The 67904-nt window shown below is 31.5% G+C and overlaps 1 protein-coding gene across 1 annotated transcript; it reads right to left on the reverse strand.

Moving 5' to 3' along the window:
- Positions 1-12359: 12359 nt before the first annotated feature.
- LOC149566735 (uncharacterized) lies at positions 12360-60593 on the reverse strand. The gene is made up of 4 exons (XM_089816523.1): positions 60589-60593; positions 14874-15021; positions 13193-13299; positions 12360-12522 (listed from the first exon to the last, which is right to left on the reverse strand). The coding sequence occupies exons 1-4, from the start codon at positions 60591-60593 to the stop codon at positions 12360-12362; spliced, it is 423 nt and encodes a 140-aa protein (XP_089672649.1).
- Between the last annotated feature and the right edge of the window lie 7311 nt (positions 60594-67904).

Raw genomic sequence — 67904 nt, forward strand, 5'->3', positions numbered from 1 at the left:
TGTCAACATTGTTCTCATTATTATTGAGAAGGACAAGAACATGAGAAGTGTTCATGGGATCATTTTAATCCTTATTCAATTTGTAGATTGGGCAATCATTCTAAAAGGTCATATGAGATAAAGTATTATATGAAAATTAATTATAGATGGAATGATTGATTCTATCAAAAAAATGTTACAAATATGTTCAAAATGTAGGACAAGATTAAATTTTTTTGTGCAAGTAGAATAAGTGGTTAGATTTTTTTTCTAAATGATTGATTTAAGTGGTTGATGATTATTAAGTATTATTTTCACATTTAAAGGTGTCATGTGGAGGACTATGCGTTTTCTTCATGTTAGAGAAAAGAAGGGACAAACTTGTGATCTTTCTTGAGGGAGAGAAATGAGTAAATTGTGGAAACTTAAGTTCTTCAAGAATTGTACTAAGTGAGTCTTTAAGACTAGATTGTTGATAATGCCTCACAATGCGAACTACACAAATTTATTATAAAGAACTTTGAGACTATTTATGGTGAGTCCATTTAACATCAAGGGGAGTATGTTGGTACATGATGCGCTAGAGTACAATGCTATACCACAACTTACCCAAAGTTTTATCATAGTATGCAATTTTATTTGATATTTTTCATGAAGTTCAACCTTAGATGCATGTATTAATTTTTTTATTGCAAATCCATGGAGGAAAACACTCTTGTTTACTATATTTATATCTAGATAATGTAATTACCACAAAAGATTATCTTCAAGTATTATTTAGAGTAGTCTCTAATGAACCAGGGGAAGATCAATATATATAAACATAATGTAATCTATAACGCCCCGCTCGAGAACCCAAGAGAAATTAACCTACTATGTTACAATATTTTCCCAAAGTAAAAAAAAAAAAGATTTTACAACATAATTAAGATAACAATGAGGAAGCAATATACACATACACATCAAGTACACATAAGAAATTATAAATACAATTTCCATTCCTCAAGGGTTCCTTCATGTTGAGTCATGTTTAAGAAAGTTTTATTAATTAGTTTTAATCTTAAATATAATGTCCATAAACATGAATGAATAAAAAATAAATAATCTCATAAGAAAAGGTACATAAGTATAGCTGATACAATAAAGCACATCCAAATAACCACATCCACTGCACATATCACATGGTATGTAATAACAAATACGAGTACATAAAAAAACAATACAATCTTATAAGATCTCAGGATATAAGATACATGATACATATATACAACATCTGAATAGAAAGTCTCTAAGATAAGAATAAGAATGATAATGGTACAATTGTACATCAATGAACATCCAATATTGGTGTCAATATGAAAGGGACCAAAATGATAAGAAGTCACTACCTCTTGACTGAGTGGTCACCAAATCAAGCTCCCACTCCCATTGTGCAGGGGAGATAATGTATGATCTGTGAGATGCATGTTGTCAAACCACACAATGAAAAACACAAATCCTAGTCAAGGATCTTGAAAGATCTCTACAACAAGTGGTATTACTCATACAAAAAGACAATCCTAGAGGCAACCCAAAAAAAGTATAAATATAAATATAAATGTGTAGGAAACCTAAGATGCATATGGGGAAGTGTCATCACATGAGTCATCTCTAAGGTTACCCTAGTAGTCTCTCTAGACTTCGACCCCCTAGTGATTGTATGTGGCATCACTAATCCTTTTGTAAAGAAAAGAAAACCAACTATGCAAGATTGCAATCAAGCATCTCCTCCCACTCCTATCCTAGCTTATACTAGCACTCAAGGAATAAGTGAGGAACACTTAATCTTTTTTATTTTTGTTAAACCCCCCATTTAATGTGTAGTTTTATCACTTAATTAAGTTACTTACAATGAGTTACCCTAGCAACCACTTAGGGCCTCGATCCCTATTGCAAGCCACTTCCCCTCTATACACATAGATAACCTACCCTAATTCTCCATTCAAAATAATCCCAATAATCTCAAAAAATTCTCATAAATCATAATCATGAAAGTCACCAAAGTAAAATAATGGAGCATAAGAAAGAACATAACATCCACACAAGGACTCATTATTCATGTCAATAGAACATGCCAAAGAATCATCCATCCCATAATCATAGTAATAATCAATAAAGTCTCATAATCATGAGAACAATAAACCAATATCAATAACATTCACCTTCATCATAGAGTACATCACATATAAAGATAACCATTCAGATTAAAGAATAAATCATATAGTAACATAATACATAACACAATCATCCAAAATATACATCAACATAAATGATAATGTAAGGTGACTAGACCGAGCATGGGAGAAGGCTCTACAACCTGAAACTAGTAGAGCCCTCATTAATTCCCCTTACTACCATTAATAGACTTGGTTTTGCCAAGAAATATGAGGAATGAAAGATTAAGCAATTGATTCTGTCTACTTTCAATAAAAAGGATAAGCAAGACTTGTCTCTGCACAACAACCATTCTTCTTCACTTCAAACTGTCGCAGAACACCATGGAACATAGAAATGGAGTGTAGGGAAAGAGAGTGGTGGAGGACTTGGACCAACCTTTAAACAAGTGTTGCAACCTGAGTACCCACCATCCTAGATGAAGCAAAATTCCTCAAGTAGTGCTCACCTGTAGCCGACCAAACCACCACTGCAGGAGATGGAGGTAAGGGCGATTCTATCCCCCATGCCATTATTAAACCTAATGACTAGATGAGTCTAGAGATATATAAGGAAATTAGTAGACTTAGGAACACTACTATTTTTTTTGCTGTTATGGACCCCTTAAATTGCCTTTGAGAAGTTACCTTAATGACTAGTTCCAAAGAGTTTGGGAGCATAAACTCGGCCAACATTTTTTTTTTTGTCATAAGATACAAAAAGGACCTTTTGTTGTTATCTTCTGTAATCCTTATGCCCAAAAGGCCGTCATGGAGAAGCAGTTCTAGAAAGTTGGTAATGTAGAGTTTAGAGCCTTGCCGTGGTCACTTGATTCTATCAATGATGAAATTTTGGCTCTTGCTAGCCCTAGGTGGGTAACAGTCAAAAACCTTTCCCCTTACATCTTTTAGTTATTGCACGTCTTTCTTACATGTTCTAGATTCAATAAGGTTAATTAGAGCTATTTTAATTGACCCCCCCACCCCTCTCACTTATCTTGATGGACTTTACTTTCTAAAAGTTCTTTTCTACACCTTTCTTTCCTTTAACTTCCAATGGTTAGTGACAAATTGAAGGAATTCTCAATGTTAGACATACTATTATCAAATTCACTCAACTCAAATGCATTTAGTCTACCAACCAAACCATCAAGTGTAAGGGAATTACTAGGCACAACTCTGAATTCCTGAATAGAAGCTACTCTAATAGAATAGATAGGAAGTAAGGTTCTCAATACTTTAGATACTGATGACTCCTCCAATATCTTTGATGGAACTCACAACTTCCTTGATTCAATTACTATATTGAACAGTATTCTCTCCTTTCATTCCCATTTCATCATACTTTTCTCTTAGGGTCTTGGATTTAACTCTCAATACATTCAAATAACCACCAAACACAAGTGTAAGGGTGTCCTACATTTTTTAGTATTATCACAATCCTTGATATCATCAAAATGAACATTGGTAAGTGCAGAGGAAATCTCAATCATTAGGTTGCTATGTTCTCTCTTCTAGTTCATCTCATCAACTATCATAGGTTGGTTAAGAGATATGCACTAGTTGTTCAGATAATACAATACATTGCCTCCAATTCCTAAAAGGTACAATATCATATTTCTTTTCCATAGTACAAAGTTCTCCTTGTTCATCTTTGGTGCCTATTTCTTATACATCTTCAAATCTTTAGCTCAAGTCCCTTTAAAATTTTCATTCAAGCACTCAACTTTGATACCAATTTTTAGATAATTAAAAAGGGGTGGGGGAGGTGGTGAATTAGTTATAAATAGTTATCCTGCTAGCCTTAAATTTTTTTCACCAACTCAAACACATAATCATTCACACCATTAGCTTAGTAAACAAATCTAACATCATTACATAAATTGATATAAACTTTTCTTCAAACTATAACTTCATATACCGAGTATCAGAGTAAAATTCTAGCTTATACCAATTTTCAACAATAAATAATAAACATGAAATAAACATGCAAAACAATAAGCAATACATAGTTTTGACACAAGTATTTTTCATGGAAAACCTATAAAGGGAAAAACTACCTAGGAAATGACAACCCAAAATTTTCACACTTGAAGTGAGCTCTATAGGAGCATACCTTGTTTGAAGGTTACATACACATCATTACATGTGACCTTGTTAGAGGATTTTCACCAAAGATCATCTAGACATTATCACTTCATTAAACATCTACATAGTGGCTTGCTCTAAAGGACTCACAAATTATTACAATAGAATGTTACCATATAGGATTTTGAAAGACTATTAGGTCCACTTGGTTAATATATTTTCTACAATAATAATTAGAACACAACTGTGAAAGGATCTATTAGGTTTAGCACTACTTTTTCTTGTTCAAATCTCTATTTTTCTCAATCCCTTCCTTCTTTCTCCCTTATAATCCTTTTTGGCTGATCCACTCACTCATACCTCAACTTAGTACTTCTCTTTCTTGATTTTTACAATATAGCTCTTCTCAGTTAACCTCTGACTATCAATATTTTTCTTGAACTTTATCAGCAATGATGAAAATCATGATCATCACTTAATTTTTTTTAAGTTTGTTGTTCCATCATATCCATTTATTTTTTTTCTTAACCACAATCCTTGATCTTCATCCATTTGATATTCAATTAATCTAGAAACTCGTGTTACATGCTTTCACCTTGAATTTTGTGTTTCACTTGAAAATAGAAAATGCCATTCATTAGTTAATCTTTGAATTTCTCCATCCATTGATCTCACACTAACTTCATCCTTATCTTTGAAACTTCTTGAACAATATTTATTTTCATCAAATGTTTGCCTTCGATTACATATTTTCTTTTACTATTCTTTCTTTCCATGCTTGGTATGCATTACATCTCGCTTAGCCAATACTAGGCTCAGTTAACATTGACTTTTCTCAGTTTATACTACAATTCTTTTCTTATGCTTAGTTACAACTGTCAATTCTCGCTGACAACTTTATAGCTCAGTTGATACTATAGTTCTTCTTTCACCTACCAAACTGTCTTCCTTATACATGATTTCATAACTTTTCTTATGTGTTGAGATCATGTAAAACAATAAAACCAACATTATACTCACATAGCCTAACTCATTCAACAACCCATTGAATACCATATACTTATCATCACTTACATTATTATACTTACTTCAAATCCTCTTCGTCAATCAAATGATATAGTACTCTATTGAATTCAAAAAATGTCACCAATTGAGGCTTGACATCAATGACAACATAATAACTGATATGACTCTTTCCACATAGATTAGAAGCATTGTTAGTTAGGACTAACAAGTGATGTAATATTTCCTAAACATGAAGGTACCCGAACTCATTGATGGTACCAAATAAGTTGTCAAAATTTTCCCACATCTCTCGAGGAGTATTACATCCATCAAGATGAAACTGAAGATTTTTGAATCTTCTAAAGAAATCAACCCCATTACCTCATCCATCTTGTTCCTATGCTACATGACTTCAAAATTCCTCTTTAATACTGGTTGCACTACATATAAACAAGACTAGAATCCTTTTGAACATAGAAGTCATATCATCAAGGTTTTCAATGTGTGATAATTTGTGGGGTCAAAAGTTCTAGACAAGAAGAGTTCTCAACCATTTTTTTGAGGGATTTTTTTTTGACATACTTCTAGTTAACTGATGTAAATGATAAAAACAATAAATAAAAACACCCCCCACATTGCAAATAATTGCACCCCAGAAGCTAGATAGAAAGCATAAACAAGAAAAGTGTAAAAAGTGTTTTAGATTTAATCAAGTCTACCTAAGAATTTTTTTAATTAAAAGAACCACATATTTGGATAGAGCACTAAAATACCTCTCCAATGCCTTTTGTTGGTACACATAGAGTCTAGACGCAAAAGATATACCTCCTAGAGTGCAAAAATAACTTCTAAAATTGACTGTAAAAATAGAGATCAAAATGACAAAACTAAAAGATCAAACCAACACCATTAGATAGTTCTCGGAATCATCATTGCGATGGTATCTTGTTTGACCAATTTTGACACCGTATGCTCAAGATATGACCAAAACACCCAAGGCTTCTCTTTATGACAAAAAATGAAACACATGAAGGTTGAATGGATGTCAAGTTTTGGCATGGAATGTGATGACATCAACACCTACATATACTATGCATGTGTAGATTTGTTACCATCCTTGCTGATATCAATGCCCTTTTGCATGAAAAAGGTAAAGCAACTTTTTTATAAACAAATAGACAAGCACTTATTTTAAGGAATTTTTTCTATACCTTAACAAAAATTCCACATTACATATTTTTTATTTGTTTTGATCTTTTTTTGGCAAAAATTGCCTTAAGTGCATGTAGAGGGTTATATGGCCTAGAAGGGTTTTTTTTGCCTCCTAGGTCAACAACATCTTAAAATAACATGTTTTATATCAAAATAGGGGTTTTTGGGCATTGCAAGCTCAACAATGAGGTCTATTTTTGGGCTAAAACCAAAAAAATAGTGAACTATTATTACAATAAAAAAACTTCAAAAAATTCTTAGATTTGATCCACTCAAACCCTCATTTCTCTGTTTCCTTCAAACCTAAACAAGCTGCATAAATTCCAACTCTGATACCATGTAGAATTTGAGCAATACAAATTCACCTAACCTTGAAGAACACTTGCATGTCAGAACCTATCACTGATAGGCATATAGAAAAAAGAAAAGGGCTTGGTTCTAACAATGTGCAAGATTATATTAAATTTGACTAAAAAAATGAATAAAATATACAATGGATCTATCCTTATATAATGAGATCGTAAACTTAAAAGGGAAACCCTAAGAGGTAAAATAATTTAATAATTATATTAATTATTAAATATGAATAATGCAAATTATGTATTAAAATGAACTCTTAAAAAAAAAAGTAAAGTTAAATTATTCAATGCATTTTAATTAATACTTTACTCTAATAGGAGGAACCTGTTACTTTTGAGACAGATGCTCGAGCTAGTCTAAAACAATATCACCTATCATCATTTTGGCTATAGACTTACAATGTTCCCTTCGTCAATGGAAAAATTCTTCTCCCTATTCTCATCTAAATGCTTCTCCCTAATAAAAAACTCCTTAACTTCTCTACAATCCAAATATTCCCCACTAAATTATCCTTACCATATGATTGATTAGATTCCTCATCAATTTCTCCTTACCTTTTCAACAACCCTTTTCTTTTCTGAAGAAGATTGCACATTATAATCCTCCTTATCATCACTCATAGATAACTTCGTCCCCAATAAATATGGGTTGTTCCATGTTTCTTGGGGGTTTCTTAGTTTTCACTTCCATAAAATCACCATCCTTCTCTTCCTCAACAACCTACTCTTCGTCTACTTTATCTTCTTAATCAATATTTGTGTCCAAATCATGAGTATTGCATGAGTGACAATTTTGATGCACTTCAGTGATATCTTTAGGATAATTTTGAATGGACATTGACTTCTTATACTTTCTTATTAGAAAAATAAAACCTTGGGCAATTGTGATATTTTAGAAATTTTCCTATGATTCCTAATACCATCTTTACTAGATGATTAAAAATAAAAGTTAAGGGATACAAGATACCTGTGATAAAAATGAATAAGAGATATTACATGATACCCCAGAAATCAACGAACCTTCCATTAAGCATCAATTAACTCCTAATCACCTTTGATGGCTTGTCTTGAATCACTTTATAAAATTTCTATTATACACACCCAAAGAGAGATTAACCAACTTTTTGTGTTTCTCTTTATCAATGAATTTGTTTGTACAAGATTCAAATGCCTCTCTATCCCTATAAATATTCTTATCCTTATTGGAGGACTACATATGAGTCTTCTCTATATTAGAGAAAAGAAGGAAAAAAATTGTGATCTTTCTTGAGGAAGAGAAATGAGTAAATGGAAACTTCGAATTGTACTAAATGGGTTATAAGACTAAATTGTTGATAATGTTGCACAATATGAACTATGCACATTTATTTTATATAACTTTGAAACCACTTATAGTGAGTCCATTTAACATCAAGGGGAGTATGTTGGTACATGATGCACTAGAGTACAATGCCATACTAGAACCAACCCAAAGTTTAATTATACTGCGCAATTTTATTTGACAATTTTCATGACGTTTAATCTTAGATGCAAGTATTAATTTTGCATGCCAAATCCATGGAGTAAAACACTCTATTTACTATATTTATATCTATGTAACGTAATCGCAAAAAAAATTGCCTTCAAGTATTGTTTGGAGTTGTGTGTGTGTGTGTGGTTGTGTGTGCGTGCGTGTGTGGGTGCATAATATAATCATTTGAATGAATACAAATTTTTGAGTATGTAATCCTCGAGGATCCGAGTCCAGGATGCCAATGAAGATTTTTTTTGGAGTTTTGATATAATCTCATAAGTATCATTTTGGCTCTCAAATATAGTCACAATGTATTCCAAGGAAGATAAAAAGATTTTATTTTCAATACATTCTTCAATTGTTTGTATATATCATAGCAACACCTAAGTGTCATGTTATGAGCTTATATATATGGGGTTATAATATATATAGTATGAGTCTATGCCATTTTAATGGTGAAGGATCAAATATACATATAATAGTATTGTGTAAACTAGTATTTAGATAGACCTAGTTGTTCAATTTGAAATGGGGTGACATAATGGAGATGGTGATATTTTTATAAAATTTAATTATAATTATAAAAATTATATATCTTAGACCTTTTATTAGAAAAATTATTGTATTTTTTTCAAAAAAATATAGAACAAATTGTTTGCATTATGACCATAGAAGGTGGCCTAAGATTTTATTTTCTCCATTTATTTATAATATTTTGAAGTTGTTATCATTGAATTTGTTGATTGTAGAATAAATTCATAAATCTTCATTTTAGAATAGATTATCTTATGTTGGATAACTTATTTGTCTTTATAGCCAAGACCTATTGGAATTTTTTAAATTTATTTGTATGTATTGTTCTAATTTTATTTTTAATTTATTATGATTTTTTCTCTTGCCCTGATCCATCTTACCTACTAAATCTATATGAACAATGACTACACAAGATTTGACTTGGTTATTTAATCATAATGACACTGCATAGTCATGGTCTCACTAGATCTAGTACCACTAAAAGTATAAGATCTAATTGGTTGGTGTCCACATCTCCAAGATTTTCAGTTATGACAACTATTCAAAGATACATCACAATGCTCGATATGGCTTTTCATATTATGAATTTTTTAATTCTAAAATTTAGGATTCCACTTAAGGTATCTTGTGATTAAATACCTAGGAATTTTCACCAATTGTCTTGGAGTAAATTACCTGACCTCTAAACCTTTTTAATTCTCAATGCAATTTATTTATCATTTGGTACTATGAATGTGAATGTGTAGAGTCAAGCCTCGACAACTACAAATGTGAGTGTGTGGAGTTGGAACTCAATGTATAAATTAAGGAATAAAAATGTATTTAATTGTGGTGTGTAGTTTATGTTAGTTAATATTCCCAATGGTTTCTTTAGATTATAAGCACCCAACAATAAAATTAAGGTTTCTCTTCATAAGAATCTATTTATGATGCAGGAACATCCTAGTGGGGAAGTCAACAATCTTGTATATAGGAGCTTCGTGCTCGAGTTTGTATAGTTATGATTCACGTGGTTGGGGATTTGTTCGAGGCATATTGGGGAACCTTTCCTTAAGTGCGCATGATTTTTTGAGTCATCATCTTGGAGTTGGAGCCATTTAGTGGTTGATGGTAATGTGTTTCTATTTATTGGTAGAGCTTTGGAGATTGTATTTGTGAGATTCAATCTGAGGGAGTTGGTGTGTGCACTCTTAGATTTGGATAGTTAATTGGCACGTTGACTAATGTCTAAATGCACATATTCTTATGTGGTGTTATGAGTTAGTTATGCCTTGCAAACTTGGGGCATGTCCTAAGTATTTAATTTATGTTATGTATTTAATGTTTGTAGACAAGATGACTTGTGGCTTGAGGGTGTATTTAATGTCTATTATGCTAGAATGACTTGTGGATTATTTTAGTATAAGTAGAGGGTCTTGTGGAGTCGAGAGTGATTTTTATTCAACATGGAGTAGTTGAGAGGAGAAAAGTTTATGAGTAGAGCTAGTAGTTGCGGCTTGGAAAATAAGAAGGCTGCTTGGTGTCTTGCGAGCACGAGTTTAGATTCTTCTTAGAGTTCTCTACTAGAGTGTGGATCTAGACTAGCTAGGAGTTGGATCTTGTGAGGTCTTGTAGAATTACTATTGTAATTGCTTATGTATTTGGTCATAACCTAGAAGGCCTTCCAACCAAGCATGTTGGATGAAAAACATATTTTGATTCTATTATGAGAATTAGTGTTATTATAGATCTAAATCTCCATGTTATTGTGTATATTCCACTAGGTGGTTATTTTCTGGGGGTTAGGACATTTCCTTTGGGGATTCTCTTGCCTGGCATTGTGTCAATTTAGGAAATTGGTTGAGGGATCTCTATCTCCTCTTGTTCAAGAAACTTTGGGGATGATAGATGGTGGTAAAAAATTAACCATTGTTAAACATGCCAAGACTAATAAACTTGTGCCTAAAGTTAAACTTGGTTAATTTAAAAGAGGAATATAATACTCACAATAAGATTGATAATGTTTCCATGGTTAACAATCCAAATTTTGGTCACCAGAATCAGTTGTTATTCTAGATTGTTATATTATCATTGGGTTATCCCTTTCATGTTCTTAACCATATACAAATTCTTGCAACACAATAGTGACAATGATCCATTTTGGAGAAAACTTAGTGGCTAAGTGTTACTCTATTTCACTCAAAGATTATATTTTCCCCCCAAATTAGTGCCCGTTGCTAGACATCCAATTTGGTATGTTAGTATATGATTGAAACTGCATCAAGTATTCTTCAGGAGATCCCTCCATATGAATGTCATTTCATGAAGTTTTAAATGTTTATATTTTTAGGTTTAAGTGAAATAAACTTTTCATTCATAGAACAACCAAACCATTATGTTGTGTGGATACAATTGATATTGATGGTGCCCAAATATGTTTCATCCACACTTATGCTTCTAATGATAATATGAGAAGTGTGGCATTATTTTATTAGTGATTTAATTAAATATTATTCTCCAATTATCTTTTTGTGATTAGTTTAAAATGGTGGGGTCACTTTATAAAGTTGCAGGCAAGTTGCTATTGCCTTAACATATAGGAGAACATGGAGATTAGTTTTATTTTAATACCATTATGGACTATATAACTCAAAATTTGGTCAATAATTTTCTACTTTGAATTTGTGGTACATACACTCTCTAATCTATTGGGTAGGAGTCAAGAAAATTCTTATATAAACTAATAGTGTTAAGTAAAAGTCTCTCTCTAATGTTTAATTTATGGGATAATAAGATTCAATATTATAGAAAGTCCTTTCTTTGTGCCTTCATGGCTCTGCTAATTCCAATGGACCTATATTGACAAATGTGATATTCTAAGAAACACACCATTAATTATGATGCTATATCAACATATTTTATCATCAAAATATTTTAAAGAGTTCCAAAAAAGTGAGACTAATACAACTGGTAATATTTTATTACTATATTGATGTGACATCACATGAATTGTGACTTTTTAGATATATAAAATACATTCAAAATTGCAACAATTGCAACTATTTGTACAATATTATTTTAAAAATATTAAGCATTTTATTAACAAATATTATTACAATTATTGAAATGCCCTTAATTGCATTCTTCCCTACCACATTCTTGAAACTCGAATCCTAAACAAACTAAAAGAACAAGTGAAAAGAAAAGTAAAGATTTCTTGAATGTTCATACTTCTATTTAGTTCAAAATTTGGAGAAGATATTTAAATCTAGCCATGTGATGAGGCTCCAAGCCGATGTGCACTACTATGCTAGACTCCTCCTTTGGATCATCCATGAAAATAACACCCTGAGCCCACATATCAGGCATAATGCCTCCACACAGAGACTTTATCCCCTTTCCCAATTCCAGCTCTCCTCCCATATTCAACCATGATGTTACAAGAAATCCATTCTCTAACCAAATCACTCTATTTTTCAACTCCATTAAATATATGCTTCACCTCACATAGCTTTCAGTTATTCTATCCCAGCCTTCCTGCAACTTTTTTACAGTCTCACAAAATGGCTGATCATTCAACTCTTTGGCTGTGGCCTTAGCATAGGCTCTAGCTAATGCATTACCCACGAACTCCCGAGGAAGAGGAGGTTTAAAATTTGATCTGATAAAAACCAATATATAACAAATCAGATACGAGAGTCACATTTATGAAGTTCATATAGTTAATTACAATGATCAATACATTTTAATCTGAATTAGATCATTCAGATTTATCATCGTCAATATTTCGAATCAAACACTATGATCTATCCATTCTAATGATAGATAGCAAGAGAAGAGAATTACATCTACATAATCTAATTCAAAAGAACAAGTATAATGGTATTATTAATCAGATAACTGTTAATGTAAAGAACAAGTATAATGGTATTATTAATCAGATAACTGTTAATGTAAATATGATATACTAATTTCAATTATCTGAGAGACCTTATGTTCACTATAAACTGCACTATGTAAACTTCTTCTGAATCAATGTTTGCAATTGCAGCAGTCCTTGCACGCCACACATGTGCCAGTGTTGCCATGAAACGTGTGCAATTCTTAACCCCACCATTCTTGGCGTTCATTTTGAGGGCCTCAACTAATTTAGCTCATACTGAGATCATCCTAAAATCATAGATTTTTGGTTTGTTCATCTTGAAAATGGTATTTTGATTGATTGGAGATGGCTCGGTGTCTTCTTCATGTTTGTATTCAATCTGGAGAGGAGATCGAGCCATCAAACAAGTTCGGTCGATGGATGGTATGAAAGCAACTTCTCCATTTACAGCCATGTGAGAGAAGTGCTAACAAAGTCATTCAATGAGATTCTGTCCGCAAGACTGTGACTTATATCAATTCCCACTGCAAAGCCCCCACATCTAAAACGAGTTATCTGCAAAAAAGAAAAAGAAAAAGAAAAAGAAAGCACAATTTATGTAAATCTCATATGAACAATCAGTACTATGACAGTTAAAATATATGAATTTTATATTATCTACTTTGTTGTTAAAGAAAGATAAAATAAGTGGCGATAAATAAATCTTTTATATATTCAGAGATCATATAAACACTTCGAACAATGATCTAGTATCAATTGATCAGAGATGGGATTTGGCTTATTATTATCTCAATAAATCTTTTTTAATCAATTTGATGGGATTTGGCTTATGACTATCTCAATAAATCTTTTTTAATCAATTTGATCATATGAGCTAGAATCAATTGATTAGACACGATAATTGCAGTTTGATTATTTCAATAAATCTTCTATAAGCAATTTGATCACATGAGCCGGAATCAATTGATCAGAGATGGGAATGACATTATAATTATCAAAATAAATCTTCTATAAGCAATTTGATCACATGACTTAAAATCAATTGATCAAAGATGACAATTGTGATAATCGTTTATACATTCAAGAGATTATATAAACATTTTGATCACATGATCTACAATCAATTGATCAAAGACAGAAATTACGTTATAATTGTCTCAATAAATCGTTTATACATTACAAAAAAAAAATCATTTATACCTTATAAATTTTATATAAACATTTTGATCACAAAAAATAGAATTGATTAATCAGAGATGGGAGTTCCATTCTAATTGTCTCAATGAATAGAAATTTTAGACAAATGGAAGACAAGCTAAATATAGATATATTCATATAAAATTTAATCTATTAAACAATTGATTGCCATTTCCATGAAAAAAAATTAATGCAGTTAAACATATGTTAAGTAGGAGTTAGATTTATTAATTTATTATAATATTGTTATTATGTAGTTTTAAAGCAAAATTCATTAATCTATGTTTAGTAATTAGTACTCTACAAGATCCCATTTCTCATTAAAAAAAATGGTACACTTAGCAGTCATTGCACCTAGAAACACAATATCATAATTCTGACTTGCTATAGAAAATACTTATCCTAATCAATTGAAGAGCTAAAAGGGCTATAATAAATGGCTCATAAGTCATAATATTGGAGGAAATTTCATGTTTGAATACACTTTAGTTGGAGTAGTACTGAGATGGTGATCTTAGGATCAATACTTTACCTCTATGAACATCACCTAAGTGTACGAAACTATTCTTATGTACCATGTATTTATGGACTAGTCTTAAACATTACACCATAAAAAAAAATTAAGCTTCGAAAGAATAAATAGGTTAATGAATTTGAATCAAAACTATATATTAATTTGTAATACTAATATCTAAACTTAAATAATGTAGAAAATATCTCCAATTTCTTAGAACTCTAGCTTTTAATATTAATCCAAACGAAAATAAAAAACTCTTATAACATGAACTCTTGGTATAACCTAAAAAAGATGTGAGTTGTTGAGCTTCTGGTGTTTGGGGCAGTAAACAAAGCTGGTTGAAGACAGGATTTGTATAGTCAATCTCTCCCACATATGATAAAGAGAGATGAGTTGAACAAATGGCAAAAGGCACTTTTGTAGCATTGCAATCGATCTCGAACCTTCCTTGCACTGAATTAAAAGCAAGCGTGCCACAAATGAAGTCATAATGAACCAAAATCTTACCCAGTGCTTCTTTGGTCAAGGAGACAATTCCATCAAATGGAATTGCATGGGAAGCACTGAAAAAAAAATGCTTTTTAACATACGACCCACCAAAATTTGGTCTATGTTGCTTAAAAAAGGTGATTGTCTCTCCTTCTTCTTCTCTGGACCAACTTCCATAAAACTGTCCCTCTTAACTCCAAGATCAGAGAGAACATGAATCCCCATTTGCTAATGCTGATTACGAGCATCAAAATTTATGAAAATATATGAATTTTTTCATTTCCCCCATTAATTTATAATGCTTGAAACAGTAATAATAGGTGTTGGAATATTAATTGTGGTTGGTCATTTCTCCTTGGAACCAAATGCTCACCTACCTCCCTGACGGTTTGCAAAACGATCAAATGAATTTATTGCATGGTAGGTGAAAAATTTTGAATTCAAAAATGAGGGGGAAAATTTTTTGCAAGTATAACAAAAGGAATGTTTCATTCATTCGACCAGCTAGTAGACAGAGAGAAGAAGTTAAAGTTGCAGAGCAGAGAGAAGTTGCAGAGAAAGTGATTAGTAGATCCAGAGATCAGAGTGTAGAGAAAAGGAAGTTCATTTCGTGCCTGCAGTTGCATGTGTTTCTTCTCTGGTCATTCTGTAAGTTTATTATTTGTTTGATTCAACCTGTTGAAGCAGTGATTGCTCCAGGCATTGTAGTATGCAACCATTAGAGCTGTAAGTTTGAAGTTTTTCTAGTTTAAAGTTTAGGGTTATTTTAGGGTTTTTTGGTTGAAGCCGAATGCTCCCAAATTTTTGTAATGATTTAATCCAAGTTGAATAGAAAGCAAGCGTGCATACTTGAATCCATTTGTCTTTCTCTATTCATTGCATTTGAAAATTTTTATTTGGAAGCTTCAAATACTGGCTTTCTGGTTTTAATGGTGAAAATATTCATGTCATAAGTTTGCAATCGGTATTGTCCTTGGTAGAAATCATTCTTTGCTATCCCTATTGAGTTCACTCGGTACCTTCATCTACCAAGCTCCACCCTGCAGTGGTTACCGAGATCACTCGGTATCTTTTGGCTACCGAGTTGTTGTTCTTTGGTTATCGAGAAAGCAAAATTATCACTCGGTAATAGTGTTTACCGAGTTGTTTCTTCATCTACCGAGTTGCTCTTCATTTATCGAGCTAACTCGGTAAACTCTCTTGCCACTCGGTAATAGTTTGTGCTGAGCAAATTTTTTAGGTTTAAGGTTGTCAGTTTTTTATTTTGTTTTAATATTTCTCACATGGTATCAGAGCTTTGAAGCCCCATATCCATAGTGAGTTAGGGCATTTGTTTTCTGGGATATTTATCGTGGCAATAGATGCAGGAAAGATATGACAGTAGCCATCATCATTTAATGGACAAAACTATGATACATGGGCAAAGAAAATGAAAAACATTATGGTAGCAAATGATTTGTGGATTTTGTAGTTAATGGGTTCAATGATGTGACAGACCCAACTCAGTATGCTACTCTCACAAATGCACAGAAGACTCATTTGAAAGAGTCAAGGAGGAAGGATGCTAAGGCATTAAGTTTGATTGAAGCAGCAATGACATAAACTATTTTTCCCAATATTGTAGCAGAAAATTATGTAAAGGAAGCTTTGGATATCCTTGAGACAAACTTCAAGGGGACTGATAAAGTCCGCACAGTAAAGCTACAAAATATAAGGAGGGAGTTTGAGAACCTTCAGATGAAGGAAAATGAATCAGTTGCAAACTTTAGTTCAAGGACCTCCAATGTGATTAACCAACTGAAGTCAAATGGAGAAGACTATCAAGAGCATAGAATAGTGGAGAAGATATTGAGGATTTTACCTCATAAATATGATAATTTGGTCATGACCATAGAAGAGGCAAGAGACCTCACTGTTTTGACTATGGATGAGTTGATGGGTACACTTCAAACCCATGAGCATAGGATCAACAGATCTGCTTCTTCATCTTCCCAAGAGCAAGCATTCAAGGCTCAGTCAAATCCAAGAGGAAGGGGGAGAGGAAGAAATGGCTCAGGCAGAAACTCTAGAGGCAGAGGCCGAGGAAATGGAGGACAAAGAAATGCTACAGTAGAAAGCTCAGGAAGAGTAGATGGAGCAAGTAGCTCACAAAATACTTCAAGAGGAGGTAAGAAAAACTACAACTCAAATAAGAGTAATGTAGAATGCTACTACTGTCATAAATATGGGCATTATGCAAGTGAATGCTGGAAAAAGAAAAGTGACCAGTTAAGACAAGCAAATGTGGCTGATGTGAATGTGGCAAGTGGAAACAATGCCGCTGCCTTCATCATGTGTAATGTTGGTGAAGAAGGAAGCCCTGAGGTTTGGTACCTTGATAGTGGATGTAGCAACCACATGAGTGGTAATGAAACCTTGTTTTCATTCATTGACAAGAGTTTCAAATCAGAAATTAAGATGGGTAGCAATGGAACCCTACCAGTTGTGGACAAATGATCTATTATAGTCTGCACCAAGAAAGGTGAGAAAAGGGAAATACAAAATGTGTATTTCGCCATTGGTATGAAGCACAATTTGATGAGAATTGGTCAGCTCATTCAAAATGGATACAAAATGCTGATGGAGAATGACAGGTGTATCATTCAAGAAAAGGATGGGAGCAAGAACTTACTTGCAGCAGTTCAAATGACAGAGAACCAAATGTTTCCCTTGAGAATAGAGACATGTTTCTCATCTGAAGTTGGTGCTGCACCTCCCACACAATCAGCTCTAAGGAGTGTGATTGAAGACCCCTTATGGCTATGGCACCTCAGGTATGGTCATCTTGGCTATGCTAGTGTAAATTTGTTATCAAATAAAATAATGGCAGAAGGTTTGCCACATATAGGAAATTCATGTGACAAGTGTGAGGCTTGTATTTTGGGTAAGCAACATAGGCTTCCCTTTAATTCTGTGAATTCTAGGAGGGCTAGATATCCATTAGAGTTAGTGCATACTGACCTAATCGGTCCTATGCAAGTTACTTCCATTGGGGGGAGTACTTATTTCATGACATTTATTGATGATTTCAGTCGTAGTACATGGGTGTATTTCTTAAAGAATAAATCTGAAGCATTTGATAAATTTGTAGAATTTAAAGCCCAGGCTGAAAGAGAATGTGGACACTATATCAAGGTCCAAAGATCAGATAGAGGAGGGGAGGATACCTCCAATTCTTTTGTAAATTTTTGCAAGAAACATGGCATAAAGAAAGAACTCATAGCCAGCTATACACCACAGCCAAATGGAGTGGCTGAAAGAAAGAATAGGACCATTGTTGAGATGGCAAGGAGGATGATGAAAGAGAAAAGTCTCCCAAATGAATTTTGGAGAGAGGTTGTGGCAACAATAGTTTACCTAATTAATAGGTGTCCTACAAAGGCAGTCCGTGACAGAATTCCAATGGAAGCATGGTCACGAAGAAGATGGACAGTTGAACACTTAAGGGTGTTTGGATGTGTAGCATATGTACATGTGCCTAAAGAGCAAAGGAAAAAATTTGATGACAAAGGTGTGAAATGCATTTTCACAGGTTACAACTCAGAATCAAAGGCATATAGATTGTATGACCCATTGAACAACAAGATGATGCTTTCAAGAGATGTGGAATTTCTTGAAAATCAGTCTTGGTATGGTTCAATTGATGAGTCACCGGGCACTTCAAGTAAAGTGCCAATTATAAGTGAAGAGGATGTTGATGAACAGAAAGAGGAAGGAGCAGATAAAAGAAAAGGCAAGCAACCTTAGTCATTATCGAGCTCCTCTAGGCATGATCGAGTGTCAATGCCAAGCAGCAGTAGCGAAGATTCTAATCCCACACTCTCCTCCCTATTACCAAGAAAGACCAAGAGTCTTAGGGAGATATACCAAGATGAAAGGTATGAAGATTATGATGAGAGTGTTAATTTTGCATTTTTTTCTCATAGTGATCCAATATATTTTGAAGAAGCTATTAAGGAGAAGAAATGGTGTAAGGCTATGGATGAGGAAATAGATGCTATAGAAAGAAATGAGACATGGGAGCTAACTGATTTGCCTCCCAAGAAGCAAGTGATTGGAGTGAAATGGGTCTACAAGACCAAATGCAATGCTGAAGGTAAAATTGATAGGCATAAGGCAAGGCTGGTAGTCAAGGGCTACAAACAACAGTATGGAAGAGACTATGATGAGACCTATGCCCTAGTTGCAAGAATGGAAACAGTGCTTGTTGTCATAGCAATTGCAACTCAACACAAATGGAAGGTATATCAAATGGATGTGAAATCAGCCTTCCTAAATGGTGTATTGAAAGAAGAAGTATATGTGGAGCAGCCACCTGGTTATGAAGTTGCAGGTGAAGAACACAAAGTATATAGATTGAATAGAGCTCTTTATGGGCTCAAGCAAGCTCCAAGAGCATGTTACAACAAGATTGACTCATATTTGATGAGCAATGGCTTTAGCAAAAGAAATGGTGAGCCTACTCTCTACATCAAGGTAGTAAATGGAAATGTATTGATTGTTGTCTTGTATGTAGATGACTTAATTTTTACTAGAAATGACAAGGCTCTAATTGGCGAATTCAAAGAGGCCATGAAAAATGAGTTTGAAATGACAGACCTAGGTCTCTTGAAATAATTTCTAGGCATAGAAGTAAAACAAATGCATGATGACATCTTCATCTCTCAAGAAAAGTATGCAAGGTAGATCTTGGAGAGATTTAAAATGCAAAACAGTAAGGAAGCCCCCACACCAACAACAATAGGTCTGAAGTTGAGCAAGGAAGACTCTAGCAAGAGAGTGGATCCAACACTATACAAGAGTATGGTTGGAAGTTTAATGTACTTAACTGCAACTCGGCCAGACCTAATGCATGCAGTAAGTTTGATTTCCAGATTTATGAAAACACCAAAAGATTCCCATTGGCAAGCGGGAAAGAGGATCCTAAGGTATGTGAAAGGTACCAAGGGATTTGGGATTTTGTATACTGCAAATGATGAATTCAAGTTGGTTGGTTACATGGATAGTGATTGGACTGGAATCTTAGATGATAGGAAGAGCACTTCCAAATATATGTTTCATATGGGATCGAGTGCAATTTCATGGGCATCCAAGAAGCAACCTATTGTTGCTCAATCTACAACACAGGCTGAATACATAGCAGTAAATGCAGCAGCATGTCAAGCTAATTGGTTAAGAAGGATCTTGACAGATTTGAATGAAAGGTAAGAGGATGGAACCATAATTTATTGTGACAACATCTCTTCAATTGCATTGTCCAAGAATCTAGTCTTCCATGGGAGAAGTAAACACATAGAAATTAGATATCACTTCATTAGAGAGTTGGTGGAGAATGGAGATATCAAGATGGATTTTTGCAAGTCTGAGCAACAGCTAGCAGACATTTTTACCAAGCCATTAGGCATTGAAAGTTTTGTACACCTAAGAGAGTGTCTTGGTGTAGTTGATTTGGATGAGTAGTGATCCTTGTTTGTTTGGCTCAGGATAAAGGGGGAGTGTTGGAATATTAATTGTGGTTGGTCGTTTCTCCCTGGAGCCAAACACTCACCTACCTCCCTGACGGTTTGCAAAATGATCAAATGAATTTATTGCATGGTAGGTGAAAATTTTTGAATTCAAAAATGAGGAGGAATTTTTTTTTGCAAGTATAACAAAAGGAATGTTCCATTCATTTGACCAGTTAGTAGATAGAGAGAAGAAGTTAAAGTTGCATAGCAAAGAGAAGTTGTAGAGAAAGTGATCAGCAGATCCAGACATCAGAGTGCAGAGAAAAGGAAGTTCATTTTGTGCCTGCAGTTGCACGTGTTTCTTCTCTGGTCATTCTATAAGTTTATTATTTGTTTGATTCGACCTGTTGAAGCAGTGATTGCTTCAGGGATTGTAGTATGTAGCCATTAGAGCTGTAAGTTTGAAGTTTTTCCAGTTTAAAGTTTAGGATTATTTTAGGGTTTTCTGGTTGAAGCCGAATGCTCCCAGATTTTTGTAATGATTTAATCCAAGTTGAATAGAAAGCAAGCAGGCATACTTGAATCCATTTGTCTTCCTCTATTCATTGCATTTGAAAAGTTTTATTTGGAAGCTTCAAATACTAGCTCTCTGGTTTTAATGGTGAAAATATTCATGTCATAAGTTTGCACTCGGTATTGTCCTTGGTAGAAATCATTCTCTACTATCTCTACCGAGTTCACTCGGTATCTTTATCTACCGAGCTCCACCCTGCAGTGGTTACCGAGCTCACTCAGTATCTTTTGGCTACCGAGTTGTTGTTCTTTGGTTACCGAGCAAACAAAATTGTCACTCAGTAATAGTGTTTACCGAGTTTTTTCTTCATCTACCAAGTTGCTCTTCATTTACAGAGCTAACTCGGTAAACTCTCCTGCAACTCGGTAATAGTTTGTGCCGAGCAGATTTTTTAAGTTTAGGGTTGTGAGTTTTTTTATTTTGTTTTAATATTTCTCACAATAGGCTGTTGTCGATTGCAAAATAGGATATAATGCCAGCACTAAGAGGGATCTTAGATTGTGTTAAAACTAGTTTTTTTTGGCTTTAGGAAACTTGGAAACATCAATATAATCTTGTTAAAGAGTTGTGTCAACTTCTTAGTTTTTATTCTTTTAAGGTAAGTTTGTCAGCAACTACTAAATTTCATGCTAATGACAATGCATCAATATTCGAATTGGTTATTTAATCATAATATCATTGAGTTTTGTTAGTGGACTTTTCGAAGATTCATCGAAATGCGATATTTTTGGCTTGTAAAATTCTTCATTGTCTTATTACATGGTTTTGGTTTTACCTTTGACTTTTTCAAATATATATTAGGCATTGGAATTGTTTTCAGTCATAGTGTTGGAGATACTTAGGGTTTTCAAAATGAATAGTATTGTGTATTCTTAGTAGAGTGGTTTCTATGTTGGTTGATACTTTTCAAAGTTTATTTTGATCTTTTGAAAGTTTATTTTGATTTTAGTGATGAAGTTAGGTATTTTTTAGGGTTCTGTAAGTTATTTATCTTCTATATTCTCCACTTATATCTGTATGTAATAATGGGAATGTTTTCTAAGTTGTATTAAAGTTTAATTTTTCAAAATTTTATAATATTTTGTTATATGATATTATTTTCTATTTATGAATTTATAATAAATATAAAATTAATTATTAGTAAAGTATCAAATTTGTTACATTTGTTTAAAAATATAATTTAAAAGATTTAAATTTAAATATTGCATATGGTTGTATCATCTTAAAAAATTTCAATGATTCTTCATTAAAGAAAATTAGTTTTTGTCAGTAGAAACATTAAAGACAAGGGCAACTCCAAGAAAATAATCTAACAAGATTTACTTACATTAATACTTAAAAATATTTCTAAATAAAGTTCTTAAAATATTATATAATGATTCTATCAACACCATTCCCCTTCATTTTATAAATATTTTAAGATAGTTCATATCATGTATCCATCACTGAGAATATTATATAATGGTTCTAGCAACATGTCCCTTTGTACAAACCATTTTAAAAACCTCTTGCATTTTATGGAAACAACAAAAAAGTAAAAGATCCAATCTTAACTTATTTATTGAATCTAGCATATTTTTTTTAATTCCTAGATGATGCTTAGATGGCAGGGGATTTCTGAAAGAATAATTAATCAAACAAAAAGGTGTAGTTTAGAAATAATAGAAAAGACAAGGAAGATAGGAAAAGCTATTTATGAGAAGTTATGTGAAAATAATATACTTGAAAATGAATTAGATAATGTTAAAATGAAGAATGAATAATTGGAAGAAAAGTAAAAATAAAATGAGAGGTTAAGTACAATTCCTTTAGTGTTAATATATCACGTGATACAAGAGATTTGTTTCATTTATTCCATATGGATGTTGTAGCTAGAGTTACTTGAGGTACTACAAATTTGAAGGTAAGAATGTGTTTAAATCTATAATTTTTGTTGTTGTAGGCTGTAATTCATAAAAAAAGATGGTTTGAAGATCATAAAGAAAATGGGTTATGATGAAAAAGTATGGGAAAGCAACTAGAGAGCCCATTCAGCCAACTATGAGGTCAAATAATGAAGTTCTTGGATACGGTAGAATATATAATAATGATATTGCAAGTTTTGCGTGTTTAAACAAAATAGCTCAAATGATGAAATGCCAACATTGTTCTCACTATTATTGAGAAGGACAAGCATATGAGAAGTGTTCATGGGATCATCTTTATCCTTATTCAATTTGTAGATTGGGGAACATTCTAAAAGGTCATATGAGATAAAATATTATATGTAAATTAATTATAGATGGAATGATGGATTCTATCAGAAATTTTTTACAAATATTTTCAAAATGTTGGCAAGACTAAATTTTTTTGTGTAAGTAGAATAAGTGGTTAATTTTTATTTTTTCTAAATGTTTGATTTAAGTGGTTGATGATTATTAAGTATGCTTTTCACATTTAAAGGTGTCATGTGAAGGGTTATGAGTCTTCTTCATGTTAGAGAAAATAAATGAAAGATGATCTTTCTTGAGGGAGAGAAATGAGTAAATTGTGAAACTTAAGTTCTTCAAGAATTGTACTAAGTGGGTCTTTAAGGCTAGAGTGTTGGTAATGTCTCACAATGTGAATTACACAAATTTATTACAAAGAACTTTGTGACCATTTATGGTGAGTCCATTTAACAACAAGGGGATTATGTTGGTACATGATGCACTAGAGTACAATGCTATACCACAACTCACCCAAAGTTTTATCATATTATGAAATTTTATTTGATATTTTTCATGAAGTTCAACCTTGGATGCACGCATTAATTTTGTATGCCAAATCCATGGAGGAAAACACTCTTGTCTACTATATTTTTATCTAGATAATATAATTACCACAAAAGATTATCTTCAAGTATTATTTAGAGTAGTCTCTAATGAACCTGGGGAAGATCAATATATATAAACATAATGTAATCTATATGCCCCACTCGGGAACCCAAGAGAAATTAACCTACTATGTTACAATATTTTCTCAAACTTTTTTTTAAAAAGATTGTAAATCATAATTAAGATAACAACATGAAAGTAATATACACATACACATCAAGAACACATAAGCAATTATAAATACAATTTTCATTCCTCAAGGGTTGCTTCATGTTGAGTCACGTTTAAGAAAGTTTTATTAATAATTTTTAATCTTAAAATATAATGTCCATAAACATGAATGAATAACAAATAAATAATCTTATAAGAAGATGGACACAAGTATAACTGATATAATAAAGCACATCCAAATAACCACATCCATTGCACATATCACATGGTATGTAATAAAAAATATGAATACATAAAAAAATAATACATCTCATAAGATCTTAGGATATAAAATACACAATACATATAGACAACATCTGAATAGAAAGTCTCCAAGATAAGAATAAGAATGATAATGGCACAACTACATCGATGAACATCCAATATCGGTGTCAATCTAAGAGGGACCCAAATGATAAGAAGTCACTACCTCTTTATCGAGTGGTCACCTAATCAAGCTCCAACTCCCATTGTGCAGGGGAGATAATGTATGATCTATGATACACACCCACAACACAAATCCTAGGCAAGGATCTTGAAAGATCTCTACAACAAGTGGTACTACTCATGTACGAAAAGATAATTCTAGAGGCAACCCAAACAAAAATATAAATATAAATATGTACGAAACCTAACATGCATATGGGGAAGTGTCATCGCATGAGTTAACTCTAAGGTTACCCTGGTAGTCTCTTTGGACTTTGCCCCCCTAGTAACTGTATGTGGCATCACTAATCCTTTCGTACAGATAAGGAAATCAACTATGCAATATTGCAATCAAGCATCTTCTCCCGCTCCCATCCTAGCCTATACTAGTGCTCAAGGAATGGGTGAGGAACACTTAATCTTTTTAATTCATTTTAAACCCCCTCCATTTAATGTGCAGTGTTATCACTTAATTAAGTTACTTACAATAAGTTACCCTTGCAACCACTTAGGGCCTCAACCCCTATTGCAAGCCACTTCCCCTCTATACACCTAGATAACCTACCCTAATTCTCCATTCAAAATAATACCAATAATATCAAAAAAACCTCATAAATCATAATCATGAATGTCACCAAAGTAAATTAGTGTAACATAGGAAAGAACATAACATCCACACAAGGACTCATTATCCATCTCAACATAACATCTCAATGAATCATCCATCCCATAACGAACATCCCATAATCATAGTAACAATCGATAAAGTCTCATAATCATGAGAACAATAAACCAATATCAATAACATTCACCTTCATCATAGAGTACATCACACATAAAGATAACCATTTAGATTATAGAATAAATCATATAGTAACATAATACATAACACAACCATCCAAAATATACATCAACATAAATGATAATGTAAGGTAACTAGACTAAGTGTGGGAGAGGGCTCTGCAACCTACAACTAGTAGAGCCCTCATCAATTCCTCGTACTTCCATTAATGGCCTCACATTCACTAGGAAATATGAGGAATAAAAGATTAAAGCAATTGATTCTGACTGCTTTCAATAAAAGGGATAAGCAAGACTTGTCTCTGAATAATAACCATTCTTCTTTGCTTCAAACTACCATGGAATGGCATGGAACATAGAAAGGGAGTACAGGGAAAGAGAGTGGTGGAGGACCTAGACCAACCTTCAAAAAAGCATTGCAAGGAGTACCCACCATCCCAGCTGAAGCCAAATTCCTCAAGGTTTGTTCATTGGTAGCCAACCAAACCACTATTGCAAGAGATGGAGGTAAGGGTGATTCTATCCCCTGTGCCATTATTAAACCTAATGACTAGATGGGTCTAGATATAGATAAGGAAACTAGTAGACTTAGGAACATTGCTTATTTTTTTGTTGCTATGGACCCCCTTAACTTGCCTTCAAGAAGTTACCCTAATGACTAGTTCCAAAGAGTTTGGGAGCGTAAACTCGACCACTATTTTTCTATTTGTTCTATGATCCAAAAGGGGCTTTTTATTGTTATCTTATGTAATCCTTATGCTCAAAAGGAAATTGTGGAGAAGCAGTTCTAGAAAGTTGGTAATGTAGAGTTTAGAGCCCTGCCATGGTCGCTTGATTTTGTCAATGATGAAATTCTAGCTCTTACTAGCCCTAGGTGGGTAACAGTCAACAACCTTCCCCCTCACATCTGGAATTTTGTTCCCCAAATCCTTAAGCCTTTTGGTAAGGTACTCAAAATTGATTATTCAAATTTTCTTACACCTAAATTAGATATAATAATCCTCTTCTCTATCCTCCCTGGAGTTGGATCCCTTGAAAATATTAGGTTGGATTTGGGTCCCTCCTTTGTCTATTTCCCTATTACATATATGGAAGGATTGAATGCTTGTTATTTGTGCAAAAAGGAAGGTCATAGAAGAAAGGATTGCCCTATTCTAGTAGGAAGAAGGTCACAGAATCCTCCTGCTAGACCTCCCCCTTTGTTGTAGCCCAAGATTAAGTCTGTTATTACCTCTTTCCAAGAAGATTCCACCCTGATTTATCTAGACCCTCAAACCTCGCTTTGTCTTAAGAACTCTAATGATCTCTTAACGTCCATTGATAAACTTGAAAGCTAGTTCATGCAACCCCTAGATCACCCTTGTTCACCCTTGCAACAGTCCTCCCTATATGTTCTCGTCTGTCCACGACTAGCCCTAAATTTGAACTTATACAATAATCCTAATTCTTTAAGAAAATGCCCTAGACCACTCAGTGCCCAACAATTAGCTCTGCAATCCTTAAAGGATAAAGCTAAGAGGACTCCAATCAATTCATTGTCCTTCATTGTCAAGCTTTTCCCTACTTAGACTTTAGCTAGGGAGGATGTTGTCTCCCCATTGACTACTTCTCCTTGTGAATTGGCTAACTCTGGAATCACTAATTCTCTGGTCAGAGATACCCCTGATGGTCTTCAACTAGATTGTTTGGAAGTAGAAGAAAGACTTCATGACTTTTCTCTTGTGGTCATCCTAGCAAGGTTTGATAAGCCTAGTAATCTTAATGTTGGATCTCTACTAGATAGTCTAGAGATTAAAGTACTAGATTCCTTAGTTAGTCAACATAAGGAGATTGACGGTACAAAGGGGATGTAGCCTACTCTAGACCTAGAATTCAGAGTAGGGAAGTTTGTCAAGGGAGGCAGGATGGAAGAGGAGGAACCTTTTGTGTTTTATGCATACAATTCCAAAGATAAGGACTATAAAGAATAAGTTATCAAGAGAAAAAGGGGAAGGCCTGCTCTCACTAGCGGTAAAACCAGGGCATTTAAAAAAGCCAAAACTAAAATGCCTGAGTGTTTCAAGGGGTTCCAATCCCTAATGGATACTGATAAATGAATTTGATATGAATGAGTTGAAAATAGCCACCTGGAATGTTAGTGGTCTGGAGACCTCAGACATAAAATACATTGTTAAGAGATTTTTAAAGTGGGCTATGAATATAAATATTTTGCTTATTTAGAAGGTCAAAGCAATTGGCTTCTCCCTTGACATTGCATTGAAGTGTATTTGGAAGGATGCTATTACCTTGGCTACCAAGCATCCTAAGGGAAAGGGTGGTACAACTATTCTAAATATTCCTAATTGGAAGAAAAAAAATCAATGCATTTGGTAATTCACCATGTAATAGAGCCTAATGGGTCTTGTTTAAATTAGATAACTTTGAGTTTGGCATTTTCTCTATTTATGCTCCCAATGAATCCTAGGAAAGAGTTAAACTATGGTAGTGGTTAGCTGAGCTTCCGAACATCCCATGGATAGTTGCAGGAGACTTCAATATGGTTGAGAAACTTCAAGATAAGGCAAGAGGATTGAAGTCTGAATGGAAAGGGAATGAATACCCACATTGGTCTAGAATGTTGAGAAAATTAAACCTCATTGACCCCTTGGCTGATTTAAAATCCCAATCCCTTGATATCTGGTACACATGGTCAAATTTTTAGAAAGGACACAAGAGGATTTACTCTAGACTAGGCATGTTTTTCTATAATAGAGACTCTTTCAGTTGTCACAAGCTTCAGGATAAAAACTATGTTCAAGTGCTCCCCTATTCTCTTTTGGATCACCACCCTATCCTTATTGAGGTTTTCAAAACTAGTTCCCTTCATACTAATATTTGCAAGCCTCAATCTTTTGCTCTCAACTCCTCCCTTCTCTGTGATTAGGATGTATTGGCAACATCCAAAATTGTCTGCTAGTATAATTCTTCCATTTGCAAGCATGATAATCCCAGTGTTAAGTGGGATTAGACTATTAAAGCTTAGAAGAAATTATTTAAGATTATGGGGAAGAAGAAAAAGATGTCAGAGCCCAAGAACTGTCCTTTGTCAACTCCCTTCAAGAATCTGAATCTAGTCTTCAAGAGCAACCCTTCAACCCTCATCTTGTTGATTCTGTTGCTAAAACTAAACATGATCTGAGAAAATTGCAATCTAAGAAAATTTAGGGGGCTAGGATTAGGTCCAAAACCAACTGGATGACAATGGAGATATAGGATCTAGGTTCTTATTTAAAGTCTTGAAAGCCAAAGAATTCAAGGACAAGATTGATTGTGTGTGGGAGGATGGTAATAACTATACTAACTTTGAAGATATTTTGAATACCTTTACCCAATTTTATAAAAATTTATTCACCATAGAAGATAAAGGGGAGGTTATGAAGTGTGCTAGGGACAAGATCAAAGGCATTATACTAAGGAAATTGGAGGACTTAGATTCTACATAGTTGGAATTACCTATCTCTCTAGTTCAGATAAAGGAAGCCATCTCAACCACGAGCAGAGAAAAAGCCCCAGGTCTAGATGGGATCCCTGTTGAATTCTTCAAGATCAATATGAAGTGGATTAGCTGCATTCTTCTTGAGCTATACCAGTTTGCAACTATGAGTGAGTCTTTGGGCCCAAGCATCAATTTTGGTCTTATCAAACTAATTCATAAGGGAGGGTATAAAACCCTAATTAAGAATTGGAGACCAATAAATTTACTAAATGTTTCTTATAATATTTTGGTTAAAATTATAGCTTCCAAGATTGCTTCTATTCTTCCTAATATATTAGTCCCACACAGATAGGATTTGTGAAGGGGAGGTATATTTTGGAAAACCTTCTTACTTGCCGAGAGACCTTGGAATGGGAAAAATGTTTAGGCCAGAAGATTGGGATGTTTTTGATTGATTATGAAAAAGAAGATGACAAGATTGAATGGGGTTTTATCTTCATGATGGTGGATGCTCTAGGGTTCCTAGAAGCATATGTCTATTTGATGAAAACTCTCCTTAGGGAGGCCAATGCAGCAATAAAAGTGAATGGTTCTAGATCCCAATGCTTTGAGCTTTCTAGATCCATCAGACAGGGTTTCTCCCTTGCTCTTGCACTTTTTGTTATTGCAAAAAAAGCTCTACATTACCTGCTTTGTGATGGAACTCTATCCCCTAGAGTCAGAGGTCCCCTTTTGCTAGATAAGAAGGAAATTTTGAATATTCAGTTTATAGATGACACTACCATTTTGTTTAAGCTGGATGAGGATAACATGAAGCATCTAATGGTGAAGCTTGATCTCTTTTGTACTACATCAAATACTAAAATCTATGGCTAAATCCATCCTTCTTACTTGGAAGTCTAATCCCTCTCTATGGTGTGGTAAATATGACATTAGCTGGGGAGATCCTAACCATATTGTGGGCTATTTGGGGATCCTATTTTCCATTAATCTAAACATCAATGATATATGGATTTGGTTGAATAAAAAGATCAATGACAAACTCCTCAAATGGAATAATATGTACTTATCTCTAGTAGGGTGAGTACATACTTCTCCTTAGCTTGGCTATTCAATGTTAGCCATTTTTCCACTCTTCAGAAAATTATCTGAGATTACCTATGGTCTGATGGTAAGAGTACTTTTAAAATCCATGTGGTCAAATGGAAGTGGTGCACTAAAGGGAAATCATGTTGGGGGGGGGTCTTGGACTAAAGGATCTGAGAGTTCAAGGTATTCTCTAGAGGTTAAATGGATTGCTAAAGCCTTAGAAGCTAAGGAGCCATGTAAAATCCTAGTCAGATACAACCTAAGCAGAGGGCATTAGTGTGGGGCTAGACACTAGAATGAGTGGAATGTGGTTGACTTTCTAGCTCTAGACTGTAAAACTAGAGTGGGAGGCTCCATTGTATTCAAAGCAATTTGAAAAAAGCTAGACTTTTGTGAGACCGCTATTAGGCATCATTCAAAAAATTGAAAAGGGGAATATTTAGTGTGGTAATTGTTCTATTTGGTGGAATCTAAAAACCAATAATAAACCCCTTCCATTATTACAGGGTTGCTCAACAAAAAAATAAGCTAATGCTGGTATCAAATCTTTCAATTATATCTTGGAAAATGAAAATATCATTGAGCGGGTTGAATTAAAAAATAAGTTTTCATTGGAAGAATCCCGAAGGAGGACTTTCTCCATGATTGTCAAAGTGCTTGATAAGTCTAGGGTTAGAAGAGCTTGTTATTATATTAATTCTTGTTCTTTTCAACTTAGATAGCTCGACTCTTCACCCCTCCACCTAGCTAAATCTAAACTTGTGTATTCTATGCTTACCTCTGGCCTCGATATTCTTGACCATCTCAATACTGGCTAGAATCTCTCCCTTCCTCATAATGACTAGAAGAAAATCCTTAGTAATTTCTGGGCTAGACCCTTTGAGCCTAAGATTATTTGCTTTCTTTGGAGACTCTTCCTGCACAAACTTCCCTTTGCTAAACCTAGTAGGGAACCCAATAATTGCAATGTGTGTACTAAGCCTGAATCTATTTTTCATGTTTTTTTTAGTTGTCCCTTTTCTCTCAAGATTTGGCATGTGTTTGGCTTCGTCCATGGGTAAATTTCTCTATTGAAAATGTTATCTTTGGCAAAATCTATTATAGTAGCAATGAGTTAAATGTGTTTTGGTCTATTCTTTCCTCCTCTAATATTTGACATCTTTGGAAATTAAGGAATAATATCATTTTTCAGGGCATAGAAATGAACCTTACCAAGTCTCTTTAGAGACTCATAAGTGTGGAAATTATTTTACAGGCAACAACCATTTTCAAACTTAAGGAGGACCAGTTCCAAAAGTTCATGGAGGAAGGCCAGGGATTACTAACTAAAAAAGATCTACAATATGGCTTTACCACACTGACTAGGAAGGACTATAACAAGTAGGAAGATATCTTCAATTTTCCCCTGTCCCAACTACTACAGAGGATTCAGAAGGAGGGAAACTAGGTACCTCATAATGCGGATAATGAAAGACACAATATGTTTTTCATGCCTTCCCCGGTGAGGGCTACTACTTCAGAATCAAGCGAGGAAGATGAGATTTAATATGATCAATATTTAGTATGATGTGAAATTTGTATGATCTTCGATTTGAACTATTAAAAATCTCTGTGACAACTTACTGGCTGATATTTTTGGTTATATAGTGGACTAGTGTTGTTATCTTGGCACTTTGTATTGTTCCTTTTTGTCTTCTTGATATGCAATAAACAAAAATGTAAGGTGACCAAGTAAATTGGACTTAACACAAATAATGGTCATCACCGCCTTTGGTTAAAAGACAAAATGAACGGATCAAGAAGTATTACTCACACTTACTAATCAAGACATAAAATTTGTTACATCATTTTAATAGAAAATCACAGCCTTTGGTGTTCAATATTAATTGACCAACTATATAACCCCCAAAGCATCATAAAAGAAAATACAACAAAACCATATACTAAGAAAATCACAATAATAAAACAAGTTTAGTTTTGCAACTAAATTAATTTTTATTCTAAAGTTTAGTTTGGCTTAAGAGTTTATGTTCAAAACATGCATGAATACCTATGGTATAAGTGTAAATAATTTCTTCATATATATTTAATTAGGTCATGATTAATAAATATTATAATGATATTATTTTCTATAATTTATTGAATAATTTAATATTCAACTAAAAAATTATCTCTTAATTAAATATTAACTACATTAATATTTTATCAATTTGTACTATAATATTTAATCATGGTATTAATTTAAAAGATCTTCGATTATACATGACTAGTTAATAACATAAATAATTAGATGAAATATTAATATCAATATCATTCTTAAAGTATTACTTTAACTTCCATATAAGTCTAAAATTAATATATCTAATTTCCATTGAACTCATAGTGCTATTATAAATAGCTCAACTTAAATTATAATTATAACTAAATTAAATATATTTCTACCCATTATATCTACTCACCATAAATAAATGATTATATAGTTAACTTCACTATAACTTCACTTCAAATATTACTAAAACATACTTAAATATTTACTAACTTATAACTACACATGCAGTTATAATATCTAATAAGATTATTTTCCACCAAGAGTTAACAAAACTTAGTTGTACAAATAAAAACATTATTATTACTTATTTATTTTACAACTCACATATAAAAGAATAATTTTATAATTTTATATTAGTTTTCAAATATATATATATATATATATATATATATATATATATATATATATATATATATATAACTCGAAACTAATATCTAAATATTACTTTAATTTTGATTTTTTAATTTTAAAATATATTTTAAAAACTCAAAACTAATATCTAAATATTACTTTAATTTTGATTTTTTAATTTTATATATATATATATATATATATATATATATATATATATATATATATATATATATATATATATATATATATATATATATATATATATATATATATATATATATATATATATATATATATATATATATATATATATATATATATGCATTATCTTCACATGCCTGTTTAATTTTTTAACATACATGATTATTCTATCAATTTCCCTACCTTGCATTTATTCATTTTCACATGCATAGATATAGTCATTTGTATTAATTCTTTTACATGCATAACTACATTTAATTGAATGTATAGCTTTATACATACATACATACATATATATTAAACATAATTATTTTCATAAAAAAATATTCTATTTTATTTATAAAATATATAAATATATTTTGACATATAATTTTCTCAATTTTATTTTATTCCAATATTAGATTTAACTTCTAACTTGAATGACAATGTCTAATTCATCTTGAGCTTTCAATTTGTTTTAATTTATAAATTATTTACAAGGCAATTAATCAAATTCTAAATTGGATGAATATTAATATTTTTTTATTGCTTTGCATTTAAATTTTCTCAAGAACAATGTAGGTTTTGATAGATTTCATGCAACATAGTTTTTCTAATTTTAAAACAAAAGTTTCTAGATTTAAGTTTTATGAGAATTTTCTACACAAGAATAGTAAATTTTCTCCTTTTTATTTTTTCAAAAAATAATGTAACTCAAAAGTAATTTCTCTTTCAAAATTCACAAATAAAAATTATTCATATATTTTAGCAATCACTGCAACACAACCTAATAGGCATGAAGAAGATAATCTTTTTAAAGGGAAGATTTGCAAGGTTCTCAAACCCTACCTCAAATATGCCAACAAAATTTCCAAGATAACACAAGCCTAAAACACATGATCCAAAATACTCCTAAGCTTTGAATTTACTCTTTAACTTCAATGTTGAATCACCACAAACCTTGTGTGAACCTATTAATTCTAGCTCTCCATCTATTGCTCTCCCAAAACCTATCTAACTCTAAAATGACTGAAAAACCTCTAATAAAGAACCCTAACCCTAACAAGGGTTTCCTAATTTTTAATTTAATAAAAGTCACTTACTTTTAATTAAATATTAAATAACTTAATTTAGTAAATCTTTTCACACACACTCAAAATACTTTTAATATAAAAAATATATTTTTCTTTCTTTTCTCCATTTTATTTATTTTGCATGACACTTTTAGAATCATAATTTATTATTTTGATTAATGATAATAATTGAAACTCATTATTTAAATGCAACTTTAATTTAGTTATTATTAATTAAATAATTATAATAAATAAGCATCTACTCTTTAATAATTTAATTCTCTTTTTACTCAATTTTCCAATTTATACTTTTAAATTAAATTAAAGTATATATTTAATTAATTTATAATTAACTAAATATCATTGTATTTTAATATTTAAAAAAAAAAATCAAATAATATTTAATAATCAAAATATCATAAGATTAATCTACGTATCATAATTAAACTATTTATCAAGCACATGACATAGTCAAACCCATATGAAAGTAACATAAGAAAAACTGAGCAAAGTCAAAATCACAACACACACAAAGAAAAACTCATGGGTTTCAAAAGGGTAAGCAGTAAGATAAATGTCCTCCTTCTAAGGACAAGTAATTAGGCTTTGGTTGGGATTGGACCTGAACATTACCTCCCTATTCTTACCATTGAGTTATTGCAATAAGGCACACTCATCTTGGCAATTCAAGGAAGTTGATGCCTGGTACTTGCAACCTTTATAAAAAATGAGCATGCATGTACATGTGCTTATATATTTAAGCTAAATAGGCAACACCTGGGACTGATACATTATGTAGGTCTCGACTTGTAGGTGACTACAACTCCTCCACTCAACCACATCAGGCACATCAAACATAAATGTAAAACATACATAGACACCATACACATGCAAGTATGGGGTAAGTATAGTTAATAAAGCATGATTATAAATATAATCATATTCTACCATAAGTAATTCATTATCATGAAGATATGGTAAACATCATTCGAAGACACATCATATGACATCATTACAAAGGTAGTTGCATTAACTAATTAAGAGCAATTAAAGCATCATCATCATAAGTAAGTAACCATTATTATGTGGTATAATCAATTATCCTACATAACAAAGTATTGAATTTCAAATATCAGTAAAGGGTTAACATGTCCACATAAGAGTCAGATAGAACTTTAACAACAAAGGAGGTGCATTACATAATCATTTGAATGAATAAAGATTTTTATGAGTACATAATTCTCCAAGGTCTCAAACTAGATTGCCAAGTCATGAAGATTCAAGACTAGTGAAGATTTTTTTTGGGTTTTTAATTTATTATCATAGGTATTGTCTTAGATATAGTCACAATGCATTTGAGGGAAGTTCAAAAGTTTTTATTTTTGTTATGGTCCTTAGTCATTCATATGTATCATAGTAGGAAGAGTGTTATGTTATGTGCTTATATAGATGGGTGGGTAATATATTTGTATTATGCGTCTATGGAATTTTGGTGGTGAAGGATAGATGTGCATTTAATAGTATTGTATAAACTAGTATTTAGATAGACCTAGGTGTTTAGTTTGAAATGAGATAAAAAAAAATGAAGATGATAATCTTTTTGTAAGCTCTCATGTATACCAATAAAAATGATAGGTATTACACCTTTTACTATAAAAAAAAAATCAAAATTTTAAATTGTTTCATTTTCATTGTTATTGCTCATTTTTTCTATTTATTACATTTTTTCAAAAATATAAAGAGATTATCTAATTTATGACCATGGAAGGTGGCCTTGTATTTTATTTTCTCTATTTATTTATATTAATGCTTTGAAGTTGTTACCATTGACTTTTTTGATTACAAAATAACATTATAATATTGACACATAAGTACATCTTATATGATGTTAAAATACTTATTTGACTTTATAGCTAAGACCTTTTTGAAAAAGGAGAAATGTCAACAAAAGTTTGTTGAAGAGTTCTATCAACATTTTAATTTTATTTATTATGAAGTTTTCTTTCATCCTTGTCTACCTCATCTACTGAAATCTTATATGAACAATAACTTTACATGTTTTGACTTGGTTATTGAATCATAATGACATTGCATAAACATGGTCTCACTAGATCTAGTAATACTAAAAGTATAAGATCTAATTGGTTGGAGTCAATATCTCCAAAAATTATAGATGCCACAACTATTCAAAGATACACAATGTTTGGTATGACTTGTCATATTATTGTTTTCCACATTCTAGAATTTAGGAATTCCCTTAAGAGATTTTGTGACAAATACCTAGGATTCTTCACCAATTTTCTTGGAGTAAATTATCTAACTTCTTGATATTTTTTATTGTAAGGACTCTGCAATTTATTTATCACTAGGTACTATAAATGTGAGCGAGTGGAATTGGGCCTTAAAAGCTACAAACGTGAGTATATAGAGATGAACCTCAATGCAGACCTTAATGAATAAAAAATATTTAAGTGTATTGTGTAGTTTATGTTAGTTAATATTTCCAATGATTGCTTTAGATTCTAAGGACCCAACAATAAAATTAAGGTTTCTCTTCTTGTGAATCTATAGGAAATTGATAGAGGAATCTCTATACCCTTTTGATCAAGAGACTTTAGGGATGATAGATGATGGTGAAAAATAAACTTTTGTTAAATGATCCAAGACTATTAAACATGTTCCTAAAGTTAAAACCAAGTTTTTAGAAGAGTGAGATAATAGTCACAATAAGACAAAAAAATGTTTCCATGATCAACAATCCAAACTTTGGTGATCACAATTAGTTTCTTTTCTAGGTTTTCATATTATCATTGGGTTATCCCTTTCAAGTGCTTAACCCTATAGGAGTGACATTAATAATCCATTTTGGAGGGAATTAAGTAGCCAAACTATTATTCTATTTCACTCAAAGATTATTATTTTTCCCAAACTAGTGCCTTTTTCTAGATATCCAATTCGATATGTTAGTATATATGTGTTGGAAATATAAGAGGAGTAAATAAGAGAGGAGGGGTGAATCAATTACCACTAAAATAAATCCTAGGTCCCTTAGATGTTAGTACATAACATAAATTCACTGGAAATACTAATGCTCAATAAATACACATGCACTCAGTTTACACTATTAAATGCTGAAACTCGACGAACATTGAAATAGAAATAGTAACTCAACAAATGCAAATCTTAAGATATTACTAGTGATTAACCTTATTTAACTTAGTTTCATACACATAAAAATAAATGAACCAAAGTGACACCAAGATTTAATGTGGAAATCCAATTTGGGAAAAACCACCAATTGCAACTAGTTCTTGATTTTCACTCTTATGAAGTGAGCCCTGTTAGGAGCCAACCCTATTAAAGGTTACAAAACACATCATTAGGTGTGACCCTGGTAGAGGATTTAATCACCCTATTAGGAGTGGCCTTGTTAGAGGTCTTTAGACACTTCAATCTAGAAATGCCACCTTGTTAGAGGATTTACAAATAGCTGTTAAACCAACTCTATTAAGAGATTTAGATCACTGCTACAATGGTTAGAAAGTAATAATGAGATGACCTGATTTCTGATGCAACTAAATTTCTAATTACAAATCTCAAATCTATCTTGTATACTTGACCCTTTCTAATCAAATGTATCTTTGCAGCTCAACAAGGATACTCTGCTTATCCTTCTAATTCACTTCCTCTATGCATCTTCAAATCTTCTATAACTTGCACATGTTCAATCCTCAACTTGACCTTATATTTTTATCATACACATTATCAAGTCAGCTTGAATACATCTTAGAATACTTAATATTCATCTCCTCAGTTGGCTAGAACCAATAAACAAATCAATTGAACTCAATACACCAAAACAAGAAAATCCTTCATTAGCCGACCTTGCTCGGTAGACACTAACTCAGAAATGATTTTTCTATGTTAACCAAGTGAACTCGATTAATACTAAATTTTCACAAAGTTCCTTTGGTAACCGAGTGAGCTTGGTTAACACTGGTTCCATCCAACTTTTCCTTCATTAACTAAGTGAGCTCAGTTAATATGCAACCTTCTACAAACTTTTCTTTGTCACCTAAGTGAACTTGGTAGACACTATCTTCTGAACTAGGCAAACTCTGGAATGCTTGATAGACACAAGAAACTATCTTCATCTCTTGAGTGACCTTGGCATTCACTGACTAGTAATGATATGAAATTTTGTGTAAAATCAAAGACAATACACAATTAACCAATTATTTTTAACAATCTCCCTCTTTGGCATTGATGACAACACAACATGTCATAATACAATAAAATTTTAGAGAAAGAATAAAGTAAGGAACATATCCTTAGTTTCATTTTGATTCTCATCCATGAGAACTCCCTCTATCAGTCTGAACTCCCTCTACCTTTGGTTTCTTCCTCTTTCTACAAACTCCACCTCTTCAACATCTTCTTCTGATAACAGACTCTGTCTATTGATATCAGACCAAGTTCTCCTTCTTTGACATCTTCAAATGAAAATTCTGTGATATGACAAAAAACTCTCCCTCTTTGACATCTCATGCCAAAGACAATATTAAGAGAATATTAGTGTACCTCATGTACTGATTCATATGCAATATGCTTTTTTCAGTACTGCATCAACTGGCTGATCTTCAACATGCTTTGGTTGATGCATCACTAAACTTCATTTTAGTGAGCTTCAAATAGGGGGATGATCCCTAACTCACCTCTTAGATACAAAAATGCATCCTTAGGTAATGGTTTAGTGAATACGTCTACAATTTGTTCTTTAGTATTCACATATTCCAAGCTTACCTCTTTATCTTGTACCAATTATCTCATAAAATGATATTTTATAGTAATGTGCTTGGTTTTGGTATGCATCATAGGAATCTTTGATATATTAATTGCACTAGTGTTATCATAGAATATAACCACTGGATCCTTTATTTCTATCTTCATACCTACCAACAGTTGCTTGAACCAAACAACATTGGAACAATTAATTATTGCTACCACATATTTTGCCTCTGCCATAGATTGAGAAATACAATTCTACTTCTTAGTTTTCTAAGACATTAGTCTTTCATCAAGAAAGAATGCTCCACCACTGGTGCTTTTCCTCTCAACAATACTTCCTGCCCAATCAACATCTATGAATACTTTCAAATCCAAATTGCCTACTTTTTTGTACCATAATCCATAGTCTTCAGCACCCTTCAGATACCTCATGATCCTCTTGATTTTCATCATGTGATTTTCTTTGGTATTTTATGAGAATCTTGCCACCATACCAACTGCTAATGCAATATCAGCGCTTGTGTGCGCTACATATTGCAATTTTCCAACCATTGATCCGTATGTGGTCTGATCTACCTCTTTGTAATCATCATTTTTGGAAAGCTTATGTCTAGTAGACATAGATGCTCCGACTGGTCTTGAATCTTCCATTCCAAACTTCTTTAGTATCTCATTGATATATTTGGGTTGAGTAATATAGATACCATCTTTCTTCTACTAGATCTACAATCCAACAAAGAATTTTATCTCTTCAAACATGGACATCTCAAATTATTTACTCATCTCTTCTAAAAATGCCTTGCATGGATCATCATTTCTTATAAATAAAGTGTTATCCAAAAATATTTCTACCAATACAAGCTTCTTGTCTTGTCCTTCTTTGATATATAGGCTACTATTATCATTTGTTCTTTGAAATCCAATATTTATCAAGTAGTTATGAAGTCTTTCATACCAAGCTCTGGGAGTTTTCTTGAGACCATACAATGCTTTGTGTAATTTACAAACCAGATCCCTTTTGTTAGGATCCAAAAAACATTTAGGTTGTTCTATGTAGACTTCCTCTTCAAGAATGTAGATTTTACATCCATTTGATAAACTTTAAATCTTTTATGTGTATCATAAGAAAGTAAAGTTCTAGCACCTTCTAATCTAGAAAAAGGAGAAAAAAATTCACCATAGTCAATACCTTCTTCTTGAGAATAACCTTTGCATACTAACCTTTCTTTGTTTCTGAAAACGTTTCCATCTTCATTCAACTTATTTCTGAAAACCCACTTTGTGCCAATTACATTTTTATCCTTGGGTCTAGGAACAAGAGTCCAAGCATTATTCCTCTCTCTATTTTTTCTATTTCTTCATTCATAGCTTCAATCAAACTTTCATTATCCAAAGCATCTTTTACTGATCTAGGTTCAAATTCAACAAGCAAACATGGACCTTTCAATTTGTTTCTTGTCATTATTCCATTTGAATTGTCTCCAATGATCTAATTAGGTGCATGGTGTCTTCTAACACAGGTACTTTGGATTTAGAATTTGTTCAACTAACCTCTCCATGATCTTCTATATCAACCTCGGGTCCACTATTTGTGACTCAAGTCCATTAGACTCAGTTTTCTCTAGCAATAATTCGGTAGCTTCTGACTACGACTTGGGTCCTTTAGACCATGGCTTGGGTTGCAACTTAGTAGATTTTGGGGACTTAGGAAGTGATATCTTTTGACTTCCAATTTTATTTGGAAATGTATCAGGTTCATAGTAGACAAACTTTTTGTAATCCTTAGGTTCTTTGCTGCTCTCTTCTTCACTCTTTTCTACAAACTTATCAATTCTTACATGTGCACTTTCTATGATCTTATGAGTTGACAAATTCAAATATTTATATGCTTTGCTCCTGCAAGAGTATCCGAGGAATATGCCTTCATCACCATTGACATCAAAATTTGCCTTTCTTAGATTCCTTCAAGATATAACATTTGCTACCAAATACTTTCAAGTAACTTACATTAGATTTCCAGCCATACCATAGTTCATAAGGAGTTTGATTTTATTCTTTCTTTAACTGTACTTTGTTCAAGGTATGCACTGCAGTACTAATTTCTTCCTTCAAGTATTTGATTGCAACACTTGCAACACTCTTTTCTAACATTAAAGTTCTTGTACAATCCATGATGGATCTATTACTTCTTTTAGCTATACCATTCTGTTGTGGTGTACCAGGGGCTGATACTTGTCTCTTAATTCCTCTTTCAATGCATAATTCATTGAACTCATTGGAAATGAATTCACCACCTTTGTTTAATCTCAAACACTTCAGCTTCTTTCCAGTTTCTTTCTCTAGTCTTGCCAGATGCCACTTAAATTTTTGAAATTCTTTAGACTTTTCTTTTAGATACATTATAGTCATCATTCTAGAATAATCATCAACAAAAAGAATAAAATATTTATCTCCACTATACCTCTCTATTCCAATAGGTCCACATAATTCTATATGAACTAGCTTCAAGACTTCTTCAGAATGATAGTCCTTTCTTTTGAAACTTGTCTTTCCTATCTTACCAATTTGAAATTTTTTGTATAGGCCCATATAAGCTTTCCTCATACTAGGAATACCTCTTACTCTTTTCTTCTTCATTATCTTGATTAGATTACCAAATTTCACATGACATAACCTTTTATGCCTTAACCAACTTTCTTCTACTTGAGCAATAAAACATGAACTTTCACTGAGATCTAGGTGGAATAGGTTACCTTTTGTTTCTTTGCCAGACCCAATCAGATTTCCTTTTGCATCCAACAACTTGGCCTTCCTATTCAAGAATTCTACCTTGAATCCAATCTTATTCAATTGTGCCACACTTAATAGATTATGCTTTAGTCCTTCAACCCAATAAGCATTATCACATCTAAGTTCATTGGTTAGTGAGATACAACCTTTTCCTTTTATGCAACATGGTTCATTGTTTCCAAATCTCACACTTCCACCATCATAATGTTCCCTATGTCAAACTTTGTTTTGTCACCAGTCATATGATGTGACCAGCCACTATCAATAATCCATGTATCATTTTTGCTAACATGAGAAATAAGTGCAATTTTATCTCCTTCATCATCAAACTCATCTTTTACAATAATATATACCATTTCATCATATTCACTGCTATCTGAATCCTTAGCCATAAAACAATATTTCTTACCTTTTTCCTTGTAGTTATTGAAATCCTTCTTGCCTTTGTACTTGCTAAGCTTCTTTTCATCTTTGTCTTCTCTATTTGGGCATCTTGTAGCAATGTGTCCGACTTCTTCACAAGAGAAATAGATTAAAGGGATTTTACCTTTATACTTTCCTTTACCTTTGGGATACCTTCTTGCAAGTAATGCTTCAATGGCTTCAAAATCATTGTCAAAACTATCTTCCTTTTCACTTTCAGATTGTTTACTTTTAAATTTTTTAGCTTTCTTCTTAAGTGATACCTTGGCTTCAAATGCAGACTCAAGATTGCTAGAACTAGGAGTATAATTGCCATAGTTATCTAGTTCAAATGCAGTCAATCTTCGAACTAGATCATCTAAAATTATTTTGTTATTTGGATCACATCTCATCTCTTGAATAGTAGACACGTTGATTTCATAGATAGGAAGAAGGGTTCTAAGTACCTTGCTCAACACTGTTACATCTTCAATTGTTCCTCTAGAGGCTTTGATAGAATTGACACTAGCTTTGATTCTCTCAACATATTCATCCTCTCATTTTTATCTAATCAAACTGAACTCTCAAGCTTTCTGCCTTGCCTCTTTTTATGTTATCATCACCTCCATAGATATCCATCAGTTTGGTCCACATGTCATGAGCAATAACACATCCTTTGACCTCATCAAACTCAATATAGTTGAGAGCCAATGCAATGTCAATCATCATGATCTTATGATTTTTATTTTCAACAATCTCTTCTATAGTCAATTCTCTAGTAGGAGCCTTGTAAGAATGTTCCAAGTATTTCAAACTTGAATCACTAATGGTTTCCAAGGGCAACTTCATTAGTTCCTTCCATGCCTAAAAGTTATCTTTGTTTAGCTTGGGAATCTATCTTTTGTAAGACATCTTGATCTTTAGCTTAGGTCCTTGAAAGCTTTCTCTACAAGCACCAAGAAGCTATGATACCAATTGTTGGAAATATAAGAGGAGTAACTAAGAGGGGAGGGGTGTATCAGTTACCACTAAAATAAATCCTAGATCCCTTAGATATAAGTACAAAACATAAAATTCAACAAAAATATTGATGCTTGATAAATACATAGTCTCTCGATTTACAATAGTAAATGGTGAAACTCGAAAAACACTAAAATAGCAATAGTAAATCAAAAAATTCAAATCTTAAGATATTATGAGTGATTAACTTAGTTTCATACACATAAAAGAAATGAACACAAGTTACATCAAGATTTAATATGGAAACCCAATTTAGGAAAAACCACCTATTGCAACTAGTTACTGATTTTCACTCTTCTAAAGTGAGCCCTGTTAGGAGCCAACCCTATTAAAGGTTACAAAATACACAATTAGGTATGACCCTATTAGAGGATTCAATCACCCTATTAGGAGTGGCCTTGTTAGAGGTCTTTAGACACTTCAATCTAGAAATGCCACCTTACTAGAGGATTTACAAATGGTTGTTAAGACAACTCTGTTAAGAGATTTAGATCACTGCTACAATGGTTAGAGAGTAATGATGAGATGAATTGATTTATAATGCAATTGAATTGCTGATTATAGATCTCAATTTTGGCTTGAATACTTGATCTTTTCTCTTCGAATGTATCTTTGCAACTCAACAAGGATATTCTTCTTATCCTTCTAATTTTCTTCCTTTAAGCATCTTCAAATCTTCTATAACTTGCACACATTCAATCCTCAACTTGACCTTATATTTATATCATACACATTGTCAAGCCAACTTGAATACATCTTAGAATACTTAATATTCATCTCCTCAGCCGACTAGAACTAATAACCAAATCAATTGAACTCAATATGCAAAACCAATGAAATCTTTCGTTAGCCGACCCTACTCGGTAGACACTGACTCAAAAATGATTTTCCTCTGTTAACTAAGTGAACTTGATTAACACTGCATTTCCACAAAGTTTCTTTGGTAGCTGAGTGAGCTCAGTTAACACTGGTTGCATCCAACTTTTCCTTCATTAATTGAGTGAGATTGGTTAGCACTCAACCTTCTATGAAATTGTCTTTGTCGACCGAGTGAACTCAACAGACACTGTCTTTTGAACTAGGCAAACTCTTGAATGCTTAGTAGACACAAGAAACTATCTTCGTCACCTGAGTGAGCTCGACTTACACTGACTAGCAATGATATGACATTTTATGTAACATCAAAGACAATACATAATTAAATAATTATTTTCAACAATATGATTAAAAGAACATTAAGCATTCCAAGTGGGATCTCTCCATATGAATGTCATTTCATAGAATTTTACATGTTTATATCTTTAGGTTTAAGTGAAACAAAAATTTCCTCTAGAGAAGAGCCAAACTATTATGTTGTACGGGTATAGTTGATATTGATGGAAACCAAATATGTTTCATCCACATCTATTCTCCTAATGACAATACTAGACCTAATAGATTAGAAAATGTACATACAACAAATTCAATGTGGAAAATTATTGCCTAAATTTTGAATTATCCTATATGTCAAGGCATTAGCAACATGCCAACCTTATCTTAAAGTGAACCCACCATTTTAAACTAATAACAAAATTTAACTGGATTATAATATTTATTTCACCTATATAATAATTTCACTTGGCATGTCACTAATGCCTTAAAATATAGGAGAGCATGGAGATTACTTTTATTTCAATACCATTAAGGACTATATAACTCAAAACTTAAGCAATAATTTTCCACGTTGAATTTGTGGTATATACACTCTCTAATCTATAGGGTAGTTGTCATGATTTTTTTAAAATATAAACTAATAGTGTTACGTAAAGGTATTTCTCTAAAGTCCAATTTATGGGATAATAAGACTCAATACTGTAGAAAGTATTTTCTTTGTGCCTTCATCACTCTACTAATTTCAATGAAACTATATAGACAAAGCTGAGATATTCAAATTTCATTTGTCTTTCACCTTCCACTTTAATGTAATATGTCATTCGTGATGGATTAATTTGTTTCTATCCATAATTTTATTTCTCATCTAGAGAGAATTTGTTGAGTTTTAATGAAAATTCAACATATTCTTCAATTAAAGGTAAAACAAGTTTTTCAAGGGACTTGAAATCCTTTACACAAAAGAATTGCATAAAAAATAAGCATCTTATATTTCTCATGGACCTATTTCCAAACAAAATATCATCACATGTTCCATTTCCTCCATCTTGTTCTAGATACACCTCATCCTTACATTAATCTAGTTGGTATAAAGTAAAAACCATTTGAATAACTTGAACTAACCCACCACTCCTTCCCTAGATTATTATAAAAAAAAATATATAAATATTTATCATTCGTGTTAAGAAATATAAACTCATCAAGAAACTCATGTCGGGGAGTAACCTATTACTTTTGAGAAAAATTATGAAACTAGTCTAAAATAATATCACCCATGCTCGTGTTGGCTATAGACTTACCACAAATCTCCCCTTCATTGATGGGTGGATCCTTCTCCTCATTCTCATCTAAATGCTTCTCCCCAATAAAAATGTCCTTAAATTTTCTAACAAGGAACGTCTTCCCCGCTAAAATTTATCCTTACCATCCTATTGCTTCTTCCTCATCAATTTATCCCTACCCTTTTTATCAACCATTTAAAAATATTTTTAGGAATATTGCACATTATAATCCTCCTTATGATCACTCGCAAACAACCTCATTGCCAATAAATATAGGTCATTGAATGCTTCTTGGGAGTTGTCTTGGTTTCCACTCCCATAAATTCACCATCTTCCTCTTCCTTCACAACCTACTTTTCCTCTAATTTATCTTCTTTATTAGTAATCATGTCCAATTAATGAACATTAAATGAGCATCAAGTCTAATGTAATATGGTGATCTACTTAGGATTCTACAAAAAAGCACAACTATTTGTGGACACCAATCTCACATCATGGTTTTTACTCTAATTAGGTTTCCATGAGATAAATACTGGTGTTATTAGTGTATGGATATTTACTTGATGTTGCATGGATTTTTATGTTATGATAACTGATATTTCTATTATAAGTCAACTAACTTATAATAAGTAAATCTAAAAATGAAGTTTTGGGACTTTGATTTATTATTTAAATTGGTGATTAGTGATTCAACCCCTAGTAATATTTCCTATACCTACATTTGGTATCAAAGTTTTGGTTCCTTGATTTGAAAGCTTAACCACTTAGGAAAAAGATCTCAAAATCTATAGGAAGGATGCACCTAAGTTCAACAAGAATGTGGAAGATTCCAATATATGGACAAGTAGGATGAAATTGCACTTATCATGACTCTCAGAAGGTGTAGTAGATTATATCACCAATAAGTATGCACAACCTTTCGGTACTCCTTTAGAAGAATAAAAGAAAGAAAAATTGATTCATAACTCTATGATGATAGAGCTCACAAGAACCTTGAACAACTCAGAGTATGTTGACTTTCAAGATCTACCTTCAACTAAGTAGATGTGGGATAAGTTGGTGACAATAATGGAGGAGATGAACATGTATTACAAAGAAAGGTTGAAAGTTTGAAAGAAAAATATTATGATATGAAGACACATGAGAATAAAACCATTGGACAATATGAAACAACAATAAAGGGAATTATTGCAATTATCAAAGGAGCTAGTGGAAATATTGAGGAAAGAAAAGTTGTAAGTAAAATGCTCAAAATACTTCCAAGCAAGTATGCCAATAGAGTCCTTTCTATACAAGAACTAAGTATATTTGATAAGAGTGAGATCATGATTGATTCACTTATTAGTAGGCTCATAACATTTGAATTGAGTAATTTTGATAATAGCCAACACACCAGTGAAGTTGCATTCCAAGCTATAGCTAATGTTGTATCATCTAGGAAAGGAAAGACCATCGTTTGTGATTCTGATGACCATGAAGCTTTAGAACCTGAGGAGAAATAATTGGAGGAACAAAAACCCTTACTTGCCAAGAGTTTTCCTAAAGATAAAGGAAAATACAAAGGGAAAAGTCTTATTACATGTTGGAACTATAGACAAATTAGCCACATTGCACACAAATGTCCTAACAAACTTAAAAAGGATTTTGATGGAGAAAAGAAAGACAATTAAAAGAAGTAAAAATATTAAAGTCAAAAGAGCAATAAGTTACGCTACATATCCAAAGATAAAGTAAAATAATAAAATTCACATGGATATGACAGTTACGAGGACTTAGTATTTTTTGTTGTAAAATATCCTCCTATTGAAAAAATTGAGACCGATGAAGAGAAAGATTTGATCTCAAGTTTGAATTATAATAATGATTGGATCATTGACAATGACTTTACACATCATATGATTGGAGACAAGGAAAAATTCATAACCATGGAACAATGTGATTAAGGTTTAGTTATATTTGGAAATGGTTCTCTGTACTTAATCAGAGGTAAGGTTCAATTACTTAAATAAGTAATGATATCACTTGTGAAGATATTTATTGGGCTGATGGGTTAAAGTATAACTTGTTAAGTGTATCTCAATTGAATAAAAAAGGATTCAAATTTGAGTTTAATAATGGAAAATGCAAAATATCTGGGAAGACTGGTAAACTAATTTCTATTAGTAAATAGACAAAAGGTAACCATTTTAAATTGAATACTACATGTGGTCACTATTTAATTACTAAAGTAGAGGAAAGTTGGTTATGGTATAAGAGGCTATGTCATGTGAACTTTGATAATTTGGTAAAGGTTAGCAAGAAGAAAAATGTTAGAGGTATACTGATATTGAATAAACCAGAAAATGTAGTATGTAAAGACTATTAATTAGGAAAGATGACTAGATCAAGTTTCTCTAGATAGGTCTACTTACATAACATATCTTAGACTTGGTACTCATAGATTTATGTGGTGATGTAGGCACAAAAAGCTATCACAGAGACATGTACTTTATATTGTTTGTCAATGACTACTCAAGGATGATGTTATTAATGTCCTTGAAAGTTTAGTTAGATGCTTTTCATATGTTTAAGATGTATAAAGCCAGGGCTAAAATGAATTTGGGAGAAAATTAAAAATTCTTATATCAAATAGAGGTGGAGAATTTACTTCTAATAAATTCAATGAGTATTTTGAAGAATATAGAATCGAGAGACAGTTGATGACATCAAGAACACCTCAGCAAAATATAATTGCATAAAGAAGAAATAGATCTACTATAGAATGCACTAGAACATTTCCAAATAAAAAAGGAGTTACACAAAAATTATGAAGAGAAGTTGTTAGTATTGTTGTGTATACACTAAATCATGTACAACTCAAGAAAGGGACAAACAAGACACCTTACGAAATTAGATATGGTCGAACACCCAATGTTAGTTATTTTTCAATAAGTGGAACTAAATATTATATTAAGAAAGATGATAGTAAAAGTGATGAAGGATTATTTATAGGTTGCTTTACTAAGATTAAAGTTTACAAATGTTTGAACAAGAAGACAAGTAAGAAAATTGAAAGTGAAAATGTAAAGATTGATGATTTTTCAAAACATAATGAAGAGAATAGTGTACAGAAACCAAAAGGATGTAGTGAAATAGTTTACTTTGAATCTAAGAAGTCATAAAATGAAGAAGAAAGTGTAGGCACAAATACCACTAATTGATAACAACACAAAAAGGTGAAACAAGTGAAAGAAATGAACATATTTGGAATATAGAACCTATAACACCAAGAAATATAAGGATCCATCTTATACTGGCATTTATAATTATAGATAGGAGTGATGGAGTATTAACAAGAAGTCAATTAGATACTAAGGATGTTGCATGCCTATTATCGAGCATGGAACTGAGAATTGTAAAGGATGCACTAAATCATGATGACTAGATGTAGGAAACAAGAGAAAAAATTGAATAGATTGAGAAGAACAAAACTTGTTTGTTAGTAGCTAGGCTAAAAGATTAAAAAAATTATAGGTACAAAATGAGTTTTAATGAATAGATTTAAAGAGAACAGTGAAGTAATAAGGAACAAATCAAGATTAGTTTGCAAATGATATGCACAAGAAGAAGGACTAGATTACATAGAGACTTTTTCACCTATCGCTAGATTGGAAGGAGTCAGAATAATACTCACTTATGTAACCTTTAAAGGATTTCAAGTCTTTCAAATGGATGTTAAATTGATATTTCTAAATAGAATACTAGAAGAAAAATTCTATATTGAATAGCCTAAGGATTTGAAGTTGAACAAGATAAGGATTTGGTTTGTAAACTGCACAAAGCATTATATGGTTTGAAGCAAGAACCTAAAGCATGGTATGAAAGATTACATTCTTATCTAATCAAGATTGGCTTTGGAATAATTGGTGATAACAATAATGTGTATTTGAAAATAGAAATTGAAGACAAAGTCTTGATTGCTGAAATTTTTGTTGATAATATAATATTTTGAGGAAATGATTTGTGTAGTAAATCTTTTATTGAAGAAATGATGATTTTTTTTGATATCTATGATTGGAGAAATAAAATTTCTTTATTGGTTTACAAGTACAACAAATTCAATAAGGTATTATCATAACTCAATCCAAATATTTAAGAAAATATTATAAACTTTTGGAATGGAAGACTCAAAACTTGTCGGTGCACCTATGGTAAACTATCAAATGAAGATGACTCTAAAGAGGTCAATTAAATATTGTACAAATCAATGATTGGGAAGCTACGATATTTTTTTCACAATAGACCTAATATTGCACACACAATTGGTATAGTTGCTAGGTTCATATCTAATCCCAAGGATTCACATATGATTGTTGTAAAGAGGATATTCAAATATCTTAAAGGAACAAAATACTACAAAATGTGGTGTGAAAAGAAAGGAGATGTTGATCTTAATGTATATACAAATGTAGATTGGGTAGGAAATGTTGATGATGGGAAAAGAACAAGTGGACGAGATTTTTATCTAGTCCAAGAAAACTAGTGTCATGGACAATTAAGAAACAAATTTGTATTTCAAAATCTACAAGTGAAGATGAATATGTTGTTGCTACTATTAATTGTCAGCTAGTGCTATGGATAAAGAACACACTAGAAGGAATTTACATGATAGAGTTGATGAAACCATTGTTATACATTTTGATAATACAAGTGTCATCAATATCTCAAAGAACTTGATAATGCACTCAAATACCAAGCATATAGCTATAAAATACCATTTTCTAAGAGAGTGTGTATAGGAAAAAGAAGTGAGAATGGAATACATACCTAAGAAGGAACAAGTTGTTGATATCTTCATCAAACTACCACATAAGGAGAGCTTTGAATATCTAAGAGCTAGACTGGGGGTCCTACCCTTATTGGAAATTAACTAAGGAGAGATGCAATGTGCATAAGTTCATAGCTATTTTAATAGAATATCTTAAGAGTGAATTGATATATAGGTGGAATATGTATGGGGGAAATGTTTGGGCAAAAAATAATAACAAAGGAAAGGAAAACATAGCATTTGAAAAATTAGAAGACAATACAGTAAGGTTTGATCACCTTTGACATTATTATCAAAGAGTAAGAAGTAATGAATGGACAAAAGAAAAGGGGGAGAAGTAAAGAATGGAAAGGTAGAGATGAATGAAAGGAGAAATGGAAAGCACATAAAAAGAGAGATGCAAGCGTGGCCAAATCAAAGGGAGAGATAAAGAGAGATAGAGAAAGAAGAATATTTGTAAATTATTTGATGTGTCACTAAAGTTTGAGTTTGATCACTAGGATTTCCTATCAATACGAAAGAGGGAGAATGTTGACATAACTGGGGTGGAGATTGTTGATCTAGTTGATGAGGAAGCCAAATTATTGATGAAGAAAGGATAAATCATGATTGATTACATGATAAACAACTATATTGTTTATCATTGATGTCAAAGTATTTACAATATTGTTTTGTCTTGTTACTATATTCTATAGAAGGAAAATGTTGGTAATGCATGAAGATTTTAAGTAATGTAAAAGGTTATGATAGATCCTTTTTTAATTCTTTAATCTTCTTAAGTGAATAAAAAAATCACATTCAAGATCAACTTCAAAAAGTTCTACATCACTATCCAATTCACTTTCAGATTCTTGATAAGAAGATTTAATACCCATAAGAAAAACCTCATTATCATCACAGGCTAAACAATTTGATTCTCTATTAGATACTCTTCTTTTTTAATTGGAAACTTTATTTTTCCATACAAATACTAAGGAAAATAGAGCAACAAAAACAAAGAAGAAAAAATAGAGAAATAATGTGTTATTCAAGCTTGTTATTATTGAATAATAGATGCATATTTATATAATAGATTAACTCACTAATATTCCTAAATTACTGCTCTAGGCAGCTAACTAGATCTAAGAGAAAGATCTATAGTTAGTCATTTTTTCAAACTAGAACTCTATGTCACAACTACATTAAACTAGACTATTGCTGCCAAAAACTCCAACTTGGGTTGACACATTTACAACATAAATTATTCCTTATTCCTACACTCGCCCTTAAGGAATAATATGATTTTGTTTGACTCCTAACATCTCTCTAAATGTTAGACACTTAATTTTTCCTAAGGACTTAGTATATATATCAGCTACATTATCATTGGTATTCTAATAATTCAGCTCTATCTCTTGAGATTGAATTTTCTCTCTTACAAAATGATGTTGTGTTTCAATATGCTTTGATCTTGCATGATAAATAGGATTACTTTCAAGTTTGATTGTACTTTGATTGTCACACTTGATTGAACTAGTACCTTCTTGATTTTGTCCCATATCCTCAAGAATTCTCCTTAGCCAATTTGCTTCACAGGTAGCATTGCATAATGCTTTGTATTCATCTTTAGTAGATGAAAGAGAAATAGTTGGTCTCTTCTTGTTTCTCCAAGAGAAAACATTTGATCCTATGTTGAATGTATAACTAATTGTTGATTTACGATCATTTGGATCTCCCACCCAATAAAATTAGAATAACCTATCAACTCAACATTCCAATGGTTAGTATATTCAATGCCAAAAATATATGCTTCCTTGTAGGTATCAAAGGACTCTTTTTGCTAGATTCCAATGAATCTCAAGAGGATTATCTATGAATTGGCTAAGTATGGTGACAAGATATAAAATATTAGGTCTTTTTATTGTTAAGTAGTTTAGAGTTTCCACCATCTACCTATACAATGTCCCATTGACTTATAAAGTATCACTATCACAAGAGAACTTGAAATTTTGTTCCAATGGAGTATATGTTGCTTTACAATCTTGCATAGTGAACTTTTGGATTAACTTCTTTGCATACTTACTTTGAGTAATCAAAGTCCTACCATTTTTTTTCCACACTTCAATTCCTAAGGAATAATGTATTTTGCCAAGATACTTCATGTCAAATTCCTCTAATAGATATGCCTTGATTGCATTAATCAACTCTATAGATATTCTTGTTATGATTAAGTCATCCACATACAAAGAAATCAAAATAGCATTCCCATGTTCATCATTCTTTATGTACAGATTTGGATTGTTTTTACTTTTGATATATCCTTGTTGAAAGAAGAATTTATCAATTTTCTCATACCATGATCTTGGTGCTTGTTAGAGAACATAAAATGCCTTTTTTAAACTTGCATACCAAATGCTATTTTCCATATTTTACAAAACCTTTAGGTTGAACAAGGTAAATTTCTTCCTTTAAATCACAATTTAAAAATGTTGATTTAACATCCATTTGATGAAGTACCCAATCAAATTTAGTAGCAAGTGCAATCATTACTCTAATAGTATTCATTTTAGTAACTGGTGCAAAAGTATCTTCATAATCAATTCCTACCTTTTGTGAGTACTCTTTTGCAACTAATGTAGCTTTGAATTTATCAACAGTGCCATCAACATTAAACTTTTTTTTGAACATCCATTTACAACCAATAGGAATTTTACTTGTTGGTAGTTTAGTAAGTTCCCAAGTGTCATTATTCATAATTGAAATATATTCTTCATGTATTACATTCATCCATTCTTAATTATTCTTAGCTTCTTCAAATTTTTTAGGTTTATCTACACTCACTACTTGAGTCATTAAACCATAATCATTATACTTGATTGGTGCCTTGATTTTCCTTATAGATATTCTTAATGCTTCATTATTGGATGGAGTGGCCTCAACTCGACTTGTCTCGTGCTCACTTTGATCATGAGTTTGTTAATCTATAATATTTGAACTTTCATTGTCTTCTTCAAGTAGTTTCAATGAACTGGTTTTGTCCACCTTTTCTTCTTCTTGAAAATCATCTGCAAATTCATGGAATATAACATCTCTACTAGAAAATACCTCATGATTTGTAGGATTATACATCCTTTAGGCCTTGTGATCAATACAATAACCAAAAAATATATATTTGAATGACTTTGCATCAAGTTTCCTTCTATTCTCTTTTGGAATATGACAATATGCCTTACTTCCAAAAATTCTCAAATGACTAGCAGATTGCTTAATTCCAAGAAGATCTTCATAAGGAGTTTTATTTACAAGATACTTGGTAGGCCTTCTATTTAATAAATAGACAACTATATTAACTTCTTTAGCCCATACATTATTAGGGAAATTCTTTCTTTCAGCATACTCCTAACACATTCAATAATTATTCTATTTTTTCTTTTAGCTACACCATTTTGTTCAGGACTATGGACAACTGCATATTTCTTAACAATGTCATTATCTTTGCAATATTTTACAAAAATTTCTAAAGTATATCCCCCCTTGATCTGATCTAAGAATCTTAACACTACAAGTTGTTTAATTTTCTACCATTGTTTTGAATTCTTCAAAATATTCAAAGAATTCACTCTTATTCCTTAAGAAATACACCCAAGTATATCTAGCACAATCATCAACAAATATAAGAAAGTAAGATTCTCCCCAAAGTGATTGAGTTTACATAAGATTAGAAACATCTAAATGCACTATTTTTAAGAATAGTTCTTTCCTTTACATTGGTTCTTATTGGATTCATTTATATGTTTTTTTCCTAACGCGCCTCCATCACAATTGATTTCTTCATCCTTAAATATTGGAGGACCTTGTACCATCTCTTTTCTTTGTAGAGAAATCATATCTGTAAATTTAAATGGCCATACCTCTTATGTCACAACTCTTCAGTAGATACACATGTAGCAATCATTACATGATGACTTTCCATTTTGACATCAAGTTTATACAAACCTCCCATCCCAATTCCTTTAACAATCACATTGTTGTGATTTTTCATACCTTTAACTTGACAACCTCTCATCAAGGATTCAACTTTTAGACCTTGATCAACAATTGTTGAAACTCTTGCTAGCTTGTTTAAACACTAGGTTTTAGGTCCTTGTAAAACTTGGTCATTTTTTATGGTTTAAACTTTTAGTTTTAAGTCCTGGTAAAACTTGGTTTTGTTGTTAGTCTCGCCTATTTAAGGTAGAGACTATAGATTTCAATCACCTAATTTCTATTAGTTGCTACTTTGGACATCGTGAAATCAACATGAAAACTGAATTTATCTTATGGTTTTTCTACATGATAATATTAAACTTAATTTCCTCCAATTTAATTTTAATTTTTCTATTGGTTGTCATCTATTTTGCTAGTAGTATTTTTTAATTTATTGAAAAGAAAAATAATGAAAATTTCAACCACAAATGTGTCCTTGCATATGCTATTAATATGGCAACTTCTGGTGCAAATGGATCTCATCAATGTGTCACATTTGGTGTTTGTTTTAGAGATGAGTGTATTTCAATTTTTGATTGCCTTACATGAAAGATTTACATAGAAAGGTGTAGAATTTAGGACTAGTTGATTGATTTGGTGTTGGAGGAAAAAAGGCATCCAAAATAGTAGCAACAACATGGTTTTATTAATATTTGAACCATTCCATGAATAATCTCAGCGCAAGCCATACACAGATACATAAGATGAATGTTGAATTCCTTAGCACTAATTTTCCACTAAGCACCACTAACACCTATTGTATGAGCCTCACTATGTCACTTGAATCCTCATCATTAGATTGAATCCCTATACAATTATGGTAAATAGGGGAGAAGATCAATGTAATTTGAAATGAATTATAGATGGCCAGACCTTTGGCTTTCCTTGATCTAGTGTTCAATTAGGTTTTTGAAGAATTTTTAAAAATGGCTAGTCCATGATATTATTGTATTTTTCTTGTTTTTCTTAAGCACTTGACTTTTATTACTATATTTTATTTCATAGTTATTTATCTAGTTTGTTTAATGTCTAGGCTCTTCCATGGCAACCCACAATTGCCCAAGTTTCAAGCTCATGATTGTTCATGATGGAGGCCCTGGTACAATAAATTATTGGGTATTATTTCATTATGATTTATCTATGTGTTATGATAGTAAGTGTTTAATTATTATGATGAGTTTTTAAATAGTGTTTTCAAGGTCTAGGAAACTCAATGTTTTCCTATAATTTAATTATTTTATTGACTCTTTAGAGGATGTCTAGCAACATATAGATTTATTTAAAATATTTATAACTGAGGTTTTAGTTTCTTTAATGTACTTGTTTTTTGTTTTTTCAAAATCGATGGTGATGAAAGGAAATTACAAATTTATTCAAAAAAAATTGGTAAAGATTTCAGATAATGTGTGACATATTACATTCCCTTTTGAACTATCTAAAATTTGTTATAACTTAAAATGAAAATCTAATTTTTTTTGTATGCATTCCTCAGCGATAATTTGAAAGCATGAGAACATTTCTTCAACTTTGATGTATACTAGTTCTAGTCGTCTAACTCATTTAGGGTTTAGAGCACTTTTTAGAGACTATTGCATACCAATACCCAAGTATTTTGCTATTCTTTGTAGGAAATTTAAATCACCATATATAGTAGAGTATAAATTTTAGACTACTAGTTTGGAGATGGTCTTGAGCTTAGAGTGCTGGAGATTTTTGGTTCTCCATTGTTGCAAAATCTTCTAGATTTGATAGGAATGTGCTAATATTCTCATGTAAGGAAGTCGTAATTCTATTATAAAGGTATGGATTGCATACTCATTTGTTATATTTTTAGAGAATTTTCACAAGGGATCATATAGTTATGTTGATTTATGTATATGGTGTTCATATAGTTATGTTGATTTAGGTCTATGGTGTTTTTGTTTTGATAAATGTTGCATAGAGGGTCATTTGAAAGATAGATAAAATGAATCTGTGCATAACTTATTTTATATATAATAGTGATTAATAATGACATTTTACTGACTAGCTTTTCCAAACTATTTTAAACTTGCATGATTTCATTTTTATATATTTTTCATTATGCCAATATTCAATCACATGTGGTTTGAGATATTAATTTTAAAAATTCTAAATTGATTAAAAATAACATATTAGAAACTCTTGAATTTTTAGAATTTATTTTTATTAAATTTTAATAATTATTTTTTTATTAGTTATTTATAATTATTTATTGAGACTACATATTTCTATGTACTAAGTTCAAGTAACTCAAATTCAAGACTTCTCAAAATGTAAAGTTTAATTTAATGTTGGTAAGCATTTATTTTATTTTATTTTAAAATCAATAAAAATTTAAATTTGAAAGTTATTGTAGATTCTTAGATTGTATATTTTTATAAAATTAAACTTAAAATAGTAAATATTATTTTTATTTTTGTATTCAAGAAGATTTTAATGGAACACTATCTAGATGATTATAATAAAAATATTATTATAAAAATATTCTCTAGTAAATTAGAAAATTAAACTATGTTTTATATATATGCATAATTGTTTTTAATAAATATGTTATTTAGTTCTGGTATATACATATCAAGGAATAGGAAAATGACCTAACAATGATCTCGATCTCCATATAGGTATATCTAGTTGCTCTGCCTCTACTGTAATATTTTGAATTAGTCTGCGAACAGAGAAGAGAAATAGACCTAGGTAGATTCCTACATTTCACTAAGTTTCCAAGTGTATATTTAGAGTCTTTTGTATCCATGGATGGTCTAGAAAAATGACCTCTCCATGTCCAAAATCATATCAATAATGCATTCATTATCATGGTGATGGGGATTTTCTCTTAATATGCTTATTTCCATTGATATATGCATGTGAAACCATTACCAAGATTATGAGAATCAATCCAATTGCACTTCGATAATCATAAATCCCTTGTGCTAGTTTGTAAAGTTATAGGAACCGTTTTTGGGATTAATTTCCATCAATTCTAAATTTTTGGAAAATCTTCTAAAATACACCATAGAAGAGGACACTAACCAAAGTCCATCACAATTTAATCTCACCTGCTTTCCAATATCATTCAATAATCCTACAATATGAAATGACTTTAAAGGAGTAAAAGGGTTGTGGGAATATATGCAGATGGTTTCCGGGCTATATTATTTGGTCTGTGTAACTCACTGCATCATACTTTACTTATAGGAATCAATTTTATCTTTAAGGTTTTCATATCTACTCTTCATAAGAGCTTTTATCAATTAGTAGAAGTATAAACAAGATGTGTGATATCTGAGAGAATGCCTCAAGAAATGTGAAAACACAAATTGCAAAGATGGTAGGATACACACCAAAATGAGTTTTCTTAAGGGGTTTAGAGACTTTCATGAAAAACGTGACACTATAACAAGACCACAGAGGCAATGATAAAAACTCATAAATAAAACCCAAACAAGACATAGAACCAAAAATAGGAACATTTTTGTCAATGATAAATACAACAAAAATAATAGAAATGTCATTCCACTTTCCTCTAATAGTTTCTAATGTTTTGTCATAGTTTTTCGATTGACACTATTAGTTTGAATGTGGCACACTGGTTATGTAGTAGCAACACTTTTATACTGATGATTAGGGTATTTTTGCATAGAACATTTTACATAGAGCCAACATACAAATAGAAGAATAACTATTTAAAAAAATTCCACAGATCATCTAATAAAATATACTGATTAGTTCACAAAAATCAAGCACTCTATGATGACAAAAATAGGAATAGAAAAATTGAAATGATTCACAAAAAATCACTCATCATTCTGGATAGGCTCACACCTGGGCATTATGACTTGCTCGAGAAATGGTGCACTTGAGGAAATTTACAATTGACATATCAGAATCGAATCATCTTCTTTAGTTCCCTGACTATCTTACTTAAGTCTTATTGATATTGCATAAGATAAAGCTCCTATGTTGCTATCACAATGGCTACATCATTTAACCAAAATGAGAATAGGGAAGCACAAAGATGTTAACCAAATTGACACAAAGGGTGGAAGCTAATGCTGATGCCATTAGCCTTATATGAAATCTTCCATGCCTAGATAAACTCATCCTTCTTTACTATGAAGAAGAATCCACTCATATGATAGAAACTCTATTCTTAAGTGATTCATATGCCATAAGCTATATTTAGCCTCTGCCTATGAGAATTGCCTCTTTGTTGTAGATACATCCTTACACTTGTTGCTATCGAGTCACTGAAATAACAATATTATTTATTTATTTATAATCAATGCTTGAAATCATTTGCAAATTGATTTATTATACTTATCATATCTTGTATAAGGTGGAAATCTAGCTCCATAGAGCTCTTGTTTTAAACTATAGGTTTCAAGTCCTTGTAAAACTTGGTGGTGCTTTAATTTTTTTCTTCTATTTTTTGTAAAGAGTTTTGAGTCCCTTCAAAACGTGCTTTTACTATAATCTAAAACAATTATTAAAATTGAAATCAAATTCTACTTAATTCCTAGGACATATGTAATATTAGAAAGTTTCTTCACATGGCCATTAGGTTGTTGTACACTTATATCACCAAATCCTTTTAAATCATGAGACCTATTATCTCCTAAATAGATCTTTCTAACATCATCTTTCTCTTGAATTTTTTCGGACCAATTTCTATGACATGGCATGTGGATTGATGCTCCTAAATCTACAAACCAATCATTACAATCACTTGATTTAGCGGAAAGAGCACAATCATAGAAAAACAACTTTAAATCATGAAGGTTATCACTTATTGTATTATCATTATTCACAAAATTACCCTCATATTTGTTGTTTTTGGACTTCTTTTTTTTTTTGTAACATTCATATGCACAATAACCAAGTTTTCCAAAATTATTATAATTTCTATTTTTCTTTACATTTGATTTGGATGTTGCTCTATCATGATACATTTTTTGTTCTTTGTTCCTTTGGTTGTCAAATTCACCCCATCCTTTGTTCTTTTACCATTACTTTCCTTTATATGACTCGTTGTCTTGTACCATCAAAGCTAACTCTACACTTTGAAATATCTTGTCCACATGTTTTTTTCTCTCTTCTTCTTGTAGAAGGATACCTGCCAAATTCTGAAAATAAGGTGTATTTTCCCTTGTAGCCAAACTAGTGATGAAAACTTGATAAGTCACTAACCATTCCATTCAAAATAACTATTACTAGATCATTACTTTATACTTTTTCACCAACATCAACTAACTTATCTCTCAAATCTTTAACTCTTAATAAAAAATACTAACACTTTCATTTACTTTCATCTTGATAGACTATAATTTTCTCTTTAAAAAAAATGTTCTATTTGAGTTTGTAATTTCATACGAACCTTTTAAAGTTGCCCATGTACCACTAGAAGTGATTATGTCTCTTATATGAGGGATAACTGAGTCTTTTATTGACATACACAAAAGAATCTTGACTTTTGATTCTCTTTTCTCCCAATCTCGGACAACAACTGGTGGTGTTGTAGGTTTGGGCTCTTTTCCATTTGCAATGACCCAAACATTATGCCCCTCCATTAGAGTCTACATCTTGAATTTCCAATCAACAAATAATTGGAACCATCTAACTTATTTGATTTAGTTAGATAAGAATTTATAATATTGGCCATCACAAAAAAACAAGAGAAAACTAACAAGAAATTTTTACCAAAAAATTCTTACACTTGAGAGTGCTGTCACAATGAGCACTCTTCCCAAATAACACCAATGATTTCAACACACTAGCTGATATAACTTACAATAGCCCCTCCTTTTGCAAACATATTGCATCTTCAACACTATAAAGAATTTTGAAAACAACACTAAATGAATCTCAGACTTGGCTTAGAATAGAAAAATAATGTGTCATTCAAGATTATTATTCTCGAATAGTAGATGCATATTTATACAATAGATTGACACACTAATATTCCTAAATTACTGCTTAATAGATTGACAACAAATTGTTAAGAGTTTGACAATGCACTAAAGATTTGGCAACACATTAAGAGTAATGGTCAAGTGGACTACTTTGGACAACTAACTAGATCTAAGAGAAAGATCTACAGTTAGTCATTTTTTCAAACAAGAACTCTATGACACAACTACAATTAAACTAGACTCTTATTGCCAACAACTCAAACTTGAGTTGCCACACTTGCAACATGTAGTGCCCACCCATAGTTTATTTTTCCATTATATTTACCAAACTCTTTTATGCCTATTTCATGAATGTGTTAGTTTCAAGGATATTATTTCATAACTTGAACTAGAAGTATATCAATAATGATTACTTAGCTGACTATATTTCATGTGTTGTTTAATGATTATGGTTACTAGTGCATTAATGATGCTTTAATGATTCATAGTTAATAAATGTGATTTCTTTCATAGCAATGCTAGATGATGCTTTGATGATGATTACTTCATATTAATAACGATGCATTATTTTATTTGAATATTTAATGTTTGACTTATAATTATTATGGTACTTACCCCATACTTGCATATGTATGGTGCGTGTGTCTGTTTTATATTTTTATATTTCGTGTTTGATGTGGTTAATGGAGGGAGTCATAGTCACCTACTAGTTGGGATCTACACGATGTACCACTCCTTGCCATTGCTTGTTTAGTTTAGATATATCTATATATATGTACATGTTTAGATTTTATGTAGGATTGTAGGTACCAGGCATCGACTTCCTTGAATTGCCAGGATGAGCGTGCCCTATCACAATAACTTGATGGTAAGAATGGGGAGATAATGTTCAGGTCCAATCCCAGCCATAACCTAAATACTTGTCTTGCAAGGAGGACTCATAACTGACTTTCCACCCTTTTAAAAAAACTTGTGCGTTTATCTTTGTCTGTGTTGTTTGATTTTGAGTTTTGGTCTGTTTTGGTAATGTTGTTTTTATGTGGATTTCACTATGTGACTTATTTGGTAAATTATTTAATTATAATATTTCAGTTAATCGTATAATATTGAGAATTATTAAATATTATTTAATTAAAAATAAAATAATAAAATATGAGAATATTTAATTGATTTAAAAACTAATTAAATATGCACTTTGATTTAAAAGTTTTAATTTAGAAGTCTAAATTTAGAAAATTGGTTAAAGAAAAATTAGAATACGATGATATTTAATTAATTATAAATTAATTAAATATGTACTACAGCTTAAAAGATTTAATTTAAAAAGTTGGACAAAAAGGGAATTTAAATATTTAAATATTAAAGATTTAATATCACTTTATTATAATTATTTATTTAATAATAATTAAATTAGAGTTGCATTTAAATAATGAGCTTTGATTATTATTATTATTAATTTAAATAATAAACTATGCTTTAATTAGTGCTTGCACTAATTAATAAACTAGAGAAAAATAATATATAAAAGAATAAAATTTAAAGATAAAGTTATAGTTCTAATTGTGGCGTAGTTATATTTATTTAATTTAATGATAATTATTTAGAAGTTTTATTTTAATAATAAACTCTAAATAATGTTATTAATTAAATTAATAAATATATTTTGAAAAAAATACTTCAAAAATTAATTAAAGAGAGAAAACTAATTATTAAAATTAAGATATTTTGTAATTAAATATCTAAAAGAGTTGTGCATGAAAAGGTAAAAGGTAATAAAGTAATAAACAGTAATTAGTGAGTTAACTCTCGTGATTGCACAATCAGAGCCTCAATTTAAGGGAGAACTCTTTATCAGAGATCTAGAGCTCATTTTATATTTACACAGATTTTGGGGAGCAAAATTCGAAATTGGACTAGAACAATTGTTGAGAGTTTCAGAGGGTTTGAATTTGCACGCATTCACAAACTGTCTCAGATTTTAGTTGTGGTATTGAGGTAGGGTTTGAAAACCCATTGTAAAATTTTATTGAAAGATCTGTCTACTTCGTGTCTTCTTGAGTGTTTGTATATTGCTTATTAATTTACAGTATTGATTGTTGAATAAAGAATTATGTTGTAGATTTTGGAAAAGGAAAACTTATTAATCAAGAAAACTTGACTAAGGCAAATTATAAATTTTTAAAGAAAATTATTATGACTGTATTCTTTTAAAACTCCTTTAGATAATATAGGGAATATTTGATATGAAAATTTGGAAGAAAATAATAAATTGAAAAATTAGAGTTTCAACTTTAAATTTGTCATTAGAACCATGAAATTATCATGAATTTTCTAAATATAGATAAATATTATTCTTATATCTAAAATAATTTGACTATAAAATTTGTTTGAAAAATAAAAGATTAATTGAGAGGAAAGCATGTTGTAACTAAACTTATGCATGCATGCAAAAATAAATATGCTTAAAATAGAAAGCTAAGTATAGTAAGGTTATGTGCATGTGAAAACAAATACTAAAAATAGAAAACTAAGTATAGTATGATTACATGCATGTGAAAATAAATATGTTAAAAATAGAAAGCTAAGTATAGTATGATTACATGCATGTGAAAACAAATATGCTAAAAATAGAAAACTAAATATAGTATGCTTGCATGATTTGAGAGATCAAAGACATGCGAAAATACTAATTGCATGTTTATTTTAATTTTATAAAAATATAATATAATTTTTAAATTTATTTATTTAGAAAAATAAAAATAATAATATTAATAATAAATTAATTTTAAAAATTAAATTAATATTATTCATTTAGTTAAAGTGAATGTTAGTAATATTAGTAATTCTTTAAGTCTAATGAAACTCTTAGTTGCATATAAATGATTTTATAATTATTAATGCAAGAGGGAAGGTAATAAATAAATATTTAGAATTTTATTATATTTTAAGAGAAGTTGTGATAGAGTTCACTTTATAATCATTTAGTTAATAACTATTTGATTTTATGAGAGAAATTATAAATAATTAAATTAAATTTATAATTTTGTTTCTATTTGCTATGAATTAAAGAAAAAGTAAATATTAATATTATATTTAAATAAAAGTCATATTAATATTTTTAGAAATTGAAATTAATATCAATATTTAAATATAATAATATACATTTATATTATTAATTAAATCATTTATGATTTAAGATTATTTAAATTAATAACATAATAATATTGCATGATATTTTATATGCACAAAAAGATTGGATATTTAAATACTTTTTGTTTTAAATAAGTATATTAGTACAACAATTTATATTAACATATATATTCTTACTTTATTTCTAAACATGTCCTTATGACCAAAACTAAACAAGAGAAATTGACGGAATTAAATCATGTGGCTGAAAATATGTGTTTTCTAATATTCTACTTATAGTCTTGTGATATTTATTCTCATGATGGTTTTTTTCTTTGTGGGTTGTTTAGTTGGCCAAGTTAAGATGTGAACTAGAGGTGGTTTTTGAGATTTTTTTAATTATTATTTGATTGGATGTTATTATGAACTTTATGATTTGAATTGAGATTTATGTTTTATGAGCTTTATGCTATTGAGCATTTATGAGAACTTGGGTTTCGAGAACCAACGTTATTTTTTTGGGTTGCTTGTTAAGGAACCAAATTCGATCAATATTACTCTTGTGGTATGAGACACTATTGTGGTTTGTGATTTTTGGGAAGGTAGTCTAGGTGCATGTCTATGGGAGTGGCTTGCAATGGGGGCCGGGGCCCAAAGTGGCTGTCGGAGTAACTCATTATAAGTTGTGTAACAAGTGATAATATAGTAATTAAAACATCTTGCCTAACCTCTTTCCTTGAGATACATTAAAAAGATAAGTTAGATATTTTCCCTCATCCATGCTTTGATTGCTTGTATAGACTAAGGATGAGATGAAGATGATACCTTAAGAGGTATGACTAGTTTCCTCATCATCATGAGAGGTTATTTTGGTTCCACATAGAGTCACTAGAGGGCTAGGGTCTTGAGAGACTACCAGGGTAACCTTAGAGTTGACTCATGTGATGACACTCCATAGTATGTAGCTTGAGTCTCCTTCATGATTTTTTTAAAAATATTTGCCTCTAATGGTGTACTTGTTGGATATTACTTTTGATGGTGCATTTACTGTGAGTTGTTACTCATTGATTGGTTGGATGTCATTTATTGTTGACAATTGACTTTTATTAATGAATGATCAGTTATTCATTAGTGGTGTTTCTATTGTTGGAGTTAGTGATTGGAAGTTCACATTTATTGATGATAGTTGTTATCTATTGGTCATTGTGCTTGTGACACTTGACATTGATTTCAAGGGGGTTGTATATTTTTGGTCTTGGTATATGTATGTTGACTTGGTATGAGATTTTAGCATTGGAATGAGTGTCATTTCAATTTTGATTATCTTTCTTCTTGAGTAGTTTGTGTTACCCTTGAGGTAGTTTTGGCTATCAAGATTTCTTGCCTAGGTTTATTTTATGATTTGATTATCTGTGTGTGGATCGTACATTATCTCTCTTGCACGGTGGGAGTGGGAGTCTGATTAGGTGGCCATGTGGTTGGGAGGTAGTGTATTCTTACCATTTGGGTCCCCCTCAGATTGATAGATGTTGGATGCTCCTTGATATAGTGGTACCATTATCAATCTTCCTCTTATCTTGAAGACATATTAATTTGATGTATCTATGTATCATGTGTTTTGAGATCCTATGAGATATTGTATTGTATATTGATGTACTTGTATCTATTTTCACATACCCTGTGACATTTTCAGTGGATGTTATTCATTAGATGTGCTTTCATATTATTAGTTGTACTTATGCATTTGCTTATATGACTATGTATGTGTTTATTCATTTTATGATTATGGACATTGTAATTGAGACTTAAACTTATTAATAAAACTTTTTAAAATGTGACTCAATGTGAAGGAACCCTTGGGGAATTGAAACTGTATTTGTAATTTGGTTATGTGTTCTTGATGTGTATGTATTTATTGCTTCCACATTATTTTTTCTTTGATGTTGTTTAAACTTTAAAAAAAATAGTTCAGTAAACTTCGTAACATATTAGGTTTATTTTTTTTGGGGTCCCGAGTGGGGCGTTACAAAACAAAGATTATTCCTTATTCTAACAACTTACTATTTTTTCTTTATCATCATTTTCTTCATTATGATCACTAAAAGGACATTTAGATGCAAAGTGTCCTATTTTTCCAAAATTAAACCTCATGAAAGGACATTTATCTCTATATTTACTTAGCCCTTTCTTAGTCTCCTTGAAAGATGTGATTCAACAACTTCAAGATCCTCATATTCTAATGTTTTTGGATTGACTTGTTTTAGCCTTAAATGTTGCCTCTTTGCTTGAAGATTCTTGTTTACTAGACTTCTCATTTTGCATGCCTAAAGTGCTCTATGAATGTCTTCCATACTATACATATTAATATCTTTGGCTCTTTTATAGAAAATATCTTGGAGTCAAAACTTATCTAGTAATAATCTCAACACTTTATTCACAAAATCAATGTCGTCAACCTTTTCTCCAAGCCCACATATGTTGTTCGCCATTTCATCTATCATAAGTAGATACTCTTCTACTTTCTTATTCTCACCCATTTTCAAGTCTTCAAATCTTGCTCTCAAATTTTATATCTTTGTTTCTTTAACTCTATTATTTTTGTAATACATATTCTTCAACTTATCCCACACTTCTTTCGAAGATATACATCATTACCTTCACAAAGACATCTCTAGAGAAGCTGTTAAAAATTGTAATTTTTTCCTTCACATTAGTTTCATATTCTTTCTTATCATTAGTATTTCTAGATAAAGTAATAGGAACAATATATCCATTTACAACATAAGTCCAAAAATCAACACTAATGAACAATAAATAAATTTTCATCATTACTTCCCAAATGCATAATTTGAGCCATAAAATATAGGCACCTTAAGAAGAACTATCTTGAACAATTATAAACAAGTATTTCACTATCCAAGACCTACCCAAGTTTATTAGACATGACACTTGTTACTACTCATTTTTCAACATGCTACTTATTTGGATATGTTACGAGTTCAACTCTTAGACTATGTTTGACTTTGTACGACTCAACTTCGGTCGAATGCCTTTATATTTTGTTTAGACTTTATTAGTTGATGATATTAGATGGATAAAATTTAAATTTGCTAGTCGTTATCATGATATTGTTTTATGTTTGACTTTATGGGATTTTGACATGATGGATATTGTATGGTTATATTTACAAATTGCTATCTTTTGATTTAATTATGTAAAATGGTTGATTTAAAATCATGTTTCAAATTTGAGTATATAAGGCAGTTGAATGTTTACAATTCATAATATATAAATGTTGAAGAAAACATGAATTACGATATGATTGTCTTGTTTATTTTATTCTATGACGTAATCTTATTTATATGATGACAATACTAATTTTTTGGCCTGTGCAAGTTTGTGAGTGTGCAGGTACTAAAGGCGGAAGGGTGGTTGAGGTCAAGGAGTTTAGCTCCTCGATAGGGTTGGCCCATAATTTGTATGATGTAGTTATGTACACCAACATAGTTACTTTATTTTGTTTTGAATCTATTATATTTTAATTTTGAAGTAAGTTCAATTTAGAAATTTATTAACGAATAAGCATAAATGAATAAAAGTATGCATTTGTTTATTATCTAATCTAGTGGCACATTAAATTCATATATGTATAATTGCGAAGAAAAGGTATTCTTTCATTTAATATAAGTAATTAATAAGTTTTCAATTTGAGAACTCATTGTCATAGTTTAGATAATGATGACTTTAATAGAAGTGTAAGTTTTAAAAAATTTGTTACGCCAAGTGTAAGACCAACGATATCAATGAGCAATAGAAAATGAATGATGGGGAGACTTTCTTTAATGATCCATCATGGTTAGTTGCCGAAAGTGGGGGCAAGAAGAGTCGTTTTGAAGGAGGAAGGTGTTATGCTTTAAAGTGGGGGATGAGATTGCATAAGGTAAGAGGGAGAGGGATAGTGGGTTTTGAAAAAGAAAGGTTAGCGATTAAGAAAAAAAAGAGTTGAGCTATTACAAGAGGAGTAGTCGAGAATGAGGGAGAGAAAGCATATTGTTTGGGTGTGTTTTTCTCAGAATTTGTTTCAGTGGGAGTAAGATTTAAAGGTTGAAGAAGTAAAGGAGGAGGTAGCGGCTTGTGGGAGAAGTCGACTCTTGTATAGAAGCTCCAAAGACCCTACATGTTCCCCAAAAACAATCTAGTTTCCTCATTTACTTTCTTTAAATGACTATCAAGAATTTAATTTTTATGGGTTATTTGTAATGAAACAATAAATGGTGAATGTTTGTTTTCTGCACATCATAGAACAATGGTAGTCAACTTTCCATCTAAATGAAGAGAAATTGTCATAGGAGCTCTGGATTTTTTTAATTGGATGTGTGGTTTTTTGAAACTTACAAAAATGAAGTTTAAGTTGTATGAAACATGGTTTCCTCGTGCTATTTGTGAACATGATGGAAGTCGTTTGGCTTATTCACCTTGATAATTTAAGAAAACTGAAACTGTTTGGCTATATTGCATAGAAAACAAAAGACATTTTAGCTGTTGATAAGATTAGTTTAAAACCATTGTCTGGCTATCTGAGTGAGTTGTTAGTTTGAATAGTTGTGTGGGTTGATAGCTTGGAAACGTAGGTTCTTCCTTGTCAGTAGATGACTTATTAATTCTTTTCAAAATATTTCTAACGCAAGGTCTTAGGCTGTCCATGAATGGAGTAGCGTCAGGTTTGAAGAATTCAAAACAATGCAAATGGCATTGGGCAGCGGTTTCATAGGCTTGGAGAGCTTGCATAAGTAAACTTCCAG

This window comes from Cupressus sempervirens, chromosome 3, assembly GCF_028749045.1.
Source record: "Cupressus sempervirens isolate cs-2001-9-10 chromosome 3, ASM2874904v1, whole genome shotgun sequence".
NCBI classification, from domain to species: domain Eukaryota; kingdom Viridiplantae; phylum Streptophyta; class Pinopsida; order Cupressales; family Cupressaceae; genus Cupressus; species Cupressus sempervirens.

Coding starts and splice junctions, on each gene's coding strand:
- LOC149566735 (XM_089816523.1), bottom strand. Junction 13,300..14,873: donor TCGATTGCAATGCTACAAAA/GTGCCTTTTGCC, acceptor TCTTTTTTGCAG/ATAACTCGTTTTAGATGTGG. Junction 12,523..13,192: donor AGCACTTCTCTCACATGGCT/GTAAATGGAGAA, acceptor GGTTTTTATCAG/ATCAAATTTTAAACCTCCTC.